General features: G+C 43.3%; 1 protein-coding gene across 5 annotated transcripts; it reads left to right on the forward strand.

Moving 5' to 3' along the window:
* The first annotated feature begins 1,383 nt into the window (after positions 1–1,383).
* KBTBD12 (kelch repeat and BTB domain containing 12) lies at positions 1,384–55,700 on the forward strand. Of its 5 annotated transcripts, XM_054036307.1 has the most exons (8): positions 1,384–1,444; positions 2,332–2,382; positions 10,596–10,679; positions 10,803–11,989; positions 13,067–13,337; positions 18,963–19,113; positions 32,510–32,707; positions 49,256–55,700. In XM_054036307.1, the coding sequence occupies exons 4-8, from the start codon at positions 10,920–10,922 to the stop codon at positions 49,423–49,425; spliced, it is 1,860 nt and encodes a 619-aa protein (XP_053892282.1). In that variant the 5' UTR covers positions 1,384–1,444; positions 2,332–2,382; positions 10,596–10,679; positions 10,803–10,919; the 3' UTR covers positions 49,426–55,700. The 5 variants fall into 5 exon arrangements, with proteins under 5 accessions (XP_053892282.1, XP_053892284.1, XP_053892283.1 ...); XM_054036309.1 differs by lacking the exon at positions 32,510–32,707; XM_054036308.1 differs by lacking the exon at positions 10,596–10,679.
* Positions 55,701–72,089: the final 16,389 nt, after the last annotated feature.

The following is a 72,089-nucleotide window of genomic DNA, read 5'->3' on the forward strand; positions in this document are numbered from 1 at the left end:
TTTACTCCTGATTTGCACCAATGTGAGAGGAGAATCAGACCCTCATGTCTTCATATCTAAATCTCTAACCTAAAATGTCCTTCCCTTTTTTTTTCTGCTCAGAGCTGAGTTAAGGTCTCAAAGTTCAACTTTGTTTAGGAAACACCCCCAAAAACCTTTAGTTTTAAAAATTAATGCTTCTCTTTTAAAAGGGCCCAATGTCACTTACTGAGCTACCTCAGCTTTAAGTGACCTGGTAAGGGCAGAAGAGAGGGATAAACGGCGGGTGGGGGGGGGAGGAAAAGCGCCTCTTGGACGCTGCAAAGCCATTGTCCCTGATTCTGAGCTGTGTCCAAGCAGAATGCAATGCAGCTTAGGGAGTGGTTGTGGACCAAATGATGGTGTTCACCACCTTTCTGGCTTCCCGAATTCTGGGGCAGATGGAGACCAGTTTGATCCCTGGCCTAACTTAGAGCTACCTAAAGGGCCATTACAGAAGCCAAGAATAACTGGAACAGAGAGGTGTTTTGGCCCAATGCCCGTGACAAGCCCTCTATGTCAGGGATTGTAAGTGGGTGGCGTAGAACTATAATGCGGCCTCTGTGCCTTCCAGGGATTTTCCTGAACTGGGGAATATCCAAGGTAGTTGGAGTGGCACAAAGCAGGAGGAATGGAGTTGTGGGGGCAGAGTCAGGGCCAATAGGCCTGAAGGAGTTCATACCTCTGTAATATAGGAACTGCAAAAGGCACCCTAGAAATAAGAGAATATTCTGTACTGACAACACAGTAAGGGCCAAATCCTGCCATTCATACTCAACTGGAGTTGTGTACATATATCTGAAGAAAAAGTTTGGCTCTTAGAATTAGGGATGGAACTCTATCCTTATTTCGTCACTATGGTAGGTCAAACCCTAGTCTAAATGTGCTTGGCACAGTGGCATCCCATACTCTCGGGTTTGGGACGGAATCCTACCCTATGAGAGCAAGAGTAGAACCGTTTTCTACTGAAACCCCAGTCCACGTTTCCTTTTATGTAGGAGTGGAGAAAGGCTGATGGATCTGTTTAGGACGGATCTATAAACTTAACTTCTGCCAGTGAGAAGGTGCAGTGGCAGCTGTCTGGTCACGCAAGGATCCTAATGTTTTCTTAATAGTTATATGTGGCTGATGACAAATCAGTTAGTGGAAGGAAGAGGGGTAGTGGGAGACGCCAGTGCCAGACCGAGGTCTTTCATTTAGTCCTAATGTACTCTGCATGTGACATTAAAACGGCTCCCTCTCATAGCCAGGAACCCAGCCAAGCCTAATAATAGACCCTGGCTCCCTCTCTGTCCACATGAGGTTCTCAGATAAGCAGCAGCCATATGAGGTATCTCTTTGGCTCCCGTTTGCCCCCTCATCTCTCTCTCATGCAGTCTCCCAGACATATGCAGATCCAGAGGCATCGGGGACAATAGGGAGAAAGGTAGATATATCCATTCCCATCTCTAGGCACAAGAGAGAAGGGGATTTGCTGCTGAGGCTCACAAGCAGTGAGCAAGTGCCACTGTGGATTGTTGGGTGGGTGTTATTGTTGTGGGCAGGGTTGGAGAGGCCCTGAAGATCTTAGGGGGCCATGTAGGGATGTCAAAACTGGGGCCCATTGGCAGTTACATGGGGAAGATAAATTGGAGCCCTTTGCACCTGTTGGGCACCCCCTGGAGGTGCTGAAACAAAGGTCCTCTCACTTCCATATACAGCTGTCATTTCAAAATGGGCATATGGGACTCATTCCCAGGGATATCAATATGGGAACCCCTGAGAACAAAACCAGGGGTCTATTTGTACTTATATAGGGTTTGCAGTAGATGTGAAAACAGAGACTCTCTGCAGATGTAGAAACTTGGGGGCCCCAGTGCTGCACACACCAAAATAGGGACCTTTGCACTCTCTACAAATCTGAAAATTACATGCACTTTCAGCAAGGGCTCTTGGAGAACCAGTTGCTCTGCTGTCTTAGGATTTTCATGTGCCTAGGTCTGGCCTGGACTGTGGAGTTCCGAATTTGTAGTGTAGGTGTGTAATTGTGAATTGTGGGGTTGTTATGAATTTAACCTGTATTATTGTGGGGTTGTTCGAGATTTACTGCTATGTTGTTGCCCTGGGTTGCTGGGTTGTTATGGGTTTGAGGTGCGGGAGGGGGGATATGGCCCTACAATGATATTTGCCTGCTACTGACTGAAACTGAAGCTAGGGAAAGTTATAGGAAAGGATAGATTCACATAAATTGCACAGTGACTAGTGAAATGCTAATGTCAAGGTGTCAGGGTTCTACAACCAGCAGGCTATTTGACTCTTACTGTTGATTGACAGGAGATGTTAACTCTTAGAACACTAGCATTTGCTAACCAGATGACTGCTCTGGTAAGTAACGTTTTTCAAGTAATTATTGTCAATTATATTTCACAAGTTTTGCCAATTTAAAAAATGAAAGTGGAAATTGGTTTATACAAATTATTAAATTACACGTATTGTAATCGCAAAGTGGACCAAACAATTTATAAAAGCAAAAACATAAATAATATTTCAAGCTTTCCAGAATTTTCTGGTATATCAAACATGTTTAGACAAACAAAAAGAGAAACTTGAGAGCTTGGCAGATGGATTTAGCTAACAGAGGAAATTTTAGAAAAATGGCCTTGTTTTCTGAATACATAATTTTGGGTGTGTAAAATACTTGTGCATGCACTTTTTGTGCACTATCACTTCTCTGTGCAAATGATATTTTTATATACGGAAAACCCATCTGCAAAGTGCAATGCAAACTGAACAAAAATGGGTTTTGTGTGTATAACTTATATCACTTTCATGTACCACTGATTAGTGCACAAAAACTGCCCACACAGTAATTTGCTTGTGCTAATTTTTATGTGCACAAAGTGCCTGATCTAATGCCCACTACAGTCAATAGGAGTCTCTTCATTGATTTCCCAGGGTTTTGGAGCATGCTCAAATTAAAGTCAGGCTAAGGCATAATTGAAAAGGTAGCCCACTTCGTCATTTCATTCCTAGCTCTTTGATATTTATGAATCTGTAACATTTTAAAGAAAAAAACATTCCTGGTATTTGCTAAGATTGAATCAGTATTAATCTAACTCCACTTCAGGGCTAGGGTGACCAGACAGCAAGTGTGAAAAATCAGGACGGGGGTAGGAGGGTAAAAGGAGCCTATATAAGAAAAAGATCCAAAAATTGGGACTGTCCCTATAAAATCAGGACATCTGGTCATCCTGTTCAGGGCTGTGGGCTGGCAATAAATGCAGCATTCAATGTCAAAACTTTTCAGGATCACACACCACACAACCCCTTTGAAAAGCAATCAAAGCATCTTCAAGTGTCCACTGATCAAAGACACAGCCAACAGTTTGTGTAGCATTGTAAAATGCTGAAAAGCCCGTTGTTAGGTGTTGTGTTGTTTCTTCACACACAAAGAGCAAAACACTATGTTAAGTGCGAATTATTGTTACTTTAGTTTAAGAGAGCAACAAAACCAGGAAGAAGAAAAGTAAGTGTCCATGAGGGAGCAGTGTGTGCATGTGTTTGTCCTCTGTAACAATCTGACCTGAATGTAACACAAAATGGCTGCCAGTCTCTGCTGACAGCAGTTAGCATTTTAAAAGTACAGTACACACAAACAGGGTCATAACAGTTACATAGCTATATACATCACAGTAGGGAACACAAGGTCATGTACGCTGCTTGTCAGTAATGATCCTGGGTTTTTTTAAATGAAAGCTGTCAAGCACACCATGTGCATACTGAAGATCACTGGGGAGCCTATCAAGAGCATGTCTAGCAACAAGCTTTCAAGCAGAAGCCAGCCCATGTGTGGGGTCCATAAGAACTCACATTGCCTAGAACTGGGTGAAAATAAATATGTACTAAAGGGTTTTGAAAGAAGAAATGAGCAAAATACACTCACACTGTATGTTATATGGGCCAATCTCATCCCAAGGACAGAATTCTACTTGCAATGTCTACAACCTCAGAAAAGTTTAAAGACTCATCACCCCCATCCATTCCAGCTCAAAGCAACTCAGTGCAAATCACCTAGAACAATGAAGAGACATTTTAGTTATAGGTCTGATCCAGCTCCCATTTAAATCAATGGGAGCCATTCCTTTGACTTTACTGGGACTTGGATCAGGCCCTATGGGCAAAATTTTCAAAAATGCCTGCGTGACTTAGGAGCCTATGTCACAGTGAAAGCCTAAATCACTTTTGAAAATGGAACTTGGGCTCCTAAGTCATTTAGATGGAGGTTTTATAGAAAGTAAAGCCCATTACTAACAACATCTAAGGCCGTACAGTAATATGATATTGGGATTCTAAACACACAGTTTATAATGTTATCACCCTGATATTGATTTACCTCTCTAGTGGCTGCTAGCCAAGGCATAAAAGTATGTGTAATCAACATATTTTCTTCATAGCTCAGCAGAGCATAGAAAACATAAAGACTATGTAGGCAGAGGCCCCAGTTCTTGGCTTTGACTGAGCAGTGCTTTGTACACAGGGCCGGCTCCAGGCACCAGCTTGTCAAGCAGGTGCTTGGGGCGGCCGCTCCGGAGAGGGGCGGCACGTCCAGGTATTCGGCAGCAATTCGGCGGACGGTCCCTCACTCCACCTGGGCGCGAAGGACCTCCTGCCAAATTGCCACTGCAGATCGCGATCACGATCGCGGCTTTTTTTTGGGTTTTTTTGTTTTGGCTGCTTGGGACGGCCAAAACCCTGGAGCCGGCCCTGTTTGTACAGAACCCAAAGGAAGATGAGACAAAGGAGGCTTTGTACCACCTTTGTATCCGCCAGATTCTAGGACTAGCCTGAAGGCTGCTCTATCTTACATCTACAGCAAGGAGTCTGGTGGCACCTTAAAGACTAACAGATGCCACCAGACTCCTTGTTGTTGTTGTAGATACAGACTAACACGGCTACCCCCTGATTCTATCTTACATCTGACTGCCATCTTCCACAAGGGCTTATTCTGGTGGCTGGGAATTGTTGGAGCACAAAGGTAATCCAGCCACACCCTTTTCCCTCAGCCAGGCCGTCTGTGTAGGGGCTAAAAAGGAATGATAGACTCACAGTGCTGACGCTACCCCAATTGAGAAATCTCTCTACACAAGGGAAATTTTGGGGGGGATGGGCAGCTCTACCTGGTTTACAGTCCCTTTGCATTGGAGCAGCGCAAAGGGGCTGTAGTGGAACTGAGAATCAAGGACAGAGTACGCTTACAGTATGACAGCTTCATAAAAGCTGGAATTCAAGATTCTGAGATCACAACTGTGTATTTATGTTTTTAACTGTTCATGCAGCACCCTAGAGCCTCGGAGAGAGTAAGCTTTAGTTTTTGCATAACATGATGTATTATTATTATTAATAAGGTGCACTTCACAAAGAAGAATATTAAATTAAACTAACAAAACAGGTAAAATAAAAATAAAGGTAGCAGACGAGAACAGGAAGTAAATCAACAATGTTGCTCTGAAATAAAGTAACATTTGCAATTGAAGATTTGCAACTAGATCCATTTTTCACAACCAAAAAATATGAAATCATCAAACAAGGCTATAAATATATTTCGGGCGTCTGGTGACCTTACAAAACTCGAGCATTGTCCTGAAAGTTTTATAATGACATCCAAGCCCTTTGCTTGATATACATACAGTATCTGGCTGCAATTTACATTTGTGTCTCATTTATCCTTTCCTTAATATAAATGTTCCATCTTTTCCCTTTATAAGCCAGAGCAGAAAGCAGAGCAGCCCCATTTTATTATTAATAACCTTTCCAACAGTGTACATGAGAGTAGTAATGTCCTTCCAGTTACCTCACCTAAATGCAATGGTAAACTAAAAGTCAGGAAGAGAATGATGGTTTTGGAGCCGAAGCATAGGAGTTAAATTCTGGATCCACTGAAGTCAATGAAAGGATTTTTTCACCCCTGGGTTTTATTCCTGTTTCATCTTCAATCTTCCTCAGTAACCTTTCAGTTCTTTGTGCCAAAATTTCCTCATCTGTAGAATGGGAAAAAATCCCTACCTCACAAGAGGGGTTGCAAGATTTCATTCAGTAATGTTTGTGGAAGTGCTTTGAGATATTTGATTGGAGGAGGCTAAAGAAATGCACAGTTCTTATGAGGAGAGGTAAATATTATAACTTCAGATATGAAAAGCGTTAACTCTGCAGTTAAAGTTGAAGTAATTTTCATCCTTCTTCATAACAAAGTATAAAAAAAGGCAACTCCTACTTAAAAAATCATTTGCTGTTCAACTTTAAGGCCCAATTAATCCTACAAGCCCTATGCAGAACTCCCAGTGAAGTCAGCTACTGGATCAGTAGTGTAATGGGTTGTCGTGGAAAATGTCACCCACACATTGATTTTAGTTCACAGACTCAAGCCTGAGGCCAGTTTATTGCAATACATACCAACGCGTTGGGGTAGCAGTCCGAAAACTACCACACCCAGCACAGTGCGCAGGCTGCTTTTATTCTTACAAACCGCAAACATAGTACAAGTTATATGTCATTTACGAAAACAAGTTTCCCCCCTTTATTCCTGGCACCCTCCCTTCGGTATTTTCCGAGAATGGGGTGCAGAGTGGGGGGGTTCCCCATTCTGGTCAGGACTTGGCATTTATCCGGGGTATATTCTCGGCAGGGTGCATAGTACCTTCCGGGGTGTTAGGGTCAGTGTACCGGGGCGGGGTTGACAGGACGCTCAAAGAAGGTATCTAATTGGCTAGTTTTGCATTTAGCTGGAATTACAGGGTGCTCACAGGAGAAGTTGCATTTAGTCAGTTTGCATTCAGCTAAAGTTACCTATTGCTTCACACAAGCGGTTATTATATTTCAGTCAGCCATAAACATATTTCATTAGTGCTGCTGCTGGGGCTTTTTATTCTTTCCCTCCTTGCCCCCGCCCCCCACCTCCTCTGGTCATGACCCTTGACCGAGTTTGGCAGGAGACTGTGTCACTTAGCCTAGTTCAGGCTTGTGGCCTGCAGGGCGGGCCTATATGACGAGTCTTCACCAATGTTCTGATCGGTGCAAGGGAGGCCAGCCAGGCCTATTCCCCCACAGGGTTCTCAATGTAGACAGCAAAAAATGGCTATACTGTCACCTTTGTCACCTTTCACAAGCATAGCGCCCAGTCCTGAGGCCCTTTTTCATTCTCTACTAAGTCTTTATTCCAGCAAAATTCTCACTTCCTTTCACTAAGTACAAACTGAGTCATAAACTCAGAATTTGGCCCTCAGAGATACTCGTTATGGTTTGTTTTCCAGATACATTTTTAAAATCTGGTAATAATCCTGATCCATTGCTCAAATTTGTTGTGTTGAGCTCAAGACTTGGAAAATGGAAAGAAGTGACAAAGTCAATTGATGTGTCGGGCTTTTACTGTAGGTTCAGTGTAAGAAATCCACATAACTTGCTAAAACAGCATGATGACTAGTTATGCAAACATCTTAACAACTGAAAGCACAGTCCTGGGGCTGGTACTGTAACTGCACAGCCCTTCCTCACTTGGGAGAAAATTATGATGTCTAAACTTTGACACTACAGAGAGATGTGGACTCTGCCGTGAGGAGCCCCTTAGTGGATTTTTTGATAATTTCATACACTTATGTTTTTCATATTGATGTCTTTTTTGTTAACGAAAATGAGCCTACAACCTAGAGTCTTGTTAATGCTACAGGGAGCTGCTCACCACAGCTGCAGACTGAGATCCTGCTCCTGCTTGTGTATAATATTTCTTATTTGAATAGCCCTATTTAGTGTTTGCAGGATTTGGGAGCAGGTTTATGACCATCTTTATAACAGCTTTCAAACATGGCTATACCATGATTTTACAGCCTGTCTACAAATCACTTACCCTGTGACATGATTCCTTAGCACAGTTCTGTAACAGTACTGTCTCATTATCACCCTACAAACAAAAAGTGTGTTAAAACACCGATGCCTCTAGACATGACAGATACATGTGCCTTGGCACAGATTTACAGGGCCTCATTCTCCCCTCACACCGGTTTTATATCAGTGCATCTCCGAGTCCATAGCTTTTCAACTGAATTGGGGAGGTTGTGAGGTACAAAGAAAAAGATTACAAAACCACCGTGTCCTTCACATTTTTTCCCTTTGGATAAACATAAAGATACAGTATATAAATAATTAAAATTCAATTAAAATACCATCTGGGGCCACTATAGATGGCACCAAACCTTGTTAAACGATGTCACTGAACTACGTAAAGGCCTTTGGAAAGGCTGTAGCACACAGTTTAGAAACATGGGCCAGATTCTCCCCTCAGATTCCCTGGTGCAAATCAGTAGTAAATGGAGTTACACTGGTGTAAGACAATGCAGACTCAGGCCCAGGCCCCTCCCAACAACACTACCAGATCATATTATTTTAAGTTAATAACTATGCTGGGAGGAATGGCCATGTTTTAACGGGGTTCTACAACATGGTAAATTTCATAGTGCAGGCAGATAGGACTGTATTTTGAAACACTTGGGAAGAGTGGAGGTCCTCAGATATGATGGTGATGAGTAGGCAGGTAGATAGAACCTAACTCTCTCCCGCCATTCCTCTTTCTTCTGCTTTCCCTCCACTGGTTCGGATGTTTGTCCTCCCCTCCCCACAGCGCACTGTCCTCAGATCTAAGAACAATCCTCCACCCTATGTATCCCTGTGGGTCTCTCCCTACTTCCTGCAGCCTTTCTCCCGCTCACCTGGGGTCCTCCTCCTTTCCCTTGCCATGCGAGCACCGGGTCTAGGGTTGCCTCTCCTCAGTGACATCTTCTCTGCCTGCTCTACTCTTCTCCTCAAACCCACAGAGAAGGCTGCCAGCAGGGGGAGAGGCAGGGTGGTATCTGCTACTGCACCAAGTAGGAGGCTGCTTCATGGTTGTCCCTGCTAGTGGGAGGACAGAAGTGCAGGGATTTTCTCTCAATACCCTCTGCATGCTGGGATTTGAGCTGGGAGATGCAGTGGGGGACAAATGGGTAGGTGGTGCCACCCAATGTCTGCCGATTGCCCATTACGTCTTTGACCCCAGTTTGAGCAGAGAACCAGGTCTGTTGTGTAAACAGGCCTTTTCTATGGGCTTAGTGGGCTTGAATCTCTACCATCTTGCGTTATGTACATTTACTCTGGTGTAAAATGATAGTGAATCTGAATTCTTCACTCACTTGCATTGGTGGTCATGTTTTATACCTGCTTCACAGAAGTGTAAATGACTATACAAGGTGTGACGCAATGAAGACTCAAGCCCATGATTGTTGTTAGCCTTGTGGGCCCATTTCCTGAAGTCCTTACCCAGACAAAACTCCTGCTGAAGTCTTTAAGGAACAGTGAGCACTGAAGTGTGCCACTGAGCTAAAGAAGCCGAACTATAAAGTGACATTCAGCAAAATCTGTGTGGTGGACTGGTTTTGTGTGTGTGTGTGTGTGTGTGTGTGTGTGAACTGAAGCTTGAAGGCCTGATCCATGAACTTTTACAGTCATTGAGAATCTTTCCATTTGCTTTAATAGACTTTGGATCAGGCCCTAAGAGAGGTGACAGCAGGGAGCCACAAAAGAGAACTCTGAAAGGAATGTTTGGGGTTTCTTTGACTGACAAGAAAACTGAGGGGAGAAAATGGAAAAATTACTGCACACCAAAGATCATTTGAGGTGGCCTTTGTCTTTGGAGAACACTGATTCACGAAGTGTTATTCCAGTTATTTGCCAGTGTAAATGCCCTGAAATCAGGCTCTTTGTATTTATTTTTTATATCTGTGACATGTCAGGAAAAAGGGAGGAAAACTGTGAGCCAAATGGCAGAGATAAAAATATAGTCGTTGAAAGTATATTTTTTCCCTTGGAGTTTTATCACATCTAAAACTAGTCAAGGCAGGCAAAAGACTTTAATTAGGGATCAACCCTGCATGAATTGCACTCGCAGAACTCCCACTGGGTTGCAGAGTTTGCAAGGCAAATACTGCAACATTGTGCTAGCCTATGACAGCCTGAAAATGATTCTAAATGGACTATAAACAGAAGTGAAACTGACCAGTTGATTCTCAAAATCCAGGCTGAGATCAATGTAAAAGGTAATGGTGACAAGTAAATTTTAAATTTCTTTCAATTTTAATAATCTGAGCTGTGAAACCTATGTGTCACATAGGTAAGGTCAATTAAACATATGACTTTTAACCTGTCAGCTTAAGTCAAAATAGGCTCAAATGATGAGTGTCATTGTCAATACCAATAACTGATTTTTAGGCTAAGCAGAAACACAGGGCCTGATTTTCAGTTAGCAGGTAGCTGGATGTCTACACATAATATCAGTAAGAGTTTTGATTGAGTGATTTGGAGGATTTGGCCTTGTAATTTTAGTTCCAGTTGGGACGTAATATTTAATCTCTTGGATCTCTCTAAACAATACCATAAATATTTGGTAGCATGCATTACATCATTATAACATTACTGTAATGCAATATTTTGTCTATTAAATGCCAGTGCCCAGTCAGAATATTAAAAATATGTATCAATTGTAGATGCAAAATGAAAACTATATTTCATTTGTTCAGGCATCAAAAACGAGAGTGAAAATGATACAGTCGTCATCTTGGAATCAAGCTCAATTTGAAAGTGAAACTGTTATACATGCTCAAGTATGTATGAATGTTTTGTAACCTGTCCTCTAGAAATGCTTACTATTGTTAGGATTTAACAGCAAAATTCAATTGTCTGAGGGTTTATTCTTATAAGAAAATTATATGCTTTCCTCCCCCCAGAAATATTTTATGATGAAGTTCATAACACTTTGAGAGCAATCGGACATGCAAATAGCCCTTCCAAAAATCAAGCAAGTTCTTGAAGAGATTTAAAAATAGAAAATTTGGAGTTTTATCATGGATCACAAGACTGAAGGGAAAAGGAAGCAGCGACATAGCTTGACTTTACTGGATCAATTAAACAGTATGAAAGAATTAACACAAATGACTGATGTGGTCCTTGTAGCAGAAGGTGAGAAGTTCCCCTGCCATAAACTGATATTGGCTGCGTTCAGTCCCTATTTCAAAGCCATGTTTACCTGTGGCTTGCTTGAATGCACCCAAAGAGAAGTGGTGCTCTATGACATCTCATCAGAGAGTGTGTCCATAATACTCAACTACATGTACAGTGCAGATTTGCACCTCACTAATTTCAATGTCCAAAGTGTTGCTGTTGCTGCATTTTTTATGCAGATGGAAGATGTTTTCAATGTGTGTCAGAAATACATGATGGACCATATGGATGCTTCCAACTGTGTGGGGATCTACTATTTTGCAAAGCACATTGGGGCAGAAGAATTGTCCGATCAAGCCAGGCAATATTTGTATCAGCACTTTGCTGAGGTGAGCTTGCATGAAGAAATATTAGAGATTGAAGCACAGCAATTGCTGAGTCTCATAAGATCAGATGATCTGAATGTATCCCGGGAGGAGAGCATTTTGGACTTGGTCCTCAGATGGGTGAACCATAGCAGAAAATCACGTGTCGAGCACCTGATTGAACTCCTGAAGCAAGTGAGACTGGAACTTGTAAGCCCTTCTTTCCTAGTGGAAGCTCGGAAAAGGAACACGGTGCTTCTATCTAATTCAGAATGTCATGATATGATTGATGGAGCATTAGAAACTATAAAGAAATCCAACCACCCCTCTCTCAGTCTTCGCTATGGCATGGAGACCACCAGTCTTCTACTTTGCATCGGCAATAATTCTCTGGGGATTCGATCAAGACATGGTAGCTATGCAGATGCCAGTTTTTGTTACGCTCCTGCAACACAAAAGACTTACTTCATTTCCTCCCCGAAGTATGGTGAGGGTTTAGGATGTGTGTGTACCGGTGTTGTCACTGAGAACAACGATATTATTGTGGCAGGGGAGGCCAGTGCTGCCAAAATGTCTAGACAAAAAACCAAGAACATTGAAATTTATAGGTGTGTATCCTCAAACGGGAGGAAAAAATTAATCATTGTTTTAAAGTTAAACTATAAATAATGTTCCTGGAGCAGGAAAAGGCCACCAGAGAAAGCATTCTTCTCCCCATGTTTGTATACGGATTTCAGTTACCCAAAGCAATTTGTTACAAAGGGCAACCTGTCCCTCTCCATGAAACACGGAGGCATTTCCTTCTATATTTAGGGCCAAATCCTGACCCTTTTATTCATGAGAAAGCCCATTGACTTAGATGGAATCCTTGTATAAATAAAGTGAGCTGGATTTGGTCCTAAATCTCTTTCTGAATACCTCATATTCCCCTAACTAAAAGGTCACCAGTTTGTTAGTATTTTCTTTCCTGGATCATTCCTCCAGGTCATTTATTTAATAGTGGTGCTGATGTCTGAGATGTGGAAATTAATGAATGAGTTTGGTCATTCGTGAATCTACACCCAGCTTTAACTATACCATGCTGATCATGCATGGGAGCCAAAATTTAATAAATAATAATAATAATAATTATTATTATTATTATTAATTAATAATCTTGAAATCTTCACTCTGTTTTTACTCATTCCTCACTCAGATAAACCCATGTTAAGGACATGAGAGCTTTGCCGGAATCAAGACTGATAAAAAACTGAAGCCAACATCAGCAAACGTGGGGCCTAAATTGAGGCGCATAAATCCATAATTAGGCACTTAAATAAATGTGGTCTTCGTTTCAGAGGTGCTACTGCAGCTCTCACTGAGTGCAGTGGGAGTTATGAGTGCTCAGCTCATGCAAAATAAGGATACTTTAATTATGGTCAACATTTTCAAACTTAAGTGCCTAGAATTAGGTTCCTAAATCCCTACTAAAGCCTTGATAGTGCAAACACTTATGCATGTGAGTAACTTAATGCACATGACTAATCCCACTGAGTTCAAGGCTAGAAACTTTTCTTCTCTGTTGACAAGAGAAAGAACTTCTGTTGTCACTGTAACATCATCTGAAACTGGAGAAGGGAGATGTAAATACAAAATTGATATGATTTTATCAGAACCACAGTTTCTAACTTTGGATTTTCCTACAGGTACCACAATAGAGGAAACCGGTTTTGGCAAAGTTTGTGCACTGCTCAGTTTCGTGAACTCTATGCCTTGGGCACTGTTCATAATGACCTGTATGTCATAGGAGGGCAAATGAAACTGAAAAACCAATATCTGGTCACAAACTCTGTTGAGAAGTATTCCATGGAGCAAGATAGCTGGAGAAGTGTGGCGCCTCTCCCAGTGCAACTGGCCTGCCATGCTGTGGTAACAGTAAATAATAAACTCTATGTGATGGGAGGCTGGACACCACAGGTAAAGAAGTTTACTAATTATTTTATTATATAAGAGCTAGCGAACCTGGCTTATGTGCCTAACTTTGTGTCTCTTCTTACATAGTTAAAATACCTCAGTTATAAGCAAAAAATAAATTGCACTCATTCCTCTCACATCTTTAATGGGAAAATCAAGCAGGCCAAGGGGAAATAATGTCCATGTCATATGATCTTCAATTTATATGCTACCTGTAATAAAGGCAGTTGTTTCAAAGGGAATTTCTCAGTGAGAAAAAAATTAAAACTGCATCCTGTTTAAACATGATTTCACTCACGTTCCATTTTTACTAAGAGTATGTCTTCATTACCCGCCGGATCGGCGGGCAGCGATCGATCCAGTGGGGATCTATTTATCGCGTCTAGTCTAGAGGCGATAAATCGACCCCTGAGCACTCTGCCGTCGACTCCTGTACTCCAGCTCCTTGAGAGGTGCAGGTGGAGTCGATGGGGGAGCAGCAACAGTTGACTCACCGCGGTGAAGACACCATGGTAAGTCGATCTAAGTACGTCGACTTCAGCTATGTTATTCACGTAGCTGAAGTTGCGTAACTTAGGTCGATCCTCTTCCCCCCTCCACATTGTAGACCAGGGCATAGTCCTGGGGTAAATCCTGAAGTCCTTACTCAGTTTTTAATCCAGCGAAATATTAATTAAAAATAAATCATGGGGATGATTATACTTGGCTCTTCCCTGGCACTTTTACAACCCACTAATTAATAATTGTCCTCTATAACTTTTCTATCAGCAGCAAATAGTTGTGTTTAAGAGATGCAGCAAATCCTGCATCTTGGCAGGGTTTTAGACTAGATCAGTGGCTCTCAAACTTCATTGCACCGCAACTCCCTTCTGACAGCAAAGATTACTATGTGACCTCAGGAGGCAGGACCGAAGCCTCAGCCCACCTGAGCGCCGCCACCCCAAGTGGGGGGGCCAAAGCTCAAGCCTCACCCCCCCATGTGGGAAGGGGGGCAAAGTCGACGCTCAGGGCTTCAGCCCCAGACAGGCGGCCTGTAACCTGAGCCCCCCACCACCCAGGGCTGAAACCCTTGGCTCGGCTTTGGCCCCAAGTGGTGGGGCTCGGGCTACAGCTCCAGACCCCAGCAAATCTAATAATGGCAACCCCATTAAAACAGAGTCATGACCCACTTTGGGGTCCTGACCCATAGTTTGAGAACCCGTGGACTAGATCAGTGCTTCTCAAGCTGTCTGATGTGGGGGACCGACAATTTTTTTCCCCAATGTGCCAGGGACTGGTGTCATATTATTATCCTATTCAATGCTCTTATGAAGAAACTCGCCGCGGACCGGCAGCCGATGGCTCGCGGACCGGCAGCGGTCCGCGGACCACCACTTTGAGAAGCACTGGACTAGATGACCCTTGCAGTCCCTTCTAACTCTATGGTTCTATGATTCTAAGACATGGATCCATACTGGAACTCGAAATCCAACCCCTATCAACTCTGGTAAATTTCAGGTCCAAATCCATATATAAGCTTCACAGCTCAGCTCCATTTCTTGGGGAAACTTTTCCGTTTTTAGGTGTTTGGGGGTTTTTTTTATAAAAAGTTAAAACTTTCAGTGGAAAAGCAGATGCTTTTCATCAAAAAATTAATTTGGTCACAAATGCAATTTTCCTCCAAAAAAATTTGTTAGACTTGATGTGGGACATTTATAATAGATGTTGTTGTCTGTAGGATATTAAAAATGTGATCACATCTCGTTGGTTTGGGACCACTTTTTAGAAACAAATCTTTAAAAATTGAAGACTAAAACATGTTCAGAAAACACAATTTGCATCTGTTAAGATATTCTGAGTGTGGAAATCCCTAAGGAGGCAACAGAATGATAAGAGAGTAGGTCTGACACTGAAACTGAGCAAAGATACTTTCTCTTTTTTTAAATAATTAAAAGACAAGAACATACGTAACATGGAAATAATATGGCTGTAAAAAGCTCAAGCTGGGTGGTTTGTAATATAACAAAGATAGATGTTAAGGTAGACACCCAGCTTTTGTCTAGCTTGATAGCGCTCTAAAACTAAGAAGAAAAATGTCTGAGAAGCTATTGTCCTGAATATTGAGCTGAGACTGGTAAAAATACAGGCACCTGGGAACTGATATCTGCCAACTAGCTCTTTCTGTGACAATTCACGAGTTCGTATCTATGCATACAGTTGTTCGGGATGAGCAGTTTAGCATTAACTGATAAGGAGTTACATAAGAATCTACCTGTACAGGTCAGAATGCATTAGCCACAGTGGTGAAATAAAGATTTTAAGACCCAACGACCCAGTAGTAGGTGTGTTGCTTCAGTATTAGTATTCCCCTCTTAGGCACTAAGGGTGTATATCAGGGGAGGGCAAACTACGTCCCGCGGGAAACATGCAGCCCTCCAGCCAATTTAATCCAGCCCTCGAGCTCCCGCTGGGGAGCGGAGTCTGGGGCTTGCCCTGCTCCCGTGCTCCAGCTGGGGAGTGAGGTCGGGGGCCGCTCGGCGCGTGCATGCCACCACACCACATGACTCCCACAAGCAGCAGCATATCCCCGCTCTGGCTCCTACGTTTAAGGGCAACCAGGGGGCTCCGCGCACTGCCCCCGCCCCTAGCGCCATCCCCGCAGCTCCCACTGGCCAGGAACTGTGGCCAATAGGAGCTGCAAGGGCGGTGCCTGTGGATGGGGCAGCGCGCAGAAGCACCTGGCCACACCTCTGTGTAGGAGCCAGAGGGGGCGCATGCTGCTGTTTCCGGGAGTTGCTTGAGGTAAGCGCTGCCTGGAGCTTGCACTCCTGAGCCCCTCCTGCACCCGAACCCCCTGCCCCAGCCCTGATCCCCCTCCCGCCCTCCAAACCCCTCAATCCCAGCCTGGAGCACCCTCCTGAACCCCAAACCCCTCATTCCCAGCCCCACCCCAGAGCCTGCACCCCCATCCCAGAACCCCCACCGCAAACTCCTGCCCCAGCCTGGAGCACCCTCCCGCACCCTGAACTCCTCATTTCTGGCCCCACCCCAGAGCCCACACCCCCAGCCAGAGCCCTCACCCCCCCAGCCCGTGCTCCAACCCCCTGCCCCATCCCTGATCCCCCTCTCGCCCTCCAAACCCCTTGGTCCCAGCCTGGAGCACCCTCCTAACACCCCAAATCCCTCATCCCCAGCCCCACCCCAGAGCCCGCAACTCCAGCCAGACCCCTTACCTCCCCCCCCTGCACCCCAACCCCATGCCCCAGTCCGGAGCCCCCTTCCACACCCTGAACTCCTCATTTCTGGCCCCACCCCAAAGCCCACACCCCCAGCCAGAGCCCTCACTCCCTCCTGCACTCCAACCCCAATTTTATGAGCATTCATGGTCCACCATACAATTTCCATACCCAGATGTGGCCCTTGGGCCAAAAAATTTGCCCACCCCTGGTGTGTATGTATTATATTGTCAAATGAGCAGTATGAAAGCATATTAAAGTTTCTCAGGTTAGGGGTTATCTTTATATTTGCGCAACCCTGAGCACTCACTCTGTCAGCCTTGACAAACATTAATGATATAACATTGCTATTGTGCCATAAGTGTACATGTCAATTCACAGAACATAGTCAAAGACATATGCCCTCCCCACTGAGACCTTATAATTGAAATAAGACAAGACGAACTCAAGATAGGTCATATCACAACAGCTCAGGAGAGGGAAGGCCTGACTCACCACAGCATTACTTCAGTTCTGCACTGGTGTAACTGCACTGAAGTCAGTGTAAACCTGGAGTAGTGCAGTGAGTGTCAATCAGGCCTGTGGAACTGGGAGTTGTTGATAATGAGAAGGAAAGAAGGATTTTATGAAGGGGTTCTGTCAGAGGGTAGCTGGCCTCAGCCTACCCTATGAAGGCTCAACAAGGGGTACATGAGGCTGCCCAGGTTCACCTGGGACTTATTACCTCATTGAATAACGGGAGGCCATTAATTAGGTAGGGAAGCACCTCAACGTAATAAAAGGAAGCTAATCTCTGTGGGGATGGGTCAGAGAATAGAGGTTCCTGGGGAAGGGAACTGTCCCTAGAAGGAGAAAGTTCTCAAGGGGAGCCTGGTGAGGGGATTCACTAGAAAAGGAAACCAATGAAGAATGTTCCTAGGTGGGAGAGGCTCCGAAGGGGAGGAGCTATGAATGCCAAGGCTCAGTGGCCCCTGTGGAAGGACTTCAACAGGTAGCAATAGAAGCCCCTGATCATAGGAATTATAGGCTGTTCTGAGGATGGGTGGTCATGGTTTGATGTCTGTGGAGATCTTGACCCAGAATGAGAGACCCTTCACCAGCCAATCACAAAACGCCCTGGCTCCAGAAGATGATTCTGGGACAAGAGGGCCTTGCTGGTAAGGGACCTGGACATAAGTGGGGTTGATGGACTAAGGTTAATTCAGCCCCCTCCCCCTTCAGCTAAAGATGCTGAGGGGGAGGCCTGTTTGTATACTGTTCCACCTTTGGGTTACATAAACTAGACCCCTGCAGGGGCCCTGTTCAATACACGTGTCTGGTTGCCCTTATTGAAAGCCCACTGGGGAAACTGAGGCAGGGATGTAATTGTGATGCTATACTGAGAGGATGCTCCAGGAGGGCCGCCATCACAGGTAGGTTTGGGAGGAGGCTGATGAGGGCAGTGAGATGATTGCTGACTCTGGGAGCAGTGGAAGAAAAGTGTGAAGTTAAGTGTTCCGTGCACAAAGAGCAAAGCATGCACGTTCAGTGTAAATTACTTTCATTATCTAGGCTTTTTATTCCTTGCCCATTGCCATGATGTCAGAGTGTCTTTATACTAAGGAAAACAACAAGCAAAAAAGAACAAATATAACAACCCCATGAGTAAGCAGAGTGTGTGCTCTCCCTCATTGAAATACTTCAGAGCCCTCCCCCACAGCAGACTGCTTACATTTAAAGGCACCGTACTCTGAAAACATAATTATAGCTACTTACGTAGCACCAAAAGGGAGAGAAAATGGGGAGGAAGACTGGAATGAACAGGGGGAGCAGGAGCTGGTATGGGAGGAGTATAATGGGAACAAAGCTGTAGTTGGAAGCCAGGGGTTTAGTATTAAAATATTAAATGGAAAGATTTAGCAATTGTTCAGTTTTAATTATTTGTTGATTAAATAAATATATGTTAATTCAGATCAAATATTGTATATAAAGAGGTTCTTAGAGCAGCCTTTAAAGTACCCCAGCAAAACTCATGGTACAGCATGAGTAACCAAGTAAATAGAAATCCAATCTTCAGGAGGAAAGGAATGTATTGAAAAAAGGTTTTGACTTATTCTTAGAGCTTCACAGAGGCCTTGTAAAAGAGCTATGCTCTGTCAGAGCTGTGTCTATAGATGTTTGGTTATTACCCAAATCCTCAGCATTTTTTGCTATAGAATATAAATGCACTGTTATTCATCTGCCTTCTACAATGTACTTCCAGCCACAAGTCATGGGTGCTGGTAAATCGTAGTGAGTATGAATCACTTCACAGCTATAATTGATGTGTTTATGTTATTTATCTGCTCAGCTGTCTGCTGTGATTAATTGCACGCAGGCATGTCCAGAGGGCTCCAAATGTTGTATTATTATATGGCTGTCATATTTCATACAGATGGATCTCCCTGACGATGAGCTGGATCGATTAAGTAACAGAATGTTGCAGTATGACCCAGGCCAAGACAAATGGACAGAGTGCACACCAATGAAGTACTCCAAATACCGCTTCAGCACAGCTGTAGTCAACAGTGAGATTTATGTCTTGGGTAAGAGGAAACAGATTTTTAACAGATAGCACAACCACTTTTTATTTTTCCCAGCAATTTGCCTCTGTGAAATGAAAGATTGCACCTTTTGTTTTCAACAGTAGGGCAAAGTATATTGGACTAAATGGATTGAGGGTTTTTTTTTTCATAATTTCTTGCATTCTTAAATTCAGTTAGGTGAAGTTGAAATGAAACTTTATTGCTCTGGCTTAATATAATTTCTTGAACACTTTCCATCTGAGGATCTCAATCTTAATGAATCAAGACTCACAACACAGCCCTTTTGGGTAGGGAGGTCTAATTACTACTGTTTTACAGCTGAAGAAACTGAAGTACAGAAAGGTGAAGTAACTTGCCTGAGAGATCTGGCAGAGGAGAGACTAGACCCCAGCAATCCCAATCTCATGCCTTAACCTCAAGACCAGCCTTTTTTATTTTGGGATCCAGTGCAACTTCCATTAAAGTCAATGGGAAGATTCCCTTCCCCTTTGCTACTATCAAACATCTTGGAAAATAAAGATAAACCAGAATGAAGAAAAGGTGATGGTTTAATGCAGAAAAAGAATGTAGGCGTTTCAGGCATAGGGAATAGCATAGGGGAGAAAAGTGGGAAAAATATGTAACTTGGAAGGAGAGTAGACAACAGAAAGGGGAATGGGTGGAAATGAGAGCAGAAGTATAGGCAAGGGCTTGACTGTGCAAGGCCTTGAAGATGAGGGTGAGAAGCTTGAATGTGACATGGAATACAAGAGACAGTCAGTAGAGGATTTCCAAGAGGGGAGTGATTTGAGGGGAGTATCCTTGGGTAGCAGAGGAGGAAAATGTCTTCCACCCTGCCCTTATCTTGGTTTAGAGAGACCCTTGTCTACAGTGGAACTGAGTGTCCCCATAGGCATAGCCAGGAATAACCGTCAAAAAGTGGAAAATGGTTATTGCCAAAGGTCACTGGCAGGTGAATTCAGCATCCTGTCCGATCAAGGTAGTGTAGCCTATGTAGGTTCAAAGGTGCTTTGAGATGATCAAATATAGATGAAGTCCGGTCCTCTGTGGTAGGTACAATAATGAAAGCTTGAAACAGGCAATGTAGTGCATAAGTAGAGGCAGCAGCAATGTCAATGAAGAAAGAGGCTCTATTCATGTATTTCAGGAACAAGTGTCCTGAGATCAAGACCAAGAATTCTGTGATGATACAATAAAGGCAGGGAGAGAGAAATGAAGCAGTCTTCCGATGCATTTGATTAAATAGATTGGCAGTCTTCTATACAGTGAATGTGATACTGTAACACAGAGAAGCTTTCTGAAGAGCTGTGGTTAGTAAAGAAAAACTACAACCAGCGTTCTCAGTCTAAAATGTCACATGGCAAGAAATATGTACCGCAATGAATAAAAGAATGAAATATATAATTTTACTGAAAGTGCCATTTTAGTCTGAAAAGTGGCTGAAAGAATGGCATTGTGGAGTGCCGTATTTATGGTCTCTTCCTGCCCTTAACTGGAGATTTGCTTCGTTCACAAGTGAAAAGCTGTATTCTGCCATTTACAACTGTTAGTGCCACAAGCTGAGTCAGGGTTCCAAACGGCAAGTTGGGTTCTCCCTTGCTTGCCAGTCAACACCAATAGCAAAGATTCTGTATGTGGAATTTTGCTAACAATTCTGTTGATGATGTGTGAGCCAGGCAAGAAGCCTTCTCCCTCTCCCATCACTGTGTCAATTCTTCAGGTCTAACAGGAGCAAAAGGAGGTTAAATCGTTGGGGCTGACCTTGCATACCTTTATATGCATAGTCCTTCCATTATAGCAGCTCCACTGAAATCAAGGGGATTACTCATGTGAGTAAGGATTTGCAGGATTGGGCCCTGTCATAGGCTTGCTGGTCTTTCAAGAGGATTTGGTCTTAGCCTCACCTGTGACAGATCATCTACCCTTCTCCATCCAGCTGATCATGATCAACTGGAGATCAGGTGGCTCAATTCACTTATCAGATCCAGATGGTGAAGAGTTGGGTGGGAGAACTTATTTGTGGAAAAAAGCTACAGGAAGGAGATTATCTCCTGTGATAGTCCCTGAAGGGAAGAGGTGGTAGGGAGGAAGGAGTCTCCTGGGGCAGGCCTAGTTAAAAAACAACTCCCAAGCAAATGGGCTGGAGGTAGGTTGGGATTAAGGATCCAGTCTGGGGAGAATCAGACTGGGGGAGGGAATCCAGAGAAGAAGCCCTGAGGGTCAGCAGCTTGTTAGGAGCAGGGCCTCTAAGGAGAAAGTGTGGAGGGTCTGCACTCTACAAGAGTGGAGGGTAACCCTGAGGGGCAGAAGGCCCTTTTGTTTTATATTTTCTTTGAACTGGAGACTGCTACTTGACAGAGCCTGTTGGCCTGTTGCAGGACAGTGGTTGGGACTAGGAGGGGAACAGATAGCGTCACTACTGCAATATGTCACAGCAGGTCACAAGGGGGTACCAGGATGCTGTGCTGCCACAGACCTTTAGTTTTGTTACTAAAATAAGCAAATGGGATTCAGGTCACAGAGGCCAGAATCTGATCTCTCATATAACAGTGTAAATTGGAAGTAACTCCACTGAAGTGAGTAGAGTTACTTGGAATCAGGGTGACCAGACAGCAAGTGTGAAAAATTGGGATGGGAGGGGGGGGTAATAGGAGCTTATATAAAACAAAGACCCAAATATTGGGACTGTCCCTATAAAATCAGGACATCTGGTCACCCTACTTGGAATTTACATTGGCATTAACTCAGATCAAAATCTGCTCCAGGGAGCAGATCTCTTGAGAAAGACAGTGCTATGTTTCCAGTCACACTGCTGACCATATTTGCACTTCAGTTAAAATTGGCATTTTGTAGGCTGGTTCTGGCAATGACCACCTTGCTAACAAGACAGTTTCTTCTAGTGTGTTTAAAAAAAACACACACACACAGAAAGAAAACAAAATACAGATTTCTGGACACATTGTGCCTTTAAATACACTGCAGAAACTCTGTTCTATCAACAGAATTACTGCAGATTTACACCAATGCAACTCAGGGCACAATTGCACTTAGAATTCCTAACCGTAACCATCTGAGTGTCCTGTGTAAAAGATTGCAAACCATTTTCCCTCTCCAAGCCTCAAAAGAATTCTAATATTAAAACAGGTTGGTGACTGCCTGGTAGTCATTGATATTTGTGTTTCATTCTGCTAGTGTCACAAATGGTCTCATCTCTGGCACTAGGTTCCCACATGCCAACTAGAATTAAAACCTTGCACAAAAAATACATGCCATGGTTTATTCACAGTGACAAGTGTGTGTTACCTTGTGAATTCTCAGATTGTTGGGCTGCGAAAATGGATACACTTCTCCTTATAAAGACAATGGTGATGGTGGACTTGCTAGGCAGACAGACAACTCGTGACAGTAGAAAGAACAAGTTGAAAGCTTTCTTAATCTGGTTGGTGAAGCTCTTGGTCATGCAGATGACATCCATGAGAGAATGAGAGTGGAAACAACTAGGGCTGATGTGGACAGACCAAAGAATAATAACTGTCATGGGGAATGGTTAAACCCCATGGCAAGCTGCTCAAAGGCATGGACTCTCAGGACATTACATTGTTTCACAGGGAATGTCAAGCACTGTGGGAGGCTAGAAAAAGACTGACAATGCCAATTTGTTCCAAAAGCCAGATTCTGAAGACTCTCTGAAGGAGTCCCTGTATATGGTGTCCCCAGAGATACCAATACTATGCATTATGGCTAGATATGCCATTCCAGAGAAGCTATGCAGACTTGTTAAATCTGCAGCCAATTTGCAGATTATGGTGCAATTTCAGTAGATCTGGCAAAGGGAGGTGTAACTTTTGGTGTTGCTAAGTTTTTGGGGCCTGGGGAGAGAGTTACTCTAGTGGAGGCGAGGTAGTGTTCCTCCCTCTGCGAGGATTCCAGATGAGGGGTATGGCTTTAATTCCCACCAGGGCTCTATACAAGCTCTACTTTTGGGAGCATCTGAAGTGGCACTGAACAAACCTACTGTACGGAGAGACTGACCATGCTTATCTCCCTCCCAGTGCTACCCTCTTCTCAGGCTGCACTTATGGTATCTGTTGTAAACGTAGTTGTGGCCTTTGTGTGGAAGAACAGTGTCTCCGTGGGTTCCCTGAGAGCTGCATGCATCTCAGAAAGTCCACTGGTTTGTGGAACAAACCTCCCCTCCCCTCATTCAATAAGGGGAAAACCCTATCTTCTTAATAGAATGATGAGAAGGAAACTCCATGAAAGAAAGCTCATGGAGATCCCTGCTGCCTGTGTGATTTAAATATATAAATGGGAGAGAATATAGCCTCTCCTTGAATAAATGCTCAGCTCATAAGAACGGTATTGCAGAAAGGCTGGACTTAACTCATTTCAAACAAAATTTAACACCTGCATCCAAACTAAATAAGATTTTTTTTTTTTTGAAGCTGGGTCCGTGTCTTCCTGTATGTTTGAACAGCACCCAGCACCATGAGGCCCCAAGCAGGACTAGGGCCTCTGGGTGATACTGCAATACAAATAAATAACTAAAGAAATTAGCTAAGACCAATATGAAGCAAAAGGCATGCATGCCATATTTGTTTTGAGTAAATTGCTGTAACATATTTTTTTATATTCAGGTCCAGATTCTGCTCTCAGTTCCATGGTGTAACTCTGTAGTAACTCTATTGACTTCAGTAGCGTTACTCCAGACTTCCACCATTCTAACTGAGAACTGTATCTGGCTTTCAGTCTTTCATGTGTTAATTTCTGAAAAGATCTGCTGGCACAGAACATAGAATACACAGACACTGCCCAAGAGTACTTCTCAATCCAAATGAGAACTGAGAATGCTGACCCTGGAGACTGACTACTCCAGATCCTTTGGTTTGAGAGAACCTGTGTCAGAATACGGAAAGTGCTTTATTTAAATTCCAAACTAGAAATACACATTGATAACTACATAAGGCCTGATTCTGGTCACACACCAACTTTACACCTATGTAATTCCACTTACTTAAATTGAGTTATTCCTGTGTTACACTGATATAAGGGATATGAGAAACACTCGTACTGTTTGAGGGATTGTATTGTTCATAGAACCTGTACCATGTGTCTTTTATCAGCTGTTCTACGTTAGAATTGGCTGTTGCAACAGATAATGTTCCTGGAGACTCTTATGCTATTTAAATGACACACATAATCTTTCCAAGTAAATGAACAGCCTTTCCTGAGGCTCAAAATCCTTTCTCCTATTCACCACATTCGACTGATCTTAGTTCTTTCTCTCTATATTTTCCCAGGAACATAACTATATTCGTTAGAAAGCTCAAGAAAGAGTGGTATTGTGTTCTTAATGACAGAGCCAATTGAGATACTTCTGGAAGAAAACCAGATGGGAAGGCTCTATTTAAGGTCATGCATTTTAATCTCTTGCTTTAAAAAAAAAAAAAAAAAAAGAAATCCTTTGCATCTGAGACTGTGAAAACTCATTACGACTGATGGGTAAATTAGAAAAAGACCTGCCAAATACACCAGCTCATGCTAAAACACTTTCAAAAGAACTACAGTCTTTGAAATATAGGTCAGTGGTAAGTGATATTGCATTGGCATAAGGGCATTAGTTCTGCATTGTTTTTATGTTATGTAATCCCTGTTTTTATAAATAAGAAAATATAGAAGGAATTAAATGAAAAATCCTGTTAGTAAGGACTTGGGAATCAAAGAATCTTTGTTTATCCTCCTTACCCTGGAATACCACCTCATTAAAACTGAGTTTTCCCCTGAGCTCTTGCTGAGAGCTTCTCTTTAAAGTTTTAAGCAGTTAAATGAGGTTCAATTAAATTCTGAATGTCTCCCTCATAAAATACTTATTTGAATATGGTACTCAGGGGTCTCTCTGGGAAGGAAGGTTTGTGTAGGAGGAACTGGAAGGAGAAATTTTAACTTTCATGCTTCAGTATTAACTGTGCCTTTGAATAAATTATGCTGCTTCTAAAGTAAACATGTCTATTCATAAATACATTCTGGATTTCCTCTGAGTAGCAGATAATGGGCCCAATTCTGCCCTTGGTTACCCCTGTTCACATCTGACTGTGGTAAGTGAGCTTGCATGGCAGTTGAACCAAGAGGAGAATTTGGCCTGATTCTGGCTATCCGAAGCTCCCCCATGCCATTGAGAGGCTACCAGCGTGTTATAGGAGAAGCTGGAACTGAAATTGTGGTTTGTGTTGGCAACCGTTTGCTTTTCTCATCCCTTCTTCCAGTCAAGCTTTTCCTTCATGTTTTGCTACAAGACACATTACGTCATCTGTTTTCTCTGCAATAGTAAAGAATGGCAGGTGGTTTTCAATTCCATCTCTGTAAGAGTCTGTCGGGGCTAGCATTATGGCTCCCTTATTTCTCCCTGAAACCAATTATGCAGTGCTGGTTTACAGGGAGTGAGAGAGCAATGCAAGTCCTAATACTCAGCTTGAGTGCTGTTAAAGAGTAATGAAGGGAAATGTTACATAAGGGTTTAGAGCTATTAAATCCATTGTGGATTCTAGAGATCAATTTAATAGTGAATTATTTTACAGAAAGAGAGGGAGTGAAGGAGCTTAGATTTCACTTGCTTATTGGTGAACCTGCTCTGTTTTTTCATCTTCATTTCTCTTTGATAAAAATTCAAACAAGGACTAAGAATACTTTTTACTGCCTGTGTATTGTGATCAAAGGGCGTGAGATGGTGGGGAAGTATTACGGTCCCCATTTGTCTGAGCTTAGATGATCTGTAATTTCAGCTGCATACGTTTTTTTGCACACCCAACTTGGGACCCCTCGGTGCTAAATACCCACCACATTCATGGAAGTTAGTGGGCTTTGTGGGTGCTCAGTTCCACTGAAAATCAAGCCACATATGTCTCAAGTTGAGTATCAGTGGCACCCAAAATTAGTGGCCACTTTTGAAAACGTAGGCTTCAGTAGCATGGCTGAGATAACATAACCCATGGCTCTTGATGCCAAGGTCGGTACCGGACCCCCCGCACACACACAAAAGGGCTAGACTCATGAGTATTTTAAGGCTCTAATCACCATTCCAACTAAGCACCAGCGCAGCTGAGTATTACTCATTACTTCCATCCCTCCCCCACCATCTCTACAGAGATACCCACCCAAAATCCTGATTACTCAATTTTACCAGGAGTTTAAGTTTACCCATCTTTTCATACCACTGTTCCCCGTACCGTTTCCTAGGTTTAGTTATTGGGATGGATGTGACTCAAATCCCATTTAGTCTCACTGTGTAAAGAATAAGGGAGGTGGAGGGGAAGAGAGTTGTCCTAAAGTGAAACAATATTCTTTGCCTTCAGCCAATCAACAACAGTGTGTGGGTATATGTAAGGCACAGCACTGTATCTCATTGAAATTCTGAGGCTGTACTGATCACATCACCTACCCTGCGTCGTCGTCTTTTATCAAAAGGCTTGGTTTGTAATCCTGATTTCTCAATAAAGACTATGTATTGTATTTATATATTTATTTTGCTAATGGAGCCTCAGGTTAAATTTAAAGTCCATTAGAACTGCTGCTTGCAGAGTGCCCTTGAAAGTATGTTTGATTGCAGAACCATCCAAGCATGATAGGGAAAGCTCTGAAGCATTAATGGCTTTGCGAACACAAAGGTGGCTTTGCCGACTTATTTTAGTCCCACAGTGGCATCTGAACTGTCTCCTGGGGAAAGAAAATAACATAAAGGGTCTATCTGTTGAAACGGTGTGTTTGCAAGGGTAGGGACAGTGCTCTGGAATTAAATCCTCTTTTGTGACAGATGTGAAAATGACAGGCAGAGAAATGTTCAAAACTCCCAGGGTGAAATCCACCTCTCCCTGCACAAAGGTCAAGTAATCGGGCTTTGTGCAGAGAACTAAGCTGGGTGGTGGTGGAAAGAGATTGAATTCACCCACTCTGTTAATGGCAAAAGTCCACAGGGAGGTGGGGCGGGGGAAGGGGAAAACAATGCAGACCTTCTAGCTGCTGTTCCAGACTATAGGCTGAAACAGCAGTTGGTGCTCCTTCACACACCAGGAGTTTTAGGTCAGTGGAGCCATTTATTTTTCATGGCACCTCTCCACAGCCTTAGGTAGTTTAAGATAGGCACAATTAAAAGGGTAAAAGTCCAGAATAGAGAGGCATGTCCCCATCATATCAATGTCGTGCCAGACTATTTGGCAGGACAGCTGCCTCCCCTCAATCAGCTATCACATCCAATCTCTTCTGTTTTTTTTCCTGGATGCTTCAGGAGGCTTTTCCCACTATCTCCATCTTGTGTGGATTGAGCTTCAGCCAGCTCACCCTCATCCATTCCCCAGTCTCAGCCAAACTCTGAGTCAGTTACTTAACTGCTCCAGCCAGGTCAAATGAGGTAGAAATGAGTGTCTCCAGCAGCCTGAAGGTACCACAGCAGTCCACATGTCCTGACTAACCCTCCTGATGACTTCATAAACTCATTGTACAGGACGGGCAATAAGGTAGAACCCTCTGGAATGGAGTGTGAGCAGTTACAATATACAGTAGATTCTGACAAAGAAAAGTTTCATTTCCAACCATCTCCAACCATGCCTCCATTCAAGGGCCGATTTGAGTTTCCTTCACTGTGAGGAATTTCTGTGTTGTGGATACAAGTTGAAAGGACAGGCCTGAATTGTCAGCCTCTGCAGAACAAAATCTGTGTCTTCTTTCTTGGAATGTAGACAAGTCATGCCGACTGAGATTCTGGAAGCAGTGCAGGAGCTTTGAGCTGCTACCTGCAAGTGTGTGGCTAAGCAACTCCAGCAGTATCTGGAGTTTGCAAATTCCTTTCATTATCTGCTAGCTTATTTCAGTGTTAGCATTATCTTAAAAGAGAAGCATAAAGCCATTCCCCTCTGGGTCGGATTCCTCATTGCTTAGAATACCCTTTTAGAAGCTTGAAAATTATATTTTATTCCTATCTGATTTTTGTTTCTCATTTTCTGTTTGCCAAGCATTGATTTTTGGCCATGTCTTGAATGAAGCTGAAATTGGATTTCTCTGTAATGTCTTGGTAAGGTCCATATCAAAACTTAGCTATTTCATATCTAGGGGACTTTTCCCATCTGAGTATAACTACTTTTAGACAGGTCCGATTTAAGGCCTAAACTAGTTGATGGCAGTTTATTTAAATTTTTAATATACTAGTCTTTAGTTTAGGCTTTAAAAGTGATTTGTGATAGGCCATTAAAGTTTATTTCTTTGAAACATTTTCCTTGAATAATTATTAAAGTCTTCTCTCCCAGGGTTGCCAGCATGAGTTCCTATATTAGTTGGTGAAGTTTTGGATTTTCTGCTAAAGCAGATTACTGGCATGTTACACACATGGTGCTGATCGAATTCTGTTCTGGCTCAATGCAAATTGTCCTTTTCTTTCCTTCCAAAATTGCAGTGCCCATGATTATTGCATTTTTTATTATAGCTACAAAATTCGCAAGATGATTAAAAGAACGGTGGTAATGTTCCTTAGAAAGTTCCAGAGGTGGGTCTTCCAGTGAGGCACCTGGGACAATACGACGCTCACAAAAGCTAGGCAACTAATCACAGTCAGATACACTTACTGCCATCTCAGTCCACTGCTATTCACAGCTTTAATTTAAACAACAAAGATCTTCTGTCCTTCAGATGAAAGATCCACCTTGGAGCAAATACTTCTGCACCCTACATTGTAGTTCACATTCCACCAGCAAATACCATAGAAGTAGTGCTTTTGGGAGGCCGCTTGATTAAACAGCCTGGCTGTCATATTAAAGGACCAAGAGGTACTTTAAAGGTACCCTTGAGAAACAAAAACATGGTCAGCTAAGGAGGATACAGTGTCCCACCTTTACAGGTTAAGACTGGCATCTTAAACCCTACTAGGAACCATTAAAGAGTCAGGGCCGAGTACTATGCACCAGTGTAGTATGCTCTTAGTATGAAGCACCATTTAATCAGAGTGCAGAATTCAGCTGTCCAAACTTTCATTGCCAAATAGTCTTAAGGCGTAGCTCCATTGAAACGGACTGATGCATGTTCATTTTCATCATCTGAGTCAGATGCCACCAGAAGAAGGTTGATTTTCTCTTTTGGTGGTTTGGGTTCTGTAGTTTCCACATCTGAGTGTTGCTCTTTTAAGACTTCTGAAAGCATGCTCCACACCTCGTCCCTCTCAGATTTTGGAAGTCACTTCAGATTCTTAAACCTAGGGTTACTATACGTCTGGTTTTTCCTGGACATGTCCGGCTTTTCGGCAATCAAACCCCCATCCGGGAGGAATTGCCAAAAAGCCGAACATGTCCGGGAAAATACAGCCTTTGGGCAGCCCCCATGCCACCAGAGCCCGGGAGGGGAAGTGCCCGGCCGGGGGCGCAGGGTCCGGAGGCATAGGGGCTGCCCAAAGCCCAAGCGCTACCGACTTCGTGGTTTGCCGGGCAGCCCCCAGACCCTGCGCCCCCGGCTGGGCGCTTCCCATCCCGGGCTCCAGCTGCGCTGGGGAAGCGCCGGCCGGGGGCGCAGGGTCTGGGGGCTGCCCGGCAAACCGTGAAGCCGGTAGCGCTCGGGCAGCCCTTTTCAAGTGGCTGGGAGTGGGAGAGAGGAGGGGGCGGAGTTAGTGCGTGGTTGGGGTGGGGAAGGGGCGGGGCTGGGCGTGGGGAAATGGGCGGGGCCAGGGCCCCGTGGAGGGTCTTCTTTTTTTATTTGTTCAATATGGTAACCCTATTAAACCTTGGGTCGAGTGCTGTAGCTCTTTTTAGAAATCTCACATTGGTACCTTCTTTGCATTTTGTCAAATCTGCACTGACAGTGTTCGTAAATCAAACAACATGTGCTGGGTCATCGTCCGAGACTGCTATAACATGAAATATATGGCAGAATGCAGGTAAAACAGAGCAGGGGACATACAATTCTCCCTGAAGGAGTTCAGTCACAAATTTAATTAAGGCACTATATTTTTAACCAACATCATCAGCATGGAAGCATGTCTTCTGGAATAGTGGCTGAAGCATATGAATATAGAAATAGGACTGAGTGGACTTGTAGGCTCTGACGTTTTACATTGTTTTGTTTTTGAATGCAGTTATGTAACAAAAAAAAATCTACATTTGTAAGTTGCACCTTTCACAATAAAGAGATTGCACTACAGTACTTGTATGAGGTGAATTGAAAAATACTATTTCTTTTATCATTTTTACATCTGTGTGTAAATATTTGTAATAAAAAATCATAATATAAAGTGAGCATCATACACTTTGTATTCTGTGTTTGTAATAGAAATCAATATATTTGAAAATGTAGAAAAACAGCCAAAAATATTTAATACATTTCAATTAGTATTCTATTGTTTAACAGTGCAATTAATCGCAAATAATTTTTTTAATCACAGTTAATTTTTTTGTTAATGACATGAGTTAACTGCGATTAATCGACGGCCCTAGTTTAAAAACAATCCCAGTGAAGAGGCAGATAAAAAACTCTATTTAAAACATTCAGGACTGTAGGCTCCTTTCACTGACTGGTCATTTTAAATTACACCACTTTAGGGGCAAAGTTTCAAAGGCCCCTCCCCAAAACTGCACTAGCAATATTTGCAGTCATACCCTTTTAAATGTAAGTGAGTAATTAAGTACATAAGCATCCATTTTGGTCTCATACACTTGTGGGGTCCTGAATGGGCATGTGTATTTGGAGGCCCTTTGGAAATCTGATCTTTAATGTGGAAATTGCATGAATATTGCTGTCATTTTACATTTAAAAGTGAGCACACATGTACACACAAAAGAGCTGCTTTAGCATGGAGATGCCATCAATGCTCATTATAGGGTATTGTATCCAGTGGCACAGATGCAGAACCTGCTGGGGTGCATCAGCATATTAATCCTTGAGATCTAAAGGCTGTGAATTCAAAACCCAGAGCTGCTCACTGGAAAATATTTAGAGAGACAGTACCTGCCATACAATTTCAGTGTGCAAACATTGCACACTGAAGATGGAGTGAGGGTGGAGAGATAGTGGTGCTGGATGTTGCAATATGTTCCAAGAAATGAAAACCAGGAGCAGTTTTTCTTAATGGCCCAGCCATTCTAAAAACAGAATCCAGACATCCTAATTAAGTCTCACTGGTAGGGCTTGTTTTAACTCACAAGAAAAATAAGAATTAAAATTCTGCTGCTGCTACTGCCCTCACAATGCATTATGTGTTTCCATTTGGAATGTGGTCTGAGAACGGAATTTGAAAGGAATATAAAACCCTACATATTTACCCATTTGTACCATTATGGGATTAGTCTTTCTTGAGTCTCTACGCAGACTGAGACTAAAGAAAACTGGGTTCTAATCTTGAATCTGACACTGACTAGTTATATGACCTTGGACAAATCACTTAATTGATGTGTCTGTTTCCTCATCTATAAAATTGATTTTGTAACACCTGCCTCTCAGAGGTGTCTGAAGCTTAATCAGTTAGCATATGTAAATTATTTACAGCAATCTGAGATCCTCTGGTAGAAGGTGCAAATAACAAAATTTATATGAAATATCTCTATTGCTAAGTATCTACCTGAAAACTTGCATTGATGTATCTGATACTATGCATTTCACTGAAATACAGTGGTATCCCATAAGATCAGTTTGGGCAAGTTTTGTTTTGACTTACAACTGAATGATCACTATATCCAGAGCCATAAAGCAGTGAATTTTCAAAATCAGATGCATATAGACATTCAAAATCACCATCTCACATGTATACAGCAAGTTTTACCAGGCATCTTAATACCCGGGCGGTAAGTCAGACAGATATTAACTGTCTTGCACTGACATTCCTTGCAAACTGGACAATTATTTTATCTGCAGCCAGTTTGCCCTTACAAAGGGATGAAACTCTTTTCTACCTTTTGAAAAATCCAAATGCCTCTTGATTAGTGAGAGTGAAGGGCAAACCCACTGACACCAAATTACTTTTGGAAAGTAATTTTTGATCCTTATAATGGAATGATCATATGATCTGGCCACTACAAACAAACAACAAGTAATTACAGTCAAATTCTATTGTGTAATTTAAAAAAAAGTAGGTTGAGTACCTTGGCATTTTGCAAAAGTGCCTCTTATCCTGCCTGCCATATCTAGATGAAAATGGAGCTCCTTTGGGGCAGCAGTGAGCTCTGTAGTAAAGGTGTGGTGGCTTTTAATTTGAAAGCCTCTTATTACCATGCTTCTGGAGATGAAGAGAGAAAATCTATTAAAAAAACTGAGAGAATGTAAATAAAAAATAACCCCATAAGGACTAGAAAGCAGCCAGTTTCGGTGGCACTCTGGTACTGCAGTATTTCTATCTTGGTGTCCTGGTGTATCTGATACATATCTTTCTCTGCAGGAGGAATTGGCTGCTTGGGTCGAGACAGGGGACAGGCACGGCAATGTCTTGATGCAGTGGAGATTTATAACCCTGATGGGGATTTTTGGAGAGATGGGCCTCCGATGCCTTCTCCTCTACTCAGCTTACGAACCAACTCCACTAGTGCAGGCTCGGTGGAAGGGAAGCTATATCTCTGCGGAGGATTTCATGGAGCAGGTACTGAATACATCTGAAAGGAGTTTGATGTTTCTTCCATAATTTAAGCTTTACCATTCCATCACACATACAGTCCCTGAGCGGATGACTGAGTAGCCTAATCATCAGGTTTAAAATACCGAAACTCCCCAGCCCCATAGAGTTGCATCCTACCAGAGTGGATTCAGCCATTTGTATTTCTGATTCTTAATGTCAATATAAATTGAGTTCCATGCTGTTTACTTGCTGTCAGACTTTTGGCTGAAACACATAAGGGCCAGATTCTGATCTCTGCTACACCTGTGAAAATCAGACTCCACTAACTTCAGTAGAGTGACTCCGGATTTACACCAGTACACCTGAGATCAGAGTCTGCCGCTAAGTTTCTATGTTAGGCACACTAAAAAGTTTTGGATATTTTTCTAAGAGTAAGGCTTTGTCCTGAGTCAGAATTTCTGTTCAGCATAGCTACCTGGCCTTCATTACCACAGTATTTAAGCACCTCATTCCCCCCACCCCCTTCCATCCTATGGCTGGGAGATATTAATGGACTACTTGAATGGTACCTTGAAATATGTGTTAACTACTTATGCTAAACAATCTGTTCCATCTTGTATTTAGCTGACACACTCTAAGGGCTTGTCTACACGTAAAGTGCTTCAGCAGTGCAGCTGCGCCGCTGTAGCGGTTTGGTGAAGATGCTACTACACTGATTGGGAGAGCTTCTCCTGTGGTGTAGTTAATCCACTTCCATGAGAGGCGGTAGTTATGTCAACGGGAGAAGCTCGTACATTTCCCAGACCTGAAGAAGAGCTCTGTGGAGCTCAAAAGCTTGTTTTCTAATAAGGCCTTTGCACAGCACCCCTGTGAGGTAGGAAAGTGCTGCTATTCCCCTTTTACAAGCAGAGAAATGGGACTTGTCCAATATCCTAGAATCATAGAACTGGAAGGGACCTCAAGAGGTCATCTAGTCCAGTCCCCTGCACTCAAGGCAGGACATTTTTGTTGCTCTTCTCTGGACTTTCTCCAATTTGTCCACATCTTTCCTGAAATGTGGCACCCAGAACTGGACACAATACTCCAGTTGAGGCCTAATCAGTGCGGAGTAGAGCAGAAGAATTACTTCTCGTGTCTTGCTTACAATACTCCTGCTAATACATCCCAGAATTATGTTTGCTCTTTTTTTTTTTTTTTTTTTTTGCAACAGCGTTACACTGTTGACCCATATTTAGCTTGTGATCCACTATGGCCCCCAGATCCCTTTCTGCGGTACTCCTTCCTAGGCAGTCATTTCCCATTTTGTATGTGTGCAACAGATTATTCCTTCCTAAATGGAGTACTTTGCATTTGTCCTTATTGAATTTCATCCTATTTACTTCAGACCATTTCTCCAGTTTGTCCAGATCATTTTGAATTTTAATCCTATCCTCCAAAGCACTTGCAACATCTCCCAGCTTGGTATCATCCGCAAACTTTATAAGTGTACTCTCTACTCTCCCACTCACAATATCACATAGTGAGTCTGGGACAGAGCAGGAAACTGAACACAAGTCTACTGTATTCCATGCTAGGATCGTAACTTTTTGAACCATCCTTTCCTGCTAGGTTTACGTTCTTGCACTCCAATACAGTGTGCTGGCATCTGCCCTCCATATCATAGGTTACTGCAGTGTATGTAGAATCTTTGTAAAACACTTTGGTATGAAAATCACTTATATAAAACTACACTTCTATTATCTGTATGCATGCACAACTCCCAATATGCACACATAAAACCTCCTGAGAGAGCACCAGCTGCCCCATTTCTTTTTTTAGGAGAAAGTAGATAGGCAGATATATTCTCCCTCACTGAGTGTCTTCTCAGGCTAACTGTCTTCGTATGGTATCACTCTGAGACGTATCCTTCACATGGCAATGATGCCTGTTGCATTGAGTTTCATGTACATTTTACTTGTGCAGTAAACTCTCATTTAAAGCTGCCTGTCTAGTTGAATGATAATGCTGTTTTGTCACATAGGGTTCTAACTCACCTTCTTTCCCATTACCACTGTGAGGGGCGGGGGAAGTTGTATATGAATATTATCTAACAGGCATGTTCTTGTGTCATCTTTAAGCCAAGAATTTTGTGACCTAAAAGCACTAGTGGTTATGACACATAGTCGTGTTTCCATGGCAAACATTGTGCCATCATATTTTACTAGTTTCTCACAGCAACATTCAGATTCAAAAACAAAAAGCCTAAACCAACTAAGTGCAAATTTCAAAAGACTGATCAGATGCATCAGTAAATGAAGCAATTACATTCAGCATGACTAACTGTTTAGTATGAAACTTTCTGAATAAGGGCACTATGGTAGCTTCAGAGCCATGAAAAACACCCAGTCTGAACACCATCACACTTCGGCACTGAGTCATATGTAGAGGGTGCTGGTACTGGGATTGGAAGAGGAAGAGAAGGAGGAGTGTGTGTGTGTGTGTGTGTGTCTGAAAGTCCCCAGGTGGATTTCAGAATGGTGAAAATCTTAGAATCATAGGGTTAGAAGGGACCACCAGGGTCATCTAGTCTAACCCCCTGCCAAGATGCAGGATTCGTTGTGGGCAATGGCTAAACCATCCAAGCCAGATGCTATCCAGCCTCCTTTTGAAAACCACCAGTGAAGGAGCTTCCACTCCCTCCCTAGGCAGTCTGTTTCATTGCCCTACTGTTCTTACAGTTAAGAAGTTTTTCCTGAGATTTAATCTAAAGTGAAGTTTTGTGGGTGCATTAGGTGGGAAGTCAGACTAGATTATCATAATTATTCCTTCAGGGTATGGATCTATGGACTATCAGAAGTTAGGTTTGAGTGGACACTTTTTAATTTGGCCCCCTTGCAGTCTTTCTGTTACGTGTTTGTACAATGCCAGCATAATGGGTCCCTGATTCCTCATTGGGCACTAGTGCAAAATAAATAATTACATAACATTCTTTTAATGTAGGTGGGCTTTTTATTAGATTGCAAATCCAGCACTTGGAAGTTAGTAAATGTCAGTTTTACAGTTGCCTGTACAACCTTCGTTCTGCCCCGAATACACTAATGAGGCAGGGTCCCTGCAGAAAAAATAGTATGCAATCATGTCATTAAAAACTGTATCATAATGCATGTGCACAAGGGGGCCAAAATACAGCTGTACGGACAACCATAAATCTGGCCTTTGGTTTTCTTACTTTCAGACACTTGACTTTGCAAATTAAATGATGTTCCTTTACAGTTTTTTTTTTTTGGGGGGGGGGGGAATTTCCTAGTTTTTATTAAAGGAGAAAGGTAAAACCAGACTTTATTATGCACAACTCTAGCAACCACCAATCACACATCATCAAGAGGGTTTGAACTCTAAGTCATCAGCATGATAGAAAAGACTCATACTACAGGACTAACTGGCAGCAAAAGGCTATTATTCCAGAGGCAAAAATGGGCAGGTGGGGTCATGTACTGGGTCCAGAGGAGTGGTTGAGGTAAGCCTGGTTCTCTCTTCCCTCCCATGTCCCCTGGAAATTGGGGGAGCTCCTGCCCCATGTGGTGCCACTGAGGCAGGAGGAGGAATGAGCCACTGGTGCCATGTGTTGGGTCCGGCCTGGGGTGAGATCTGGGGTTGATGGAGGAAGCCTGGCTGGGCTCTCCCTCACCCTCACATAGCTGCTCCAGCAGCTCCCAAGCATTTCCAAAATGGTGTGTGCTGCTGCTGCTTTAGAGCAGCCTGGACTCAGGGCTCTAGAATATTCCTGTTTGGCTGCTATTTTGGCATGCTGGCAACGTTTTCCTCAGGCACACAACGGAGAGAAGGGGTCGGGTAATTTTCAGATGTTTATCACTCAGCCAAACCTGAAAGGAATTTCACAGGACAAGCTCATGGCACATCTGTAACCTCAGCCGAATTTCAAAGGGCTGCTCACTGCTGTGAACTCTAGGGGTGTCAGAGCTTCTCAAAAAAGGCCAAAAACAATTTTTATAATGGAAGTTGTTAGGCAAGCTAAATATCAAGGTTGCTACCAGCTCTCCCTATAATAATAAATCAGTCCAACCCCCACAGCCCTGATTCATCTTTGCTTGTACTTAAACCTAATCTGGATCTAGTGCAGGGCTCAGGTTGCACCTCCTTAGTGAACTGGTATGGTTTGTTTTTGTTTTATGTTTTTGGCTGGCTGCCATTTTGATTTTGCTCCTGTGCTCTTCACACTGTCTAGCTGCCACTCAATAGCCATTTTGCATTGTTACTGGCACCCCTGGAGAATCAGAGGCCAGAGGCACCACATGCAAACACACACCTGGGCTTAAAAGCACCAGGTGTCAACTACCTGAAGGCCCTGGCTACTGCTCCCGCCACCAAGTCCCTGGGCTGCCATTACCTTAAACTCCCATGGTTGGGGGCTCCATCCATTGCCACCTCTCAAGTCTCTCAGCCTGCCTGAGAGAGTACACCTGGAGTAGCAGTAACAGCATCCCCAGCAGCACAGGAGGAGCAACAGTAGAGGCAACAATCCAGAGCCCCACGAAGGGGGAATCAGTGGGCCTGCTGAGCCCGGCTGAGAGTGAGCTGAGCCCAGAAGAACATGCCAAGCAATGCAGAGCATTCAAGGGTGAGCTGAGCCTGAGATGTCTCCAAGACTCACCAAGGGTAAGGTTAGCCCTGGTAGGCCTCTGAACCCCAAGAATGGCAGAATGGCATTTTGTTTGGATGTTTCTTGTAGGGCAGGATTTGATTTGTGGGTAGAGCTTTGGAAAGTACCACTTTTTTTTTAGTTTGATCCTTGATCCAGATCTGGACACTGATTCATCTCTGTTGTCCTGTTGAGACCCGCCATCTTCCCGTAATATTATTTCTGACTATGGCCATTCTAGGTACGTGAAAAAACATTTCTGTTTTTGAAATTCCAGTTTCACACCTGCTTTAACTTGACTTGGGAAGCGTAATTCTGTAGCCATTAAAACAGGGGTGTACACATTAACTGGCTTGGTTCTCCTAAGAAGTGAACTAATATCAGATACAGAGCGACCTAGACAAATTAGAGGTTTGGGCCAAAAAAAACCTGATGAGGTTCAACAAGGATAAGTGCAGAGTCCTGCACTTAGGACGGAAGAATCCCATGCACTGCTACAGACTAGGGACCGAATGGCTAGGTAGCAGTTCTGCAGAAAGGGATCTAGGGGTCACAGTGGACGAGAAGCTGGATATGAGTCAACAGTGTGCTCTTGTTGCCAAGAAGGCTAACGGCGTTTTGGGCTGTATAAGTAGGGGCACTGCCAGCAGATCGAGGAACGTGATCGTTCCCCTTTATTCGACATTGGTGAGGCCTCATCTGGAATACTGTGTCCAGTTTTGGACCCCACACTACAAGAAGGATGTGGAAAAATTGGAAAGAGTCCAGCGGAGGGCAACAAAAATGATTAGGGGTATGGAGCACATGACTTATGAGGAGAGGCTGAGGGAACTGGGATTGTTTAGTCTCCAGAAGAGAAGAATGAGGGGGGATTTGATAGCAGCCTTCAACTATCTGAAGGGGGATTCCAAAGAGGATGGAGCTCGGCTGTTCTCAGTGGTGGCAGATGACAGAACAAGGAGCAATGGTCTCAAGTTGCAGTGGGGGAGGTCCAGGTTGGATATTAGGAAACACTATTTCACTAGGAGGGTGGTGAAGCACTGGAATGTGTTACCTAGGGAGGTGGTGGAGTCTCCTTCCTTGGAGGTTTTTAAGGCCCGGCTTGACAAAGCCCTGGTAGGGATGATTTAGTTGGGAATTGGTCCTGCTTTGAGCAGGGGGTTGGACTAGATGACCTCTTGAGGTCCCTTCCAACCCTGATATTCTATGATTCTATGATTAAGGCAGGAGGAATTATTAATCTATTTGTCTCTGACACTCTGCTCCCTCAGGCATCCCAATGTCACAAATGCTATCTGTCAGCAATACTGCAGCCCCCAGCAAGATGCGGAGAAATGTGGTGTTTTAATTAATTAAAATCTTGTTGACAGTTACAGTCTATAGTTTTGCAGACAATGATAAGTGCTGCTCTTAAACTGAACATGCAGAACAATGCAATGGGCAATAGCCATCTAGTGTTTTACTAGGTGTTTTGCTGAGCTACTACCATAGCTACGGATTTTAAACCAGCTTTTGTAGATTGCCTGCATAATGGTCTTGTTGATACATTTTATATTTCCTTTGCCTTTTTACATAAAATGAAACCCTAACACCTGCACAGGTTGACAGCTATTAGTGTTACGAGCTGGGTGTATGGCATAAGCGGTCACATTAGCATGCTTCACTGAAGGATGTGGCAAGCTCATGTTAAGTTATTCAGCATTACATATTTATAAAATGCCTGCCAGTTGGGTTTCCTATTTCTTTCACTGATTCCAGAGATAAAAACGTTCTTGGGTTAAAATCGTGGAGGGGTGTGTGTGTGTGTGTGTGTGTGTGCGCGCGCACCCTGTGTTGGAAGTGGGTTATTTGCTTTCATTCTAGGTTTGAACAAGGTGCAAATTTGTTGACCTTCACATCATGTTGTCAAGCTTATGTGCTTTCCCAGGCTCTGTGGGGGGAAGAGGGGGGAGGGGCATTGAATTGATCTGAGGAATTGGTAAAAACTGTACTTTTGCTAGGGGTTTTTGTTTATAGATATTGACCCAATTGTATAATTAAGAGATTTGTAGGAATAAATTCTTCGTATAAATGCAGATATAATTTTTAAAAATTAAATACTATTGTTTGCTAAGAGCACATGCCTAGATTGTCACTCAAAACTACCACCCGCATATGTCCTTGGCTGTTTTGCAAAACAAAAGGAAAACTACCTGAATTCAGCTATTAAAGGCCCTACCTCAAATACAGGGTCTGCTGCTATTGGCCCATCACATATAAAAGTCCCTCTGATCCTCATCAATTAACTCCACTTGATACTGAGCTAGGTGCATTTGAAGTGGCAGTTAGCCCCTTCTCTACCTCAAATACAGTTCATAGCAGTAATATTTGTTTATACCAATGTTACTACAATGAATTAAAGATGTAGCTAGTGTGTTTGTGCACCACGGCCTTCTCCTGGATGAAATCAGAGATGCTTAACTGTGTGTCATAGGACCCATCCTGTTAATAACAACTGGAGATTCTCCTTTAGCTTAAGTGGTAGGGGAATCTCTGATTTTGGAGCAGAAAGGCCTGAGTTACATCCTTGAAGTTATTATGAAGTTCCAAGTAGCCACAGTATGCAGCATAGTGACACTCATGAAGTCCTAGCCAACCGTGGAATTGTTACTTTTATATACAGATATTTAAATAGCTAACCCAAATGCATTTAACTGCCTTCTCATTATTTCCATGAATTGTACTCTTGAAAACAAATATATAAATTGGAATAGTGTTTAGTTTATAGCAGGGCAGTGCCATGTTGTAATTGCTGTATTCCAGCCGAGCTAATGACTTTCCTGAGAGTGGACTAGCGTAACGGTTATTTATTTTGACTAATCTACCATAAAGTCCGCTCCCTTCAGTCTCCTCCATTATATGATTTAGTTGGAGAATAATTGTTGTGCTTGTTTTGGATTATAGTGGTTACAGTACATTACTTGAAGAGAATTAAATTTAGACATATTAAGGAGCCTGGCACAGTAAATACTGTACTTGTGAAGTTTGGGGGATGTGGGATTGGAACAAAACTGTTTCTCAGGCACCCTGCTATGTTCCCAGTTAAATAAAGCAGGAGGGCAAGTTCTTGGCTGATTGCTGCCTGTTTGCAACCCTGCTTGTTTCCCTGATCAGTTAGAATTTACTAGGTAACACTGAATATTTAAAGTTCTCCTGTCCACAATGGTTACTTTTTGAATATATTTTCCTATTAATAAATGGGATGCAGAATCCCTGTTTTGTTTTGCACAGAACTAGCTCATCATAGGCTGTCAAGCTGCAGGCACTCAACCATCTATCAAGCCTGCATATGGAATCCACACTAAGAAGCTGCCGAATGACCTTTCACCTAATTTTCACACTAACCAGAGTAATATGTAATTCAGCTCTAGGGAAACATAGGAGCAAAAGAGAGAAAGAGAGAGAGCTCTCTAGCAAGCTCTGTTCCTAGAGATGGCTGCCCACTTATCCAGCATTCATCAACCTAAAACACAGTAACTAAGGCTGATATAGGTCACAGAAGTAATGACGATCTGCACCTGCTTGCTACAGCTTCTGAATTTGACCCCGTGTCTCTGATGGGAAGACATTAGTAATCCAGTCACACTTCAGATCAAGGTTTCATTTATATCTAGTTTAATAAATGATTAATAGCTGTTTTATTAAATGTTCAACAATTGTTATAGAGTCCAATAGGTTGCTTATAAATATGGCTTATAGCCATGTATAACATCTGCTAATGTACTTATAACTGTCTATAACATATTGTTACCCCCTGGGGCCAAAATGTGCGGTCTAGTAGGTTGTTCCAGCTGGCAGCAGAAACCGGTGATAGTCAGGATTTATTTGATGTAGCTTTGTTCGTGTGTAAAGAATGTACAAAGTCCTGCGTCTCTGAATGCAGAAGGAACCAAGAACAAACGGACCACTTTCTTAGCTTACAGCCCAAGCCTAGGGTTGCCAGTTTTGGCTGGCCACAGTCCTGGAGGTTTCATCACATGACATTAATATTTAATTAAATATTAATCTTTAATTCCTGGAGACTCCAGGACAGTCCTGAAGGGTTGGCAACCCTGCCCAAGCCGCTTTAGACCCAAAAGCTGTCTCTGTAGCTTTATCCAGGGTCACCCTGTGCTGAGAGGCTACTGCTAGGCTTCCTTGTATTTTTTTTTTTTTTGCCTCGCCTTTTGCTCTATTCTCACCTGTTCACCATTTCAGTGTGTGTGCTCTCCACCCACACACCAGCCCACCTGTCACAATGCCTAGTCAAACCCTCCGCTGACCTGCTGCTAATTTCTGAGCAGACTCTGTTAGGTTTTGTTTTAGGTGTGACCCTTAAGTGTCTCTTACAACTGTCTTAAATGTGGGACTTGTTCACACATCAGTTTGAATGAAGTTTTAATTCAACCCCTAACCAGGGCCAGCTCCAGGCATCAGCAAAACAAGCAGGTGCTTGGGGTGGCACATTTCTAGAGGCAGCATTCTGGTGCCAGCCATCACAGGTGCCGACTCCAGGGCATGGGGAAAAAGTGCCCCTGCCTCCCCAGCTCTCCTCCACCTGCTCACCTGAGCGTGCCGCCGCCACTCCGCTTCTCCTCCCTCCCTCCCAGGCTTGCTGCGTGTGAAACAGCTGTTTTGTGCAGCAAGTTTGGGAGGGAGAAGAAGCCGGGCGGCGGTGGTGGAGCGGAGTGGTTCCTCTACCCCCCTGTTACTTCCTGCACCCCCCCACCCTAGCTCACCTCTGCTCCACCTGCTCCCCTGACTGCGCCGCCACTCCGTTTCTCCCCCCTCCCTCCCTGGCTTGCCACGTGCAAAACAGCTGTTTCGCGCAGCAAGGCTGGGAGGGAGGAGAAGCCGAGCGGGGGGCACTCGGGGGAAGCGGAGGTGAGCTGGAGCGGGGAGCTGTTCCTCTATCCCCCGTTACTTCCTGTGCCCTACCACGCTAGCTCACCTCCGCTCCTCCTGTTCCCCTGAACGCGCTGCTGCTCCGCTTCTCTGCCCTCCCTCTCCTGAGAGGGAGGGGGGAGAAGCGGAGCAGTGGCGCACCCGCGGGAGCAGGCAGAGCGGAGGTGAGCTAGGGTGGGAGGTTGCGGGGGACCCCCAGGAAGCAATGGGGGGGGAAATGCGGCACGCCCGGGGCAGAAGGCGGGGCTGGGGATTTGGGGAAGGGGTTCAGAAGGGGTGGAGTTGGGGCGGGGCTGGGGGTAGGGGGGCATGAAAAAAAAGGGGGGGTGGCCAAAAAATTTTTTGCTTGGGGTGGCAAAAATCCTAGAGCTGGCCCTGCTCCTAACAATGTTTCACACACCTCATAACGATATACTGCTTGTGTCTACAACGTGCTTATAATGTTTATTAATCCTTTCTAAACCATTTATAAATGGGATCTTAGTACAGAGTGGGACCAGTAATTCTGCTTCTATAAGGGCCTGGTCCTGCAGCCTTTACTCATGTGCTACTGAAGTCAATGCATCTAATCTTGCGACGGTTGAAGTTAATGTGAGTTTTGCCATTAACTTCAGTGGGAACAAAATCAGGCCTGAGGAGACTACGCATGAGAATAAGGGATGCAAGATAAAAGGATAAATAATTACAAAGTTTCTGGATATTGAAACCCAAACAAAGACAGTTGAAATAGCAGTGGAAATGGGAGGTCCTCCCTCTAGGCCACCACATCCACCTTTTAAAAACAGCGTATAATTAGGGAGTGCACTGACTGCTCATGAAAGTGAGACTGTAGGGATAGGAACATTAGACAGTCAGGTAGGCAGATTGATGGAGGCTTTGTTTGTACTGGGTTCATTCTCTGTACAGATGCACTGAACTGTAAGTTACATCGCATCACTGTAAACCCAAGTCACAATGTGCCTCCCAGTTCTCCCCTAGCTCTGGTAGGTCCGTACCCTGCACCAATTCTATGCCTGCCACAATGTGTGCTGGCCATTGTGCTGAGGGGTAAAGCCCAGGCTTTCCCTGTTCCCTGCACACATGCACAGGTAAGGAGATGTAGTGACTCTGCAAAGGTTGTGCTCTGTGATGTGGGTAGCCAGCTCAGAGGAGTTAGGGGGCACATTATGCCCCCTTGCTCCCCTGCATGGGCACACAGGATGGTTCACAATCTGGCCCCTAGTGATGGACAGAAATGGGTTGCGTACAACAGACCTGGAGAAAACATTTTTCTCTTTTGACCTGTTGCAAGTCAGGATTTCATGTCTCCCATGGTGACAGACTAACAAAGCATTTAACCCATTGCAGCAAAAGCATGTGCATTCTCCTGCCCCCAAGCTTGTAACATTGTAACAGGTAATTAGGAACGCAGCTATGAATGGCCATGAATAATGTGTTGTAGTCATGCTATATGCAGAGAACATTATGTGTTTTCTGGTAAAGAGAATCACAGATGTGTAAAGGACCTTAAAAAGACAGGTAAAAACCCCATTGGGTAAACAAACCAATGCTGGAATCAAAGCATTTCAACAGTGACAAATCAGATTGTCAGATAGCTGTTAAATGCCAATGGCTAGAGGAGTTGGAGAATAAAAGCCCAGAATAAGGGTCTGCCAGACATTTTGGGGATCTGGTGTTGGTGGTTGATCTGTAATGCCTGAATGAATCCTTCAAGAAAAGATAAGTGCAGCCAGTTAACGATTTAGCAGCTAGAGTTTTAGTGGCTGTTTTGAAGCTGATCCAGGACAAAAAGAATTAGGGTGCAGTAGAGAGATGTGTGTCAGACATAGAAAAGCGGTATGACGATGTGGGGGGAAAAGCCAGGACTGAGATCAGCAGGTGCGCAGAAAGGACCTGGGAAGAGAAATTCCACAGAAGCCTATTGATGAGAAGCAGACACATAAACTCTAATTCCAGCTGTGACACTGTCATACTGTGTGGCCTTTGTCAAGCCTCTTACTCACTTCATGCATTAGTTTCCTCATCTGTAAAATGGAGGCAATAATATTTACAGCAATGGGCTATTAAGGATTGATTAGATACTGGACCAGATTTGTGCCTGGTGTAACTCAACTGAAGTAAAATTAGTAAGGATTAGTTTGTTCCCTTGTCTCTAAAGTGCTGTTCAAATATTTTCCTCATATGTTCTTATGGCTAAAGCACTGGACTGGAATTCCAGAGTTCCAATTGCCAGCTCTGCCACAGAATTCCTGTGTGACCTTGGGCAAGTCACTTTGCTTTCCCATGCCTTGGTTTCCCTTTTGTAAAACATTAATAATAATACCTATAAAATAAGGGTATGGTGGGGGTAGATTCATTAATGACTGGGCAACTCGGATAATACAGTGATGGGGTCATGCAAATACTTACTATATCCACAAGGGAAAGTTGTTACCCCCAAACTACATATGGAATGCAATTTGAAAGAACAGAAAAGCAAATAAAATATTTATAGCATTGCCTGGAGCAATATTGTAGGTCTCAACATGCAGTGGTCCATCTTGATTCAGGTAGCATGAGAAATCATTCAACGAAAAATCAGTCCAGTAATGTAGGATAGTGAAATGCATTTAAAAATATAGCTTTTAATAGAATTGGATGTTTCTGAGCATATGGATGGAGGCGGCCATCTTACTGAAAAGTAACATTCTCTGTCAGTTTCATCCTGCTTTAAACACATCCAGAGAAGAATTTTGTTATGTAAAAAATGTTAAGCATTTTGTTTACAAACAAAACCTTATGGGCCAAAGCGTTATGCAGGATTTTGAAGATTACGCCTGCAAATTCTGCATGCAGAATACTGTAGTTTGCACATGTGAAATGTGATTTTTGCATTGGCAAATTAAAGCCTCAGTTACAAAACAAGGTCTTTATTGCCTGGAAAAGGTGATTTTATAGGTGCAGTATTAGGCCTGATCTGTACACAGATTTTGCACCAGTATAACTATGCCAGTTAGGGGGGGTGATTTTTACCAATATAGTTGAATCGATACAATCTCTAGTGTGACAAAGTTATACTGGTATAAAGATGCCTTATACTGGTATAGCTTATTCCCCTTCCTATATAATAATAAGCTATACTGTTATAAATACTTTTATAGTGATATAACTGCATTCTCACTGAGGAGAGGGGGTGTTGCACTGCTTTAACTCTACCAGTATGTTAAAATGGTACAAGGTCTGTCTGTAGACAAGCCCCTAGGGTGTGTATCCTGTCCAGAGTTAACCAGAGCTAGCCTAGCATAGGTGAAGCATCCCCTCTGCAAAGTCCTACCCATTCTAGACCCATGGAACTGCATCCCCACTGGTGCTTTACTAGTCTGTGTATTTGGCTGGCTTTCTAGCAGGATATCCCATTGTTCTTAGTGGAATATTAAACTGGACAACTCTCTGAATCCATTAACAGTGTATTGTAGGAGAACTTGTCTGTCCTATGTAGGCAGGGGTGGCCCTATGTATTTTGCCGCTCCAAGCACGGCAGTCAGGCAGCTTTCAGCGGCGCACCTGCAGGAGGTCCGCTGGTAACACGGATTCGGCGGCATGCCTGCAGGAGGGCTGCTGGTCCCGCGGCTTCGGCGTACCCACCACCGAATTGCCACCAAAGCCACGGGACCGGCGGACCTCCCGCAGGCATGCCGCTGAAAGCAGTCTGACTGATGCCCTCACAGCGACCGGCAGGCCACCCCCCGTGGCTTGCCACCCCAGGCACGCGCTTGGTGTGCTGCTGCCTGGAGCCGCCCCTGTATGTAGGCTCCTGGGAGGAAAACTTCTTATGGATCTTACTCAAAAAAATACCTCTCAGGATTACTTCTGATGGTTCAATCAGTATCTCTAGCAGAATGAAATCTGTTTGTGTAACAGTGAAATCTGTTAAGTGACCATTTGAGTCACTAAAAAGAAATAATTTGCTTAACGTAGGTGGTTGTCTAATAAAAGTGGAGCAGAACTGTGCTAAATATGTTTGGGGATACTGTGGGGTGGTTTCTTAAGAGAAGTTGCCCAATAAGGGTGATCTCTTGAGTGAGTGTAGGTTCTACTGTGCACTCATAAAAATCACTTTTCAGCAAAATAAGCTACTATAAGAGATTGAAGCTTAGAAATATAAATTATAATTAAAATAATACAGAAACTGACGAGTCCTTAGAGTCACCCGAGTTACCTCTAAGCTCAGGTTTGGGATTCGGGTTAACCCTGTTTGTCTCTGTTTGACAGGAATGGTTGGGTCATTACACTAATTGAATTTTTTTCCCCCCATGTTAAGTTCTCCTCACACCTTCTATGGGTCATCTCGATTATCACTTCAAAGTTTTTTCTTCTGCTGCTACTGATAGCTCATCTCAATTGATTGGCCTCTTACAATTGGTATGCGTACTTCCACCTTTTCATGTTCTCTGTATGTATAAATATCTTCTGTCTGTGTGTTCCACTATGCATCTGAAGAAGTGAGCTGTAGCCCACGAAAGCTTATGCTGAAATAAATGTGTTAGTCTCTAAGGTGCCACAAGTACTCCTGTTCTTTTTGCAAAATCACAGAACCACATTTGAAGTCAGTGATTTGAATTTGAATCCCACCAAAATTCAAAGGGCTTCAGAGATGAAGAACCAATTTTAGCCCATTTCTTGTTAACATACTTTTTCTTTGTCTCAGATAATTCTCTTTATGTGAACTTTCTGAACCAAATGGGTGTAGTTTCCTTTTAAGTTAAGCGAGATAAAATTAGAGAAATGATTGCATCCTTTATTCCAATAACATAGACTCTTTTATTTCTCGAGCGTTGAGAGTTAACTAACACCCCATGTGCTGGAAAACAGAATTCGTAGAGAGCGGAACAAAACTGGTTACAACAGCCTACAAAAAAGGGAAACAAAAGACACTAAAGGTTATGAGTCATGAGGGTCAGGAAAAGACACAGCAAGACTTGTGGGGAGGATTTCTGAATCTTCCTTTGATGTTTTAATTAGGATTTTTTTTAAGTGTTGCAATCCTCCACAGAATGTTTTAGACAGCTCCACTGTTTGATTTTTTTCACTCGATTGTCTCATTTTGTCGTGATCCACGCCAAAGAAATTCCTGGCATAATAATTTATGGCATAAAGGAGTTGATCTAATAATAAATAACAGGACTGGAGCCTCCAGTGTCACATACTGGGGCTGCTTGTGTCTTCCTGGTTGCTTTGAAAAAAACCCTTCTCACTCCTGCTGGGTCATATAGAAACAAGAGCTCTTTGCTGGTGCTTGTAGATGTCATTTGTTTACAGTCTCTGTCAATCAAACCTTTCTTCTCCATATTTTAACTGGGTGTTTTAGCAGCTTGTTCTCTTCTTTCATGGATGGATGGTGCTTTCCTACCTATTATTCTTCCTCTTTCCTTGCTGAACTGCATGAGTTTGATAAGCAAAACATCACGACTGGTTAGCTCTCTCCCCCCCCGCAGGGCTGTGTGAAGAAATGGAACAAGGGCTATTTAGATGGGGACAAATCCTAAGGAGGTCTTATTCCAGTTATATTCAGGCTTTACTCAAGCAAACTCCCAAAGGGGAATTAAAGCTAAAGTAAGGGCTCGGGATTTAGTCCAGTGAGAATTTCAGTCTACCCCTTGTTCAAACTTGTTTTCCCCTTTTCCACAATTAATTGTGGGCAAAACTGAGGAAAAAATGATGATTTGGGGTTCTGAACTATGAGACAGAAGCATCTCTTTGTGTTACCATATGAGAAGCTATGTGATCAGAGCTGGTGAATAGTTTCTTTAGGAATGATCACCTGACAGAAGGCACACATAATTGGAGACAGGGTTGGCTTTGGGTGCTCACCACACCAGTCAATGTGGGGGAGTTACCGTAATGTAAATTTACCCCCAGTTATCAGGGTGGGGAAACTTATCCTGAAATTCTTTTTTCCACATGACTGTCCCCCACATCCTGCAAGCCAACCTTCCAGGACAGATGAAGAGCCCTGGATGTATGTTAGGTCTTGTGATATTGAGCCATCGTGATGCAATTGTTTTCACATGTTGCTCCTAAATCATAAGAAGACATGGATGTTATGGATAAGACTGGGGAACCACTAAGACTGTTCTCATGGGAGAGAATGAATGGCCTGTGCTCCCAAGGTTATGAGCTTTGCAGCTCTCAGAAACGTCAACGTTTTCTTTCCTTTGCTGGTTGATCCATGAAGTAAAATTGCTGTCAGCCTCAAAGAAGGGAAAGGTACAAACATGTCACATACACTCACTAGAGATAAATGCAAAGGTTTTGAGGGCATGTAAAAAAGGGTCAAGAGCAGCCTCTAAAGAAGAGATGAATGCGAGTGCCAGTTTGGACACACCGTACAATGAAACCTGTCACCAGATTATTAAGTCTCAGAGAAAATATGTTGGGTGTTTAATGTTTCTTATTGTGATAGTTCTTCTCTTGGTGGTTGTGAAATGCCTGTGCTTGCGAATCTTTGAGACTCAGCTTTTAGTAAAGCCATCTAGAGAGTCATCAGATGTGGAGGAAGGAGACTGGTAGCAAAACACATTCACATCCTCTTCTCAAAGTAAGAAAAGTTTAGATTAAGGTCACTTGCTGTGAGAACCTAACTTTGAAACGAAAAAAAAAAGTGAGGAAAATGAAAGGCCCTTTTCATTTATAGAAAAGAACTTGGCTTTGAGCAGCAAAACTGCTGGAAAGTTCAGGTCTTGTGTTAGCAAAAAAAGGTTTTTCCTTTTTCCAAGAAGTGTAGTGCAGCATTGGATCTGACAGAAGCAAAATTCTCCCTTGTGTGGTGGCTCTTTTATTAAGTTAAGATTTGTCAGACTCAATAAACAGCGTTTTGTTGTAAGAATGGCTGTGATTTAATATGGTTGCTCTACCCTGATTGTTTATGACAAATTCCTCAAAAAGAGGAAGGATTAATTTATTAATTTTGTAAACTTCTTTGACCCTGTTGACTTTGCCTTTGATATTTTGTTGTTGCTACTATTTTTCAGCTCGCCATGAAATTATCACCAAAGAGATCCTAGAGTTGGATACGTGGGGAAACCAGTGGAATGTGGTGGCCATCAACGTCCTCATGCATGACAGCTACGATGTCTGCCTCGTAGCTAGACTGAACCCCCGAGATCTTATCCCCCCACCTTCTGACCTAGTGGATCAATAGAAATGCAGTTGTTCCTTGTGCTTTCAGATTCTGCTGTAGCTGAAGAGCTCAGAATAGAGAGAGATGTGCAGCTTGACCTTGGAACTGGCCTGAGGTGAAAACTGGGTTCTACAGAAATGAGTCTATGACCGGCTCAAGCAAGCAATGCCTTAGACCTGTGATTCTCAGCCACTGCTATGTACTCAGTATTGGTACTTCAAGCTTTTGTGATTGATACTATGGGCTTCCCATCCCAATAAGCCTCTGGAGTTGGCCCAGGCACCCTACCACAGCACTTCATCGTTTGGCTGTGTAAGTGCTAATGTGCAATGTAGGTTGGGCTGCTGTGGGCCTTAGCCTCACCATCATAGTTGCAGCCCAAAGCCCATTGCAGGGTAAAGCAGCACAACTGAATGAGAACCCTAGAAGGTGCAGATAAAGTTTCAAGGGAAGATTCTGCCTTCACTTACATTCTGTGCACCCCATTGATTTCAGCGGGGTTAACAAGGGTATTAAGAGAAAGCAAACTTGGTCGAAATTGGTACAGTTGTCCAAAAGGGGTAGGTTGATGCTGGCCCAGTGCATGAACAGTGATAGTGGGAGAGAAGAGGCAAGGAGCCTTCCTTTCTTTTGCACTCCTGCAGAGGGGCCAAGCATAGTCCCAGTGGGGAGCACAGACTAGAGCAAACAGTAACAGTAACTACCTTAAAGAGGTTGGGATGAATGTGGGCCGTGGCCCTGCCTCCATCCCCTCAACAGCCTGTGGAGGTGAACCAGTTTTGGGGGAGAACATCCTGCATCTTCTCTCAGGATTCTGAAGCTCCTGTACCAGTGTCAGGAGGAAATCCAACTCTCAAGGGCTTGTGCTGCTGTGTGACCAGGTGTAGCCAGTGCCTTGAAGGTACAATCTGGCTCAGTTTCTAAGCCCTTCTTAGTTAGAACTTTGAATACAATATTTGAAGGGGGGGGAATGAAATACAAAAATAAAAATTAAACCAACTTTATCATCAGCAGTCGAGATTTGCTGCCATGCATCCACACAAAGATTCCGACGGCAGCTCCTCTGCAGTCTTGCAGTCGTTGTTTATATCAGGCTCTTGTTTAAATAGAAGTAGCTTTCATGTAGCACGGGGATAAACTCTGCACCAAAAGAGGGATTTTGCTGTTTCCAGAGGGACTAAGAGTAGTTCAGACAGAATGATCACATTGAACTTCTTGAAGCAGCATTAGGTTCACAGGATTAGATGACAGTAGACGAGAAATGTGCTAAAGTCTCACCAGGTAGCTGATATCCAGTTTGAATTAGTAATATCCATTCACGTGTACTCTGGTGCCTGCCTCATTGTATGTCTGAGTGTCATTTCCTAGGCAGTACAGGCAAGAGGATTGGGAAGCTGAGCAGTTCTGTTGGGCTGAAACTACAATTGAGAGGATGCTGCTTTACTCATAAAATGAGACCATGATTGGAGAACATAGCAATATGTGATAAAGTGCTGAAACGCTCAATAATTCATTTGCTGCAAAAAGACCAACAACAAAACTGGCAAGAAGTGATCAGCAAAGACTGACTCAGTCCCCTTCAAGAGTTTGAGGACAGTTACTTGCAGAGCAGGATTCACATACTGGAATGGTGCGCCATACTCTTCTTGAATCATATATTTGGTTGCAAAAGTTCCAGCAGTTTATAATTCTCCCTGCTGTGACCGGTAGCAGGAGGGATGGAGAAGATGACCCAAATGGCCTTTCCCAGCTCTAATTTCTGTGATTCATTAACTATTCCCTTGAGTATCCAGTGAGACTATCAATCTGTTTTATAAAAACACTCAACAGGAAGTTCACCAAAGTTTGCTGGATATATACAGTACTGCACTGAGCGTCAATTAGGCAGTGGGTATTTTGTTTTTTAAAAGGAAAGAAGAAATGAGGCTGTGATCCTTATGACTCAGCTCTTATCTCCCTGCATATTCCGTAGGCAGGATATGTTTGACAGTCTAAACTTTCACATTTGTGTCTATCACCTCTGTAATGTTAAATCATTCTCATTTCTTTCCTAGGTTGACATGTGACCCAGTGTAACTTTAGGGCAGTGCTGCTGCCAAGATTGCCTCAGTGCTACAAACTAAGGTGGCCAGTTCTTAGGATCTCTCCTGAAAACTTGGGTTTTTAAATGCTCTTTGCTGTCAGTATCCAGGTGACATTAAAGTTGCCCTTTAACGTGTTGTAAAAAACACTAGAGAGTTTACACAATTTCCTAAATCATAACAAAGGAAATTTTCCTTAACCCTTGCTGTTACTGCAGAAAAATATCTGCTGTGTTGAGTCATTACAGTTCAGCTACACAGCTTTCTAGCTGACAGGGAGTGATGCTCTTGAGTGACAGCTCACTTAGGTGGAAAGTTCTTAGAGACGTAGTATCTATCGTCAAGGTTACTTTTGAACACTACATCAACCGCTATCGGTTTTGTTTCCTTTATTATTTTTCATTTACAGCTTAGTTGGTGGGGGGAAAGTGTTGTTTGTTTTTATGACTACTCCTGCTCTGGCTTCTAAGTTTCCTAAGGCTTGAAACTTAACTAGATCTACAGGGGATGTGAAATACACTCCATTATAGAGAGCTGCCTCTGAAGATCCTAGGGGAATTTAGGGGGGGACATTCAGGTTTGTGGTGGACATAGCTAAAGCCCCTCCATCAAGCTTGTATGCCTGGGATTAAGTGATCTTTCTTCCCCACTCCATATCTATTGTTTTTTGTATAGTTATTGAAAGAACTGGATGAAAACTGTGTAGTCCATCAAGGTCTGTCTTGCTAGCAGGTGATATTGATTGATATATTGTGCACCCTGTGTGTGGATCCAGCTGTCAGAGCTGGGGTGGGTTCTGGGGGCCATTGTCATTTAGTGTGGCCTCCCCTCATTAGAGATACCTCATGAAGTGCAGGAGCTCAGTCAGTCTCGGCATGCCCTGAGCACTGCTCAGCGTTCTAACCAAGGCTAGCAAAACTTTTGTCCCTTGTCCTGAACTCATTTTCCTTTCTTCTTGTGGAGTGAGGATTGTTTTGCTTTGGAGTTGTTTTTTCTGCTCTTTGTGGCGGTGGCAGGAAGAGGATGGGAGTTTTAGATTTTGCTGAAGCCGCCCAAGTGTCTCATGGTGGAAAGTTCAATACAGTTGCTTAGGGACATCCCAGGGTGGAGTTCTGGAAATTCTTACAGTTCTGGAAATTCTCTAGTCAATCTAAAAGCTCTGGAAAGCCCAGGTTCTCTAACCTTTCTAAACCAATAATTAGTACCGTAATAAAAGCTTGAGAGGGACAGGAGCAAGCAAGCTTAGTGGTAGATAGTTTTGAGTCAAAATCTTTCTCAGATCTCTTGATTCTTGCAGCCCCACTGCCACCTTCATGATTTCAGAGTTAATTTCATACTCATGGGAAAGTTTGCACATACCCGCAATAATTATTTGTTTCATCCATGGCCCATCTCTGGTTAACTGAGGTGGCCAGTTCTTAGGATCTCTCCTCAACACTCAGGTTTTTAAATGCTCTTTGCTGTCAGAATCAAAATGACAGTAAAGTTGCCCTTTAACGTGTTAACTCAGATTTTTCCCAAGGCTGTGCTGACATCCGTAATGCTAGTATGCAAACAAAGAAGTATTGGCAAGATGTGGCACTGTATAAATGGATGCTGTTAAGCAAAAACAGACATGTTAATTTCAGTTTCACTTGAAACTCTGAAATACATCACCATTTCCCAAATTGGAAGGGACAGTTGAGAGGTAATTTAGAGTATTGCAAACAAAGGAGAGGAGGAAAAAATGAAAACTCTATAAAAAGTTACTTGGCACTGTGTCCATTCTGTTTTTTACAGTTGTCCATGCACAACTGAATGCACAAATATCCATGTTCATCATTTGCACATCTAATCATTGTATTTCCACATGTACTCATGGTAACTGTGCATGCAAACAATCCACTAGTAGATATCTAATTGTCCATTTGCACAAACAGTGATTGTGATTGCTTGGAGGACCACAGTTTGCATGTGCAGGGACTATATACACACACACTTTAGTGTGTGGGTGCAGTTCTGAAAGTCTGGTGGGCCAGATTCTGCATTATGTTCTTGCCCCTTTGTGTCTCTCAATTAACTCAAAAGAACTAGATTCTGACCTTAATTTGCCAGCAGATAATCCCCCTGGTGGGTATAAAACCATCAGACCTAGTTCCTGCACCAGCACCCCCCCCCCGTCCCCCCACATACACTCCAGCATAGGGGATGGATTGAGGGCACAGTGGAGCTCTACTATGCAAATCCTCCACTGGCATAGGATCCATGAAGGGTCTACACCAGTGATGTAATTTAGGGCACCTTCTATGATGCTCTAATACACACTGGAGCCAAGTTGGGGTAGAATGGGGCCCACCCCCACCCCACTTTCCCCATACCTGAGCTCAGATTCAAGGGAGGATTCATCCCTGCTCCTTATGTTTATGCCCTATTACATGTTTAAAATTGTTTGGATGAAATGAGTCCCTTCAATCAGCTTAGGTGCAATAAAAACATGCTAAAAATTATTTCTTTAAAAAAGGAATTCAAAAAAAGTTGGAACATGTTCACAAAGGTCTATATTTTGTTGGCTTCCTACAAATCTGTAAAACCAGGGTATTCTTTTAAAAATCCGTTTTCCCACTGGTTGAATTTTTAGTTTTGAGGGTCCTCTTCTTTCTCTGTTATGGCATATGAAGCCCTTCTGGCAATTTGATTCATGAACCATCATGCTTTGAATCCATAGGTCAGAATACCAGCTACACTTGCAAGTTTCTGTGGCAGTCCCTAAAGGTTTTGAAGCAGACATAACAGATCATGTACCAGCAGTTTCCCAAAGAAGGCATTCCACCTCCAGTTGTGCTCAGTGGGAACTAGGACCTTAGCAATTTACTACCATCTGATACTTGGAGGTTGAAAGTAAAGGATGTATTAAAAATTGGCTGAAATATACACAGGATGTGCTCATAAGTGCACCACCCTTATTTTCCTTGGCAAGCATCTCATCTCTGTGTATGTTGTACCATCCCCGCTGAGCATTTGATGGAATGATTTAATAACCCACCCTATGATTTCAGCCACAGCGCAGTCTACAATGTGGGTCGTGAATTTATGCTGCACACTGCAAAGAGCAGCAGAATGTTAGAGGGCCATGACTCCATATAGGCAGGCCTGCCTCGCTATAGGAAGTGTTATTAAATTATATAGCACATACTAATCTATTCTGTAATAGATATACTGTGTATCTTATTTCTAGATTTTTTGAATAAGTTCTTCACTGCGGGAGAGGTGGTCTTTTCCACCAAGCCACATGGCAATTCTGCCCAAGTCCCAACTCAGCAAAGTATAAGCATGTGCTTGCCTTTAAGCATGTGAATATTTTCATTGGATTCAATGGGACTGTTCGCATGTTTAACGTCCTACACATGCTGAAGTGCCTTATTGAACAGGGACCAATAACTGGATAGGAAAATCCTCTGTGTTCTAACATCCTCTGCTTTAAATCAATTGAATGGAAAAGATACCTTTTTTCCCCCAGGCAACTTACTATGGGTAGATGCTTTGACCATGTCTTCCTGCTTCTCCAATCCCTTCAGTGCCTGCCACTCTCCTTCCAGATGAAGCTCAAAGCTTCTCATCCTCATTTTCAAAGTCTTGCACAACTCTGGCCATCCCTATATCTTTTCTCTCATGTCTGCCTACATCTCATCCCACGCTCTATGCTCTAGTTTCTCTCTTGATCATTCCATTTGTCTCCTTGGCAAGCTTCCAGCTTGTCTCCTGCTTCCACGCTGTCCCTTAGGCTTAGAGCAACCTGTCCATTGATGTTTACCCTACCCAGCTTCCTCGTCCTCCAAAAACCTCTTTAAGATCCCTCTGTTCCATGAACCATTCCAGCTTTAGAAGGTATGTCTACACTGCATTTAAAAACCACAGCTGGCCTGTGCCAGCTGGCTTGGGCTTGCAGGGCTGTTTAATTGTGGTGTAGACATTCAGGCTTGGGCTGCAGCCTGAGCTAAAATCTACACCACAATTAAACACTCCCATAGCTCAAGCACTGTGAGCCAGAGTCAGCCATGGGTTTTTAATTGCTATGTAGACATGCCCAAAGAGCAGGGCTGGCTCTAACTTTTTTGCCGCCCCAGGCAAAAAAGAGGGGGCGCTGCGCCCCCCGTGAGCGCCGCGCCACTGTACCCCCGCCCCAGCGCCGCTGAATTCCACCCCCGAGCACCACACCGCCCGAAGCCCCGCCCCCGAGCGCCGAGCTGCCCAAAGCCCCGCCCCCTCCAAGCGCCACATCATCCGAAGCCCCCGCCCCCCTCTGAGCGCTGCGCCAAGCCCCCGCCCCCCCAGCGCCGTGCCAAGCCCCCGCCCCCGTCCGAGCGCCATGCCGCACCAGCCCCCGCTCCCCCTCCGAGTGCCAAGCCCCCGCCCCTCCCCGCGCCGTGCCGCCCGAAGCCCCACCACCCCGAGCGCCGCAACGCGGAAACAAAAAAAAACCCCTCCAGCGCTGCCCCGACAAACCGATAAATAAATAAATAAAAACCCGAGCGCCGCCCTGCCCCAAGGTGCCGCCCCAAGCACGTGCTTGGTCGGCTGGTGTCTGGAGCCGGCCCTGCCAAAGAGTACAGAGGATCCCATACTGAATCCCTGGATTCAAGCACTAACTTTGGGGGGAAGTTCAGATCCCAACCAAAATTTTGCAGCTCAGTCTCATGGCTAATAAAGATCACCTCTTTCTTTATGTTTGCTGGGTTTTGCAATGTCCTCAGTCTTGTGGCTACAACACAGGCCTCAGAGCCAGGAGACGTGAGTTGTAGTCACAGTTCTGCCACAGTCTCATTGTGTGACCTCGGGCAAGTCACTTTACCACTCTGTGCTTTAGTTCCACTATCTGTTAAATGGACATAATGATACGGACACATCTCAGAATAGGGTGGGAGGATTAATTAGTGTTTCTAATGTTCTGAGATTTTTGGAAGAAAAGGACTAGATGAGAGAACAGAACCAAGTGCGTAGTACGTTGTTCATGCTACACCAATAATAGTAACCTGTGCAAAGTATCACTGTTGTCTCTGATCTTTGAACTTCAGTTGCCACACACAGAGTCTGAAGCATAGATGATGCTGCCTTCCCCTTTCCAGGGTGGGTCATGACCTAAGACCAGATTCTCTCCTGTGACTACAAAGGGCCCAAATCTCACTAGAGAACCCAGTCTGTAATGTGTAAAGCCTTAATATAGATACTTATTCTGGACTTTGCCTTTTCCCAGTCACCCTTTGTAAAAATGCGTATGATTTTGCCGTCTTTTCTATGGAGAACATATCCCATTCTGGCCTGCTGGTGCTTCTGATTCTTCATTACCAGAAGTAAAGCACTGGTGCTAAAATATTATTCAGCTCCACCATTTCATTTTCTCATTCCTTGGCTTCAGAGTGGGGAAAACTTACCTCACCACGCATACAGTAATGTAAGAGAAACCATTTCTCACATTGACCCTACACCTGACCCCTTCCTTCAAAAATGCTGCTGAGATCACTACAGTATTTTAAAATTAAAAACAGCGATTCCCATTTAGAGTCAGGCAAATAAATGTGAACTTTCTAATACAGAAACAAGTGCAGAGAGAGTTGTCTAGAGGCTAGAGCAGAGGTGTGGGAATTAGAACTCCTGATTTCTATTTCCAGCTCTGTAACTTGGGCAAATCACATAACCTTGTTGTGTCTTGGTTTATCCATGAATAAAGCACATATAATAACACCTACTTTATGCTCTTTGCTGTTAGGAGGTGTAATTACTTAATGTCTGTAAATCACTTTGAGATCTACAGATCAAAAGCACTATAGAAAGGAAAAGTTTTATCATTACTAAATACAATTGCCATCCCTCTGGTTTTGTCAACACCATTCTTCAAAGCTCTCAGAAACCTATTCTTCTTGGGTTAGGAGATATTGGATATTTGCAGATAACAAGAAGTGTTTTGTGCACCCCCTTAACAGGAATGGCAATAAAGGATATCAAATCATGTATAAGGAATACCGTACGTTATCGAGGGAAGGGAGGAATGAGGTGTATATATATATGTGCTCCTTGGCTGCTAGTAATGTTTATAGAGATGCAGCACTAACCACAGAAATGAAAGAGGTCACTTTTTTTGGAGCTAAATTTGAGCTGTAATCATTAAGAATAAATAAATTGTGCTTCTTATGAAAGTGTTTCTGATTTAGTAAATGATGTAATTTGATAAAGTGCACAGACAGCCATCAACAATTGGTAATAGGCAGAAAATAGAAGGTGGTTTATAGCGGCATAGCAGACTCACTGGGTAACTGATACCTGAGCTGAATTTAGACCATACACCGCACTAGCTCTGATTAGGCAAGCAGCTGTTGGAAGTCTCCTGGGATTCCTATAAGGAATATACATCTCCCATTCACCTAACTGGCCGCTTCAAGGCACAGTTGTGCCTAAGAAATCACCTGTAAAAAAAACATTTGTTAGAGGGAGTGTCAGGACTTTATAAAATGTAAACATAGTGGGATCTATTTTGTTGAAATTACTGGAGTTACAACACAGACTAATGAGACCTTATCCATCCTCCTGCATATGTATCTAATTTTAGCTGACTCAACAAATAATTTATAAGGCTTAAGTTCTGGGGTCCCAAAAGTCCCCTTCTTCTAGGGATGGGCAAATTGTGTAGAGATCACCTTTGTTTTTTAATCAGCGGTGAGGTATGTTGACTGTTTGCTGTGGTTTGCAGTGATAAAATACACAGCGAGGTTTACGCTGCAGGAAAAGATTGATTTTAATTAGGAAGCTGGTTTAGTTGCTTTGTTTCACTTGACCTTTTAAATTGAAAGTTTGTGTGAGAGTTAACTGATAATTTCTTAAAGAAGGAAAGCAAGCAAGCAAACAGTGAGTAAACACTAATATAAAAAGAGAAGGGGGCCTGACTTTTTACTCCCTTGACTGGTGTAAAATAGGTGTGACTTTTTTTGAAGTCAATGGAGTTGCACTGGTGTAATAAAAGTGTAAGGGAGAGGAGAATCAGGCCTAATATTTTCCCCAAAGTCAAACTGCTCTCAGGAAGAGGCTCACAGTGTTGGATTCTTCTTTTCTCTAGTGAACTAGAAAAGGAAATAGGAATACATGGCTTGAGGGATTGCTAATAGAATAGTGTGCCTTTCCTTCTGGATCACTGGTTCAAATCTAGTGCTGTTCAGCGGGGTTTGAAAGTCATTTCCAGCTGATGGCTGCGCATTGGCCCATGTGAAGTGAGTTGGTGGGTCTCAGTTTAGCTCCTAGTGGACAGATATCCAAATTACGGTCAAGTGAAAAATTCTCTAAGTTATATCTGTTCTTATCAAAAGTATCATCATGGTTGGTTTCCTTATTGGCATTCTGAGAAGAACGGTTAAGGTCTAAATGGGCCATGGAGACTCACATTCCACTCTGAGCCACAGACATCATTCCTCCAGGTCAGGGTCGAGCAACATTGACTGGAGGAAACTTTCACTGCTGTTGCTTGTAGTTGTACCTCTTCTGTGGATGGGAAGGGGTCAACACCCAGGACTGTCAGTCTGGCATCTCTCATGAGCACTAAACTCCTCCTTTTCAGACCTAAGAAGATAAATAGAAAGGGGATAGGGTGGGGGAAGAAGAGGAATTCTCTCTCATACCTAGCCTTGTCTTTAAACTCACCTTAGCTGTTGTCTGGCTCCACTCACAGTGAAAAAGATCATGTTAAAAACAGTGTAACCAGTTATTGAACTAAGGTCAGCTTAACAACTGTGGAGAGGAGAAAGGCAGTATTTACCCTTACTCCCAAATGTCACAGCAGACACTTCAGCTGTGTTAAGTTTGGGTATGCTTATTTACTGTGCCTGATAAAAACTCTCAGAATGATTGGCAAGGTTGTCGGTCTGGTGTGTCCTAAGATGTTATTGAGCTGAGGGTCAAATTCTGCTCTCTGTTACACTGAGAATACCACTGAAATCAATATGTTTATGCTGGTATAACTGACAGTCTAACCAAATCTCTAATAACAGGTGCCTTGGGCTTTTCCTGGTGATTTAAAAAAACCCCCACCATGATAAACCAATGGAAGGAGTTGATCCTGCCAAGTATTTTATATGAAGATTGCTTTTGTATGTGGCTGCCATAGGAACTTTGACTATGATAATGTATGCCAGTGATAGAATCCACTGCCCCGTTACGTAATAGCCAAGATGAAAATGTCAGTAGAAAGTGGTGTGCTCCCTGAATGGAATGTGGGGTTACTGGTTTGTCCTCTGGCTTCCTTGCTAGCTGTTGGGAAGGTCCATGGCAAGCAAGTTTGCAGAGGTCTTTTCTAAATTGCTCATGCTAAACTGGACGTCATTCACAAAACATGCATTCCTAGATTGCAAGCTGTTTGCAAATGTCACCTGTAATTCAGAAGATACAATGACTTGAGCATTCTTAATACACTAATTATTTTAAGGTGCCTTGAATAGTGAGGCCAGGGGGACAAATTGTGATCCCACTGAAGGCAATGGCAAATTTCCCATTGACTTCAGTATGACCAAGATTTGAGCCATTGTGTAAAACGTTTACATCAGAATACCCTTCAGACAGCAGGACAAATTCAGGGATCAATCTAGAGGAGTCTAAGTTGATATAACCACGTTACACCAATTTAAACACCTTCTACAGTCCTGTAAACATACTTCGATTCCCTTAAACATACTGATTTGCGGGATGCACTCCCACTTTCCAAAATGTAAATTACACCCTTCTGTCCTCACACATCACCTTGGAATTGTGCCTGCTATAGGTAGCTGAGTGCGAGAGTCTCAAACAGTTTCACTCACATGCTGAAAGGCAAGAAGAGAAGAATATAGCAAGAAAAGCAACTAACCGGAGGATGGGACTTATACCTTCCAGTTCCTCAGTTACACTGACTTAAATTCTCTTACACTCATGTATGTGTTGGTAATGGAGTGTGAAGCAGCCTGACTGACACAAAGAGCATGCGCCTCACTCTGAATTTGGACCTGTAAGTCTCGTTCTCTGGAGTGCCTTATGGAGGCAAATAGGCAAAGGCAACACATGCAACGATAATCATTATGCACAAGAGCCTGGGTTCTTCAGTGATTTGCATGTTAATAGCTTAAGTATTTTACCACTTGTTGGCCTGCCCATGTTCTCAAACCAGGATACCAAGGAGAATAGGCACAAAGCCATGGTGTTGAAAGCTCCTTCCCACTATTCATATCTGATATATGATATAACCTTGTGTGTTAAAATACTTTTTAAAAAATTGAATGAGGGTCCTTCTATGTAAAGTAATGCAGCTTGGAAGAGTCATCTGGTGCCCTAAATAATACCTATTGTGCCAAGAAACTTGATATTTTCCCTGAACAGCTGAATCCCTTAACTGATGGGGGGCAAAAAAGTTCAAAAAAAGCCACAGTACTGAAAATGTACCGTGAAAATCTCTCCGCCACTTGATAATGTCTGTAAAACTCAGAGTGTTAACTTTTCTGGGGACACAGCAGACTTGTCTCCTGAACATTTCAATTGGCCAGTGTCCTACTCTATTGAGTTCAAGGAGGATTTTTAACATTCTTGTGCTAGTGTGAAACTGTATAGATCAACGTCTAGATTCTGATTTATTTGCTTAGCTGATCTCTTGCAGCAACAGGAAAATAAATCTTTCCAAATATGACTCGAAAGTAAATGTTGGTTAGACCACCTTCAAATGGTGTTTCTGGTTAGGCATCAGAGGGGCATAATCCATCTATCCCACAAGTGGGAAGGATACCACTCTGGGGACTTGATCCAGCTCCAGCTGAAATCGGTAGGATTTTTGCCATTGACTGCAGTGGGAGCATGATCAGACCTATGTTGTAAGTCCATTGGCACTCATAGGAGCCCACTCTGAGATCTGGAAATAAGTAGTCATTAAAAGGTGACTTAAAAAATGGAGCAGACTTGGTGAGAAATTTATACTTAATCTGCATCCACAATATGAGTTTTAAGTAGGAAAGCAAGTGTTAAGATAGCTCGTGGAATATCCATCTAGAATACATGTCTGTGATTAACCTAACCAGTTTCTGGAAGTCACTGTTCCACCAAAAATTACCAGAAGAATCATATCTAAGGCAGAGGGGACCCAACTTCTTAAGGAGTCAGTATAAAAATTCTAATAGCCTAAGTCTCCTAAGCGACTACGAACACCATCTGCTCTACTTAAATTATAGCAGCTTTTGGGGGGATGTCAATTAAACACCTTACAACTAATTTGATGTTAACAGAACCATTCAAAACAAAACTGAAGTCAGGGAATAGTGGAAATATCAATAGCATCTCAGGGATTGCCCACGAGTCAGAATGCAAAAGAACAGTTTATCGGTTAGTAATACAACCTATCCCGTTTTAATAAGGGAAAGGGAAACCCATTAGAAAAACCCTACAGAGACATCTATCTCCATTACTAAACATCTGCAGTCACCTTCCACATATTGGTGTATGATGGAGATAAGATTTCATGGTCAACAAATTATCAAATAACTTTTAAGAGTCAGACAGAGACTGGAAATTCAATACAGTTTTTATTTATGAAGCTTTTGCTCACAAGAGTCCCTGGGAGATGTAAAAGTTCAAATGAAATATGATAAAAATCAAATCACATCGAAGCTCATTCATTCTGTACCAAATAAAACAGGTCCAGTTTCAGCTTTGGTTTTAAAACCAGAAAGGGAAGTTGCTTGATGAATTTTTGCTGCTACGCAGAATTCCAAATCAAAAGAGCACGGTTGCTAAAAGAATCATTTCCAGACAGTTTTGATTTAAATGTTGATATTGTCATGAGACAAGAAGTGCAAGATGGAAGGAACTACTTTGTAAGCTGCAAAGATCCTTAGGATAAACAGCACACTGAATTGGTGGCTTACTTTAAGGGTCAACAATATAATTTTACATATAGAGCTTGCTTTTCAAGTACTGTATGCATGCAAAGGTATACATGCAATTGCATGCTTAATTTGCATGCACAATTATTACAACTGCAAGCATAGTTGGACACACAAATGGCTGTGTGCACAGATACCCAGTTTATGTGCACAATAGCAGTAACTTCATGTACAAATTAAGCATGTAATTATGCACCTGGAATTGAATGCCCAGGTTTTTGAGATTCATGCTCGAATACAGATTTGAAAGATAAAAGGTTGAGGAGCTGTAGGCCCTGGTCCAAGTTCTCGTTTTATATTCAGTCCTGGACCAATGTCAAAATAAACCTGCTAGACTGAAGAGCTCAGTTACAATGTAATGTCCAATATCTTGAAAACCATCTGCCCTTGAAGTCACATCATTCTTATTACCTTCTTGCTTTGCCCTCTCCCAATTTCAATTCGAAACGTGTGTGTTTTAAGCACAAAATGGGTTTTAGCTGACATCTCAAGAAACGTCAGAGGTAAAGATTAATGCTTTATACCATTAACTGGGATTCCAGGCTCTCAGAAGGCATGAAGCAATTATTTCTGGTGCTTGATGATTTCAAGACAGCAGTGACTAAAATCACGTTAGGAATTAAGTGTATTTGGAGAACAAGATAATCAGAATGATGTGAATTTTGTGACCTGCCAGGGCTACAAACACTTAGGGAAGACTGGTACAAATGTTTTCAAGACCAGTACATTTTTTACAAGCACTGGTCCTGGGCCATCGCTCTGAAAATAAAAATATAAACAAATTTCAGTCCCTGGGAGGGTTGTACTGAGAGAGCCTGATGTGGATTTGACCTTGAGGCCTATCATCCTTTACAAAATCCACTCAGAAAGGCCATAATAAAATGAGTCAAATAAGCCAATGAAAAAGGACATTTCTCTAAAGGAAAGAAAGTTTTCTTGTATTTCTTTATGCACACAAAGTTGTTATGGTGACTGCAAGAAGCAAATGTGTTTTTGAAATCAAAGAAGGAGAACATACGCAAAGCTGTAGCCAAATCAAGAATTTGGATGTTTTAAAATAACTCAGCCCTGCTTTGGTCAGAAGTAGAGCAAAACACATCCCTCCCTGCAGTTATTGGTACCATTCTTTGGGCTTTATAATCTTGTTGAAATATTAGCCTGCTGGTTCACAATGACTGACATTTTTTGTCATAGCCCAGGGGTGGGCAAACTTTTTGGCCTGAGTGCCACATCTGGATGGGGAAATTGCATGCAGGGCCATGAATGTAGGGATGGGGCAGGGGAGTGGGGTGCGGGAGGGAGTGCGGGGTGTGGGAGGGGGTGAGGTGTGCAGGAAGGGGCTCAGGGCAAGGGGTTGGGGCACAGGAGAGGGGCGGGTGTACAAGGGGGCTCAGGGCAGGTGAGTGGGATGCAAGAGGGGTGCGGGGTGTGGCAGGGGGCTCAGGGCAGGGGGTTGGGGTGCAAGAGTGGTGCGGCAGTGGGTTGGGGTGCAGGAGAGGTGCGGGGTACAGCAGGGGGCTCAGGGCAGGGGGTTAGGGTGCAGAAGGAGTACGGGGTGCGGCAGGGGGCTCACGACAAGGGGTTGAGGTGCAGGAGGGGTGCAGCAGGGGGTTGGGGTGCAGAAAGGGTGTGGGGTCTGGCAGGGGACTCAGGGCAGGGGGTTGGGGTGCAAGAGGGGTGTGGGGTGTGGCAGGGGGCTCGGCAGGGGGTTGGGGTGCAAGAGTGGTGCGGCAGAGGGTTGGGGTGCAGGAGGGGTGTGGGGTGCGGCAGGGGGCTCAGGGCAGGAGGTTGGGGTGTAGAAGGGGTGCGGCAGGGGGCTCAGGAAAGGGGGTTGGGGTGCAGGAGGGGTGCAGGGTGTGGCAGGGGGCTCAGGGCAGGGAGTTGGGGTGCAAGAGTGGTGCGGCACGGGGTTGGGGTGCAGGAGAGGTGCGGGGTACAGCAGGGGGCTCAGGGCAGGGAGTTAGGGTGCAGAAGGGGTACAGGGTGCGGCAGGGGGCTCAGGGCAAGGGATTGAGGTGCAGGAGGGGTGCAGAAGGGGTGCGGCAGGGGGCTCAGGGCAGGGGGTTGGGGTGCACGAGGGGTGTGGGGTGTGGCAGGGGGCTCAGGGCAGGGGGTTGGGGTGCAGGAGGGGTGCAGGGTGCGGCAGGGGGTTGGGGTATGGGGTGCAGGAGGTGTTCGGGGTGTGGGCTCTGGCCCAGCATCGCTTACCTGGAGAGGCTCTGGGGTGGCAGTGGAGTGCACTGGGGCCAGGGCAGTCTTCCTACCTGCCTGCCCTGGCCCCGCGCTGCACCGCTCCCGGAGGTGGCCAGCACCATGTCCCTGCAGCCCTGGGGGAGGGGGAGGCAGAGGGCTCCCCCGAAGCTCCCATTTCCCACGGTTCCCCGTTCCTGGCCAATTGGAGCTGTGGGGGGAGCCGCAGGGACATGGTGCCGGCCGCTTCCGGGAGCGGCGCGGGGCCCGCGGTGCCACAGGGGTGGCAATCCCAATCCAAAGCCCTGATGGGCCGTATCCAGCCCGCGGGCCGTAGTTAACCCATCCCGTCATAGCCTGTTGGTTCATGGTGACTGACATGTTAGGTGCTGTCATGAAATCCTGATGCTGACAGTGGGAGGAACCAGACGCTTCAGAGAAAGATGCAAACCTCCCTCATCTCCGCCCCATCCCCACACCACAATGTACCTAATTGAGTTTTTATTTGACGGGGGGAAATTTCTGCACGGCCTCAGGTGATCAGCATAATTTGTTTATAACTTATCCTCTGTGAGTGCATTTTAGCAAATAAACGTCAGGTTTATTACAGAGATTTCTTTTGTTAAAACTCGTACTAGAATTGTTACTCCAATGAGTAATCTGGAGGCCATATTTGAAGATTCGGGACAAAATCTTGGCCCCATTGAAGTCAATGGGAATTTTGTCACTGACTTCAATGGGATCAGGATTTTGCCTTTGGTCTTGTATGTGAACAAGGCATATATTATTAAAAGGGATGTATTGTAATGAGAGCCAGGTAATTGACCACCTTATAAAAGAGTAGAGTGGTAATACTGCCAGATAAGAACAAAGCCGAACAAAAATACAGTATTATAAAGTATCATTCATACATTATTATGTGAATAGCAGCATAAATACATGCAGGACTTAAGTTATAATGAAAGCGGGGCCGGGGCTCAAGCAATTTTTTTACATTCATAACTGATGCAGCAAGTCCAGAAGTGGTGGGACTCAGCCCTGGCACAAATTAAGCACTGAGTACATGCAGTGAAGTAAAGTGCCAGGAGCCTGTGTGATAAAATTGGAGTAATAGCGGCCTAGTCGTAAACGTAGTCCAGAATTCAGAACATCTGATGCACTGAACATCTGATGCACAGAACATCTGATACACAGGCTCATGGAGCTAAACTCTCATGTCCTGGGGATGATATTGAAAATCCCTCTGCTCACTAAAATATCAGACTGAGGCCTGAAGGGAAAGCGAAACCAATTATTTTTAAAATCCGTAGGGCCACTACACCTACATTTGGATTTAGGTGCCACAGTTTACACTCCCAAGTTTGAAAATTTTGGCACATACCCCCAGATCTGATATCTCCCAAGAACTTTGAGCTGTTTGAAATCTGCATCCAAATTTTGCATGTCGGGTTTATTATTGTTTAGGGAAGGAAGTAAAGATAATACCGTATCCCATAGAAATTGAAAGTACCATCATTTAGAATGTAGTTGCTTGAATTGGAAATCAGATGGGCTATAGGGAAATTAAATTTAAAAATTACCTCCTTCATTAAGCACCCAGATGACTTAGTCACTGAAAATGTTTTAGTTTGTGTGTATCTTGGGGGAGAGAAAGACTAGTACTCCATTTCACATGATGTGTCAGCGTTGGCTATATTTACCAAGTAATTACTCTGTAAATGAATCTCCCACTGCAGGTTTATTAAGAAGCTATCACGGTTTACCTTTTTTTGCATCTATGAACATATTTGTCAACATCCATGCACACTGAGGAGCGCTATGTACCTCTTGGCACACAACTTCAAGATTCATATGTAGGCTGGGGAAGAGCATCTCCTGACTAAAGACTCCAGGTGAAATTCTGGCCCCATTGAAGTCATTGGGATTTTTGCCATTGACTTCAATGGGGTCAGGATTTCATCCTCCATTTGATTAAAGGGGCACTAATAAATTGCTTAGATTCACAAGTGAAGATAGGATTTGATTTGATTTTTTATGTTTGTACAAAACCCAATAAGCATAGAAATGTTTTCCTAAGTCTTTAAATTCTTAGATTCTACTAAAATAACTCTTTAGATTGCAAGCACTTTGTGCGTTTTTTTTTTTTATTATTATTATTTCTGAATTTGAGATTTTTCTTTATTCTACTAAGGAACAGCAGAGCAGTTTCTCAAACTCCCTTTATCTTGGAAATGTCTTTAGTGCGACTTGTAAACCCACAGGAGTAGTATTTTTACCACTGGATTTGATCAATCTTGTATATTAACCGATTGATTAATTAGAGACTCTGTGTCTAAGGTCCCAGTCCTGCAAGGAGCTCCATGCAGACAGATCCCTGTGGGAAGCCTGGTTGAAGTCAATGAGGCTCTGTATGGCACAGGGATCCATGTGCATGGAGCTACTTGCAGGATGGTGAACGATGTTTGTACAGCATTTAGCACCAGGGGGTTCTGATCCTGAATGGAACCTCTGGGTGCTACTGTAACAGAACTATTCAATAATAACAATAATGATACGTGCCTAATGTGCATGCATATGTCATGCAAGTTAACCAAGATAGCATCATAAGTAAAGCAGTTCTTCCACCTTGTGGTTAAACAGAATATTAGTCTGTGAGATTTTTGCATTAAATATCAGAGACAGCAAATGGACAGTAACATTAAATGGACACGTGCAAAACCCCACTGCTACTGTGAAACCTTGCCCCACACTCCTATACTAGACAGATAAACTTCAGTCATATACATAACGTGAATGCTAAGTATATAAAGTGTACACATACACATAAGTTAGTGAATGTGATTAAGTTGCCCTCTTGTGATCACAGCCCTATATAAGATGATATAAGACCTAGAATCATAACAGCTAACAAAGAGGCTCCTTTAGCTCTACTGGCAGAGGCTGGTGTTTATTGCAACCTACAAACCTTGTCCTGCTGGTCAAAGTATTGCAGTGGAAAGTGAATGAGAATGTGGTCTCGACAAAAGGAAAAAAATTAACCCATTCCGCTCAGCTTCCATGAATGACACAGGTGGAGCTGAGAGGAATCAGTGCACATAGAAGGGATGAGTATTTCCCAGGCCTTCGTCCCTATTCTCACCCCCAACCATTCTTCCCATTTCCCGTCTGGCTATTTAAGCAATCTTGCTATTCTTCGTGGGTTCCATTAGGAGACAATTCAATACAATATGGGTCCACCATCCCAAATCAGCCATGCCAGAGTGCAGCCCAAGTTCAAAAGCAGTAATTAAATGTCAATTCTGCACTAATGTAATCGATGTATAATGAGATATATAATTTTGCAGCAAATGCTTAAAATTTTCACTGTGTGAAACAGTGGAACACATTGGCTAACAGACTTTGCAGCCAGTACGTGAATATTAATGTTTTTAATGGTCCTAAATTGCACTTCAATTCTGATGCAGGATTATCATGGTTATATAAGAGAGACTGATTTGGTTCAAGGAAGAATGGCAAGGCATGAAAAGAACAAACTGTTTAAAACCTATGGCTGATTCTCTTCAGATGTTGCTTGCTTTTGAACAGTGACTTATTATTGTATCATTAATTATTATTATTATTATTGACTATTTCTATTACAATAGCATCTAGTGGCACCAATCAGAATCTGGGTGTTGTTATATTAGGTACAAACAAAGAGTAAAAAAAAAAATCCTCATCTGTGACATTTTCTTTATAACCCTGGTCCATGTGCCAAATTTATTCCTGGTTTAAATCCACTGAAGTCATTCGGGTTACACCAGGCAGGCATTTGACCCATTGTCTCTTCTTGACTGAATATAATCATCCATTTATAACTATATCCCCAGTTTGTTTTGCTCTTCAACAGAACCATTGGGTTCAGATCCGGAGATGAACCCAGACTTCCACCAAGTTCTGTGAAGGAGTTAGCAGGTTTCAGTTCCACTGATCTGGCTCAGGTCATATCTAGTGGTAAGTTTCTTCTTCTTACTGTAGCAAACAAATCAAAATGCTTCATTGTCTAAAGTTATTTTCCAAAACCAATAACAAATCAAGAAATTTGACAGATGGGCACTGTCAAGAATAGCACAATCTGTTTCTTTAGCTATTCTGATCTCACAAATAAACACTACCAATATAAACACTCGGGGAGGAGGGAAGGGACCGCATACCTCCAAGAAGCCAATTTTAAGAGTGGATTTAATGCTGGTGAAAAAAATTGGATTGGGATCTCTGAACACTTAAGTTATTTATTTATTCAAAGAGCAAGTGCAGCAGAGGCAGCTGCATGACAAGCTTTTCCACTCGTTCCCCACTACCCTGTCAATGTGCCACAGCATGATCCAGAGGTACCGTCTCTGGGGAGAGGATGGATTTTAGTATCCACATGATGCTGTTTTGACACAATGCCACCATGTGCCAGATCTGATAACATTCTGGCTTACTGTGATAAGGATAAAAAGATTTTGCTTTTCTATTGCACATTTCATCCAAGGATTTCAAATCACTTTACAAAGGTGAGTAAAGATCATTACCCTCACTGGTGATGGGGAAACTGAGGGGGACAATGTATCTGAATTGACCAAATTCACAAAATGAGTCAGTGGAAGTCTGGCATAGAACCCTGAATCACAACACTATGCTTAATATACCAAACCAGAGCTCTCCACGTTTTTAACATAAGGTCATAATCCCATCTCTTGGTGTGAAGATGTTCTGAAGCAATGTGACACTTTTTGGACATAACATCATATTGTGTCACAGCATGATGGCATTTTGATGCAGTATTATTCTGTTGCTCCAAAATGTCATCAAGCTGTACTGTGGTACAAAGATGACACAGCACAAAAGACATTTTATACAAGTATCACAGGTAAAGACATCCTGATACAACATAATGACATTTTCACATATACTATTTAATGTCATGTTAATGTTTAGTCACAGTATTTGAATATTTTGCTTCAATGCAAAGTCAAGTCCCCTACTCTGTCCACATTTAAGTCCTCTGAAAGATCCACTTCTCCCAGGATGCCTACATTGAATCTAGTTGACTTGTATTAAAACCCCTATTGGTTGTTTCTCTTTTCCTAACCTCTGTCTACTTGTCTGTCTGTCCTAAATCTTCAAGGCAGGGATTGTCCCTTTATGAATCTAAGGGGAAAAAGGAGTTCAGGAGAGCTGGCAGTTTCTCAGAAAGAATATTAAAGCAAACTATCCTCATGAGAAGATAGTAAGAATAGTGAGAGGCCATATGGCTCCATCAGGAGCTCTTTGATTACCTGAAAATCTCTAAATCCTACAAAAAGTAGAAACAAACAAATTGTTAAGGACAAAAGAATAGCAAAAGCATGTAAGGACAAAATCAGAAAGGCAAAGGTACAAAATGAGTTACATCTAGCAAGGGACTTAAAGGCTATAAGAAGAGTTTCTATAAATACATTAGGAGCAAGAGAAAGACAAAGGAAATTACAGGTCCTCTGCTTAGTGGGGAAGGAGAGCTAATAACAGATGATATCAAGAATACTGATGTGTTTAATGCCTATTTTGCTTCAGTATTCACTAAAAGGTAAATTGTGACCAGGTACTTAACACAATTAATATTAACAACGAGGAATGAATGCAATCCAAAATAGGGAAAGAACAGGCTAAAGACTATTTAGAAAAGTTAGTTGAATTCAAGTCAGCAGGTCCTGATGAAATGTACCCTACAGTACTTAAAGAACTATTGAAACAATTATCAATTCTTATCTTTGAGAACTCATGAAAGACAGGTGAGGTCCCAGAGGATTGGAGAAGGGCAAACATAGTACCTATCTTTTTTTTTAAATATATATGTTTTTAAAAAGGGAAAAAAAGAGAACCTGGGGAATTGTAGACTAGTCTGCCTAACTTAGATACCCGGAAAGATATTGGAACAAATTATTAAACAATCCTAGAGGCTAATAGGATTATAAGGAATAGCGAAAATGTAGTTGTCAAGAACAAATCATGACAAACCAACTTAATTTCCTTCTTTGACAGGGTTACTGGCTTACTGGATAAGGGGGAAGTGTGTAGACATGATATATCTTGATTTTAGTGTTTGGTGCAGTCTCACATGACGTTTTCTTAAGCAAACTAGGAAAATGTGAGCTAGATGAAATTACTATAAGGTGAGTGCACAACTGGTTGAAAGACAGTACGCAAAGAATAGTTATAATGGTTGGCTGTCAAAGTGGGCGGACATATCTAGTGAGGTCTTGCAGGGGTCAGTTCTGGGTCCAGTATTATTCAATATTTTAACTAATGACTTGATTAATGAAATGGAGAGAATGCTCATAAAAATTTTCAGATGTCACCACGCTGAGGGGGGAGGCATTGCAAGCACTTTGGAAGACAGGATTAGAATTCAAAAGGACCTTGAAATTGATGAATTGGTCTAAAATCAACAAGAGTCAATTGAATAAAGACAAGTGAAAAGTAGTACATTTAGGGAGAAAAAAATCAAATGCAAAACTACGAAATGCAGGATGCCTGGCTAGTCCATAGTACTGCTGAACAGGAGTGGGGATTATAGTGGATCACAAATTAAATATGAGTCTATAATGTAATGCAGTTGCTGAAAAGGCTAATATAGTTCTGGGGTGTATTAAGAGGCGTATCATATGTAAGACACAGGAAGTACTTGTCCCACGCTACTTGGCACTGGTGAGGCCTTAGCTGGAGCATTGTGTCCAATTCTGGATACCATGTTTTATGAAAGATGTGTATAAAGTAGGGTTACCATACGTCCTCTTTTTCCCGGACATGTCCGGCTTTTCGGCACTCAAACCCCCGTCCGGGGGGAACTGCCAAAAAGCCGAACATGTCCAGGAAAATGGCAGCTCTGCTCCTCCCCTGACTTTTCGGCTCTGTTTAAGAGCCGAGCTGCCCGAGCGCTATGGGCTTCAGGCAGCCCCCTTGCCTCCGGACCCCAGCCGCCGGCCGGGCACTTCCCCTCCCGGGCTCCGGCGGCGCAGGGTCCGGAGGCATGGGGGCTGCCCAAAGCTGGTAGCGCTGGGGAAGCTTGGCTCTTAAACAGAGCCGAAGAGTCAGGGGAGGAGCAGAGCCTCCAGCCGCGGCGGCTCTGCTCCTCCCCGACTCTTCGGCTCTGTTTAAGAGCCGAGCGCTACGGGCTTTGGGCAGCCCCATACCTCCGGACCCTGTGCCGCCGGAGCCCGGGAGGGGAAGTGCCCGGCCGGGGACACAGGGTCCGGAGGCAAGGGGGCTCCAGCTGCGCTGGGGAAGCGCTGGCCGGCTGGGGGCGCAGGGTCTGGGGGCTGCCCGGCAAACCGTGAAGCCGGTAGCGCTCGGGCAGCCCTTTCCGCGTGGCTGGGAGTGGGAGGGAGTCAGGGCGGAGTTGGGGCGGGGCTGGGGTGTGGAAATGGGCGGGGCCAGGGCCCATGGAGGGTCCTCTTTTTTTATTTAATAGCTATGGTAACCTTAGTATAAAGTG

The sequence above is a fragment of the Malaclemys terrapin genome, chromosome 7, assembly GCF_027887155.1.
Source record: "Malaclemys terrapin pileata isolate rMalTer1 chromosome 7, rMalTer1.hap1, whole genome shotgun sequence".
NCBI classification, from domain to species: Eukaryota; Metazoa; Chordata; order Testudines; family Emydidae; genus Malaclemys; species Malaclemys terrapin.

Bases quoted from the DNA above. Each gene is read 5' to 3' on its own strand.
- KBTBD12 (XM_054036307.1), top strand. From the start codon at position 10,920: ATGGATCACAAGACTGAAGGGAAAAGGAAGCAGCGACATAGCTTGACT. The intron at 13,338-18,962 runs GTAAAGAAGTTT...TATTTCATACAG, and splicing joins TGGGAGGCTGGACACCACAG to ATGGATCTCCCTGACGATGA. The intron at 19,114-32,509 runs GTAAGAGGAAAC...CTTTCTCTGCAG, and splicing joins CAGTGAGATTTATGTCTTGG to GAGGAATTGGCTGCTTGGGT.